At 46.4% G+C, this 72,089-nt stretch overlaps 1 long non-coding RNA gene across 2 annotated transcripts; it reads left to right on the plus strand.

Moving 5' to 3' along the window:
- Window positions 1-13,185: 13,185 nt before the first annotated feature.
- Window positions 13,186-43,319, plus strand: LOC103348245 (uncharacterized). 2 transcript variants are annotated; one of them, XR_007919396.2, is made up of 4 exons: window positions 13,202-13,277; window positions 41,379-41,462; window positions 41,941-42,228; window positions 42,747-43,319. It is a non-coding gene; the product is annotated as an uncharacterized lncRNA (long non-coding RNA). The 2 variants fall into 2 exon arrangements; XR_007919397.2 differs by lacking the exon at window positions 41,379-41,462 and having other exon boundaries at window positions 13,186-13,277; window positions 42,747-43,315.
- Window positions 43,320-72,089: the final 28,770 nt, after the last annotated feature.

The following is a 72,089-nucleotide window of genomic DNA, read 5'->3' on the forward strand; positions in this document are numbered from 1 at the left end:
GAGAGGTCAGATGCAGTCTTAAGTATTGTGTAACTTTTTTTTTTTTTTTCAAATTGCAAAGAACCGTTATTTTGTAGAAACAGTTGGTTCAAAGTAATAGGTGAAGGTGATGGGTGAAGAAATCAAGTGTGGAGGGCGTGAAACATTCAATTCAAGATGATCCCTGGGGCTGGAGCTGTGGTGCAGTAGGCTCAGCCTCCACCACCCACCGTGCCAGCATCTCATATGGGTGCCGGTTTGTGTCCCGGCTGCTCCTGTTCCAATCCAACTCCCTGCTGTTGGCCTGGGAAAGCAGTGGAGGATAACTCAAGTCCTTGTGCCCCTGCACCTGCGTGGGAGACCTGGAAAAAGATCCTGGCACCAGGCTTCTGATCCACTCAGCTCCAGCCATTGTGGCCATTTGGAGAGTGAAGCAGACCTCTCTCTCTCTCTCTCTCTCTCTCTCTCACTCTGCCTCTCAAGTAAATAAATATTTTTTTTAAAAAAATGATCCCCATAAAAAGTGAGTGACAGGTTGTGAAGGCTTCCTCCTCAAAGCTGTCCATGGCCTGTGGTTCTGAGCAGGTGCACAAATTCAGACAGCTCTGCTAATTGCTTGGTTCTCTGATGTGACATCTCAACATGTCACCTCCCGGGGCCGGCGCCGTGGCTCACTTGGTTAATCCTCCGCCTGAGGTGCTGGCATCGCATATGGGCACTGGATTCTAGTCCCAGTTGCTCCTCTTCCAGTCCAACTCTCTGCTGTTGCCTGGGAAGGCAGTGGAGGATGGTCCAGGTGCTTGGGCCCCTGCACCCGCATGGGAGACCAGGAAGAAGCACTTAGCTCCTGGCTTTGGATCTGCACAGTGCCGACCATGGCAGCCATTTGGGGAGTGTACCAACAGAAGGAAGACCTTTCTCTCTGTCTCTCTCTCACTGTCTATAACTCTATCTGTCAAATAAAAAAAAATCAACATGCCACCTCCTAAAACCAGGTAAATCCAATGGTGCATCAAGTGTGACAGAATCCGAATTTACCAAGTCAGAGAAATAGAGAAAATGTCTGAAGATAGGGAGAAGACCAAGGGTAATGGATAGAGAGAGGGATGAGCTGAGTTCTATCTGAAGTTGAAATGCCCCAAAGCTAGGCTGACACCACCACCGCTCACTAGGCTAATTCTCTGCCTGCGGCGCTGGCACACCGGGTTCTAGTCTCAATCGGGGCACCGGATTCTGTCCTGGTTTCCCCTCTTCCAGGCCAGCTCTCTGCTATGGCCCGGGAGTGCAGTGGAGGATGGCCCAAGTACTTGGGCCCTGCACCCCATGGGAGACCAGGAGGAAGTACCTGGCCCCTGCCATCGGATCAGCGCGGTGCGCCAGCCGCAGAGTGCCGGCCACGGCAGCCATTGGAGGGTGAACCAACGGCAAATGGAAGACCTTTCTCTCTCTCTCTCTCTCTCTCTCTCTCTCACGCTCTCTCTCTCTCTCACTGTCCACTCTGCCTGTCAAAAAAAAAATACCCCAAAGCTGAAGCTGCCACAAGGCTGAGGGTACACGTAGCTTTTGGGGAGGGAGGATGAGGGAGAAGGGAGGTCAGAGAGAACAGAGGAGGATGCCCATGAAGAATTCCGTTGTGGACAAGCTGAGGCTCAATGCTGCTGGGTACCGCTGGGAATCAGTGGAGAGCTCATGTCAGCATTGTCCCATGCAAGGACAAGGCAGCTGGGATAGTTGCATGTGAAAGCCCTTCTCTCCCCAGCTCTGGGCTGCTCCCAGGGACATCCCTGATGATTTGGACTGGCCTGAGCCAGTAACTCATTCTCAGAGGAAGCCCCTAAGCAGACAGGAGAGGCTTGCAGTAAAGGCATGGGCATGCCTAGAACCAGTGAGCATCCAGGGATATAAATGGATGCAGACTGTATCAGCTGCGAGGGCCCTACTGCTCTCATGCACAATTCCTGCCGAAGAGACCTAAGTCAGCAGGAGAAATAACATCTCTCCCAGCTGCCCCACTGACTGTCTCTACTTTTTTTTTAAATATCTTATTTATTAATTTGAGAGGCAGAGTTACAGACACTGAGAGGGAGAGACAGAGAAAGAGGTCTTCCAACCGCTGGTTCACTCCTCAATTGGCCGCAATGGCCGGAGCTGTGCAGATCCGAAGCCAGGAGCCAGGAGCTTCCTCCGGGTCTCCCAAGTGGGTTTAGGGGCCCAAGGACTTGGGCCATCTTCTACTGCTTTCTCAGGCCATAGCAGCTGGATCAGAATTGGAGCAGCTGGAACTTGAATCAGTACCCATATGGGATGTCGGCACTGCAGGTGGAGTATTAACCTACTGTGCCATCATTCTGGCCCCCTGCCTCTACTTTTAACACACTGTTGATCTAGGGCTACGAGCTTACTCTTTTTAACCTACCCCCCACCCAACATGAACAAAGACCACGGCTGGTTCTGGATGGTTGACTTGGGTGGCGGATGGAGGAAAGGAGTCTATGACACCGTTGGAACCTTTGTGTAAATCTCCTGACCTCTCCGGCTCAGAACCAGCCTGCCCCCCGACACCTGCCCTTTCGTCTTGTAGCCACATGCTATTTATTCCTTTTGAGGGATGCCAAGAAAGAGTGTAAAATATACTCGGATGCATAAAAAGAACAATGTATTAAGTAAGATGGGTGTAGAAATAGCATCATTCACCTCACTCACGGAGAATCAAATATCAGCTTTGTTCACAGACATCTCATTTTTGTGAATCTTGTAATTACAACAATTCTTTAAAGTCTGCTTTTCCAGTGTTTCCTTAATAGCAGAAATAGCAGGTGTACAGGTGTGTCACCACAAGTTAGAGCACCATTAACATTCTAGATTCATTCTGTGCTCCCTCTCTGTTAGCCTCCTTGTCCTTAACAGGCAGCGGAGATCCAAACACATGTCAGTGCTACTCAGAATGAAAATCAAGTATATGATCCCCAACACTAAGTCTCTGCATGATAGAGTAGCTTCTAGGAGGGCTGGTGCTGTGGCGTAGTGGGCTAAGCCCAAACCTGTGGCATCCGCATCCCATATGGACACTGGTTCAAGTCCTGGATGCTCCTCTTTGGATCCAGCTCTCTGCTAATGGCCTGGAAAAGCAGTGGAAGATGGCCTAAATCCTTGGACCCCTGCACTCACGTGGGAGACCCAGAAGAAGCTCCTGGCTCCTGGCTCCTGGCTCCTGGTTTCGGATTGGCTCAGCCTCAGCCCTTGCACTCAAGAGACTCTTGGCCTCATCTGGACAATGTGTACCTCTCTTCCTGGCATGAAGCCAAGGGCTGAGCCATCATCACCTTCGATGATTAGAAAAAGGCCGGGCTCTGACATCCAATGGAGGACAAGAGTGATATATAACCAGCCCTACCCAGTGCCCTGCTGAGCTGTGGTCGGTCCCCACACCCACTCCTTCCTGCTACCATCCATTGTTACATCACACACGAATGGGCTGAGATTCAGAGAGCTTTGGCCCCAGGTAGCTCTCCTTGCAGGAATTTGAGTCCAGGTTCACCTCATTCTAAAACCCATATTTTTGTCTAGTACCTTCCCTAGGACATGGTCCTTGCATATTTTGTTTCTAACTATTGAAAAAAAAAGTGCTTTTGCAAGTGATATGCCTTTATCCCAGGAACAAACTACAGTGTTGCTCGGGTGTTGCTGTCCCATTTCACAGACAAGAAAGCTGAGGATGTGAGAGAACGGTTGTGTGGAATTCGAAGACTCAAGAGTGAGAACAGCAGTCATGTTCCCTGCCTGCCCAGTGAGCTCCTGATGCGTAGGTTATGCTATCGTAGAAATGGCTGTGGCCTTTGCTTCTCTGTCCATGAGGAGGCTTGTTGACCAAATACAGCAGAAGTGATGCCCTGCTACAGTAACAAGAGCCGGTCCCAGGAAGCTGTGCAGCCACTTCCAGACTCTGCATGGAGCAGCCCCTTCTGTGCTGAGCCAGCAACCGCAAGCAAAGCTGAACAACCCTGAGACCACCACGCTGTGAGAAGCCTGAGTGTGGCTAACGGTATCCATCCAGCCTGTGAGGGGGCAAATTATCCTGGAAGTGGGTCCTTCTGCCCCAGCCACTGTGGGAGAAGAGAGAGAGAGAGAGAGAGAGAGAGAGAGAGAGAGAGAGAGAGACCATCCAACTTACAAAACCATGAGAAAAATAAAAGGGTTATTTCAGTCCACTAACTACTAAGACTATCTGTTACACAGTAATAAATGACTGTGTGTCCACCGATAATTAAGGCAGAGCAAGACAGATACACACACACTCCCCCACATAGATACACACAGATATACTTCTATCTGCTCCTTAATTCTGCAAATGCCTGCAATAGCAACAGCTGGGCCAGGGCAAAGGCAGAAGCCAGGAACTCAGCCTGGAACTCCCATGTGGCTTCCAGAGATCCAAGTACCTGAGTATCTGCTGCTTCCCCGGGCTCCTTAGCAGGAATCTAGGATTCGATCCCAGGCACACTGACATGGAATAAAAGCATCCCAAGGGGCAACTCAACCCACTGTGCCCCAACACCCACCCCTCAGGGACAAACCAAAGACGGTTGTACAGGGTGTTGACTATGGAATAAATGTGCCTCCCACCACACCTCCCCACCCTGGCTCCACATACCACCATCTTCATTTACCATGGCTGCTTGAGACACCAGTGAGGGAAATTAATCCATCAGAAACTCAGCTCCTCCAACTTGTAAACTGGGGCTTTTGCCCACTATTGGGACAGATAGGCTCCAAATCACGAGATGCTCTGACAGCATCTCAGAAGAACATCCAACAAATGGCTTAAATAAATTATCTGTCTCTCAAGGAAAGATCCCTGCCCCCATCCCTATGCCGGAACATGTCAGAGACACCAGCACTAAAATGGCCATCTGAAACGCGTGTTCTTCTGACATTTAATCCTCTTCTCTAGATAAGGCAGAGGAGATGGGAATCTCAACCGCGTGTCCCACCCCAGATGCCAGGAACCTGCTGAAAGGCTGATGGAGACCTGATGCCGCCTTTCTATTCAACAGACTGTCCACAGTGAGCCTCGGCCCTGAGCACTAAGAAGGAGGAGTATCTCCTTCCTTAATGAGTAGTCCAGGGACTGATTTATGCCCTTCTCGAAGGCTTCCCCCATGACAAGGAAAATGTTATTTGATTTAATTCCTAACCTCATTTGTGCCTGTGCAATGTGACTGGTTCATTCTGCGAATAGACTTCAGATTTTTTTTTTAACATTCTGTGTTCAACCAGATTTATCCGGCTTGCACTCCTTTCTGGCTTTTTAAAATCAACCTCTATCCTCTGGGATGGCTTGAAGGAGCGTGTACACAAAAAATGAAACCATTTTGGAACCTGCTGGAACATGAGTTTTCATAGCTTGGCTTGACTCTTGGGATCAACTCTTTTGTGAAAAAGTTAACAGGAGAGAAGCTTGCAAGATAAGCATTCAGTGGAGGGAGAGAGTGCTTCCCAGCCCAAACCCATTCTGACTGAGAGAGAGAGAGAGGTTTTCCATTCACTGGTCCACTGCCCAGATGGCTGAAATGGTTGGAGCTGAGCCAATCCAAAGCCAGGAGGCAGAAGCTTCTTCTGGGTCTCCCACATGGGTGCAGGGTCCCAAGCACTTGGGCCATCTTCCACTGCTTTCCCAGGTCATAGCAGAGAGCTGGATCAGAAGTGGAGCAGAGTGGAACCAGCACTCATATGGGATGCCAGCACTGCAGGTGGGGGCTTTATCACTATGCCACAGCGCCGGCCCCACATTGTTGGTTTTTGAGAGAAGTTGGGGCCACACCAAATGAGCAGCTATAGGAAACCAAAGAGGATTGGTGGAACCCAAAAAGTAAAAATTTGGGGCCATTTGTGATTGGCTTCATCAGGATATGTTTTTTTTTTTTCCAAGATAGATTGATTGAGTTACTTGAAAGGCAGAGTTGAGAGAGAGAGAGAGAAAGAGGGAGGTCTTCCATCCTCTGGTTCACTCCCCTAAATGGCCACAATGGCTGGAGCTGTGTTGATCTGAAGCCAGGAGCCAGGAGCTTATTCGGGGTCTCCCAAGTGGGTGCAAGTGTTTAAGGACTTGGGCCATCTTCCACTGCTTTCCCAGGCCATATCAGAGAGCTGGATCAGAAGTGGAGCAGCCAGGACTCGAACCAGCACCCATATGGGATGCTGGCATGGCAGGCAGTGGCTTTACCCAGTACGCCACAGAACATGCCCCAGGATATATTTCTATGAGTCAAGACGAGCATAGAGAAACTAGGAGACTGGTTAACTGCCATGTTGCTATGGAAACAAGTGATGTTGACAAACTGCTATCATGAAACTCAATAACCGTGGCCATAAAATAGTCACATCTCTGTCAGTAAAGAGAATAGTCCCACCACTCAGCTGATTTTCAAGGACTCAGTCATGAGAGCTAGAATTCCAACTTGGGACTGAATTCTAGTGGGTTAAATATTGCAGTGATCTGATTAAACTCTAAATACTAGCACAATTTTATTTAAGACACTGCAGGGCAGCGCATGAGTGGGGCTTCTCTAGAGAAACAGAACTAAAGGAAGAACACATAGATACTCAAGAGCAAACTCAGTGCAGGGATTTGGCTCAGGTGATTACGGAGTTGGAGAGGCCCAGTGTCCGCCATCAGTAAGCCAGAGCCCCCAGGAAAGTCAGTGGAGTGTTCTAGTGCAAATCTGAACTGAGAACCAGGAACTGTGCCATCTGAGCACAGGAGAAGAGGGATGGCCAGGAGAGAGAGAGAGAGGGAGAGAGAGAGACAGACAGAAAGACAGAGAAAGAGGGAGGGAGGGAGAAAGAGAGGGAGAGAGAGAGAGACAGAGACAGAGAGAGAAAGATAGTGAGAGGGAGGGAGGGAGAGAGAGTGAGAGAGACAGAGAGAGAGAGAGAAAGATGAAGAGAGGGAGGGAGGGAGAGAGAGAGAGAGACATACAGAAAGAGAGAGAAAGATGGAGAAAGGGAGGGGGGAGGGAAAGAGAGAGAAAGAGAGAGGGAGAATCACTTTTCTTCCACATCTTTGTCCTATTCAGGACTCCAACACATTGAGTGATGCTTGTCCACGTTGGTCAGGGGTGTTCTTTACTCAGACAACTGATTCAAATGCTGGTCTCCAGAGGCTGCCTTAAGGACACATCCAGGAGCAATGTTTCACCTGTTATCTTGCCCCCCGTCCCAGTCCTGAAATGTTGGCACAACATTAACCATCACAGACAGACGTGGAGGTATGCCGCTGGAGTCTCCCTTCAGGAAGGAACTTGCTGAAAAGCTGGGAAGAGTAGAGACAGCAGGTGGCAGGGGCTCAAGGGCCTGACCATATCTGCCCAACACTGGTGCTTCCTTTCGTTTTCCAGGGACTACTCTGCAATTTTAGGCTCTTCTTACCCAATCCTTCTTCCTTCCCTGATTCCTTGCATGGGTGTGAGACTCACATCAAGACCTGAAGCCTTCCCCTGCCTTCTCTGGCTCTCCATCCATGAATTTCTTTTTTATCATTCACAAGCATTACCCCAATAAATCTCTTGCACTTAAAGCTCTGTCTTTGCATTGGCTTCCTAAAGGATCCAACTGACATCCAACTGACAGAATAAAGCACACAGTGTCTACCTAACCTCTGGCTTTGTATCTCCTATGACAGGGACTGCAGCCACAATTGAACCATGGAACAACCCAGAAATTTGTTTGGCACTCTTGTTACTGCATTTGAGGGTCAACACATAGTTTATTCCATTGGCTCATTCTTACTCCCAATCATTAAAGGTACTAGGTTGTTCCAAGTTTATTTTACATTTGAAGTGCTTTAGGGATTATCTGGTGGGTTGTCCATGGTTGTCTAAACACAACAAAAAACTATATAACTACTTAAGTGATCAGCTGCTGCCTCCAAGGTCTGCATTGACAGGAAGCTGGAATTAGGAGCAAAAGCTGAGAATCAATCCTAGGCACCCTGATACGGGATGCAGGTATCTCAATTGGCATCCTAACTGCTGGCTAAACGCCAGCCCCTAATTTTAACAATTTGCATAGAGTAATACAACCCAATGGCTATCATATTTTTCCAAGACTGGAAGAAAATGAAATTTGTAAGGGAAAACAAAAGCTTCCTCTTTCTGGTTGGTTGTTCTCAGACAAGTGAATTAACTTCTTCAGACCTGGTTTCTCTTCTGTAAATATGGTGCCATTGGTATTCCATACATAGAGGTGGTGATGATGAGGGTGAACAGGAAGTAAAAACACATGATGGATGTTGGAAAATTACTTGAACCCTTATTTACACTGACATTTGCTTATTGAAACCATTTTTAAAACTAAAAAGGTAAGAGAATCTATTGCATTCAACTCATGGATGTTATCATAAATTCTGAATCAATGGAATTCATTTAAGAAGATGAAGGAGGTACATTGAGAACTTTTAAGATGATCATTAAATGCATTTGAAGTATTTACTGTTGGCTTTGGCTACATAATGGTGACTAACGGTATGCTGTGGAGATATTTTAGAAATAACCATAGTTAGTGCCACCCCTCCCAAATATTAAGTGCATTAATATATTGATGCATGGTTTTTCTTTTAATTCTGAGAAGACATTTGGAAGATTTCATTGAAATAGAGCCAGATGGTCAGATATGACTTTCACATTAGGTGAAGGCTCATAATTTTCTTTATCCTAAAGCAACCACAAAAGCAGAAATCATGGTGAATGGTCTCCAAGAACAGCAAGTCCCAATAATCTCTGAGGCTTTCTGTTCTGTCAAACATTTCATCAAATGGCATGAGAAACGTGTCTTTCATGTCTTTCTCATTTTTAAAAAGCCTAGATCCTTTACATTAGAGGAAAGCAGATTTGATATGTGTTTTAAATTACTGCCTGTAATAACAGTCTCCTTCAATAATGTATCTGTGCCTTGTTTAAGCCAATGGAAGGGTTTTTTTTTTTCATGTTTATATAAGCACAATTGATCCATTTAATTTTCTTTCAAATAAAACTTTTAAAAATCTGAAATCACTCTCTTCTCCCTTCAACAATAAAAGAAACAGCTAAGAATTCATGAGTACAAGACACTTTGGGCCTTTTGTACTGGATGGGAATTTTTTTAAATGATGAATAGCTAACCTGGGGTAGTCAAGATGATAACTAATCTGAATTTTAAAAAGAAACGTGGGCTTGAGTAGCTGAAGAATTGGGAAACGTGTTATCTAAATATGTCATGGGATATATTGACTTTAATCTGTAACATATGTGAAGTTTAATCATTAAGCAATGAATTCCTTTTCTGAGGACCGTATGGTGAATATCAATAAATATAATAATTTTTGAGCTGAATGAAATGCCCAGGACCAATCTCTCAAGATTTAATTACCCACTTAAAAGTCCCTAGAGTTCTTGAAGGGAGCCTTGAGGCCCATAGATCATGATCCTTGGTAGAAGCTGTGCATTAACAGGCAAGCAGAAGGCAAGACCAGTACCTTCTGTGTCAGCCCTATTTGGAATTCGAAAATGAGCCAACATAGATCAGAGAGCTCACAACCAGCCCCCCACCCCACCCTGCCACTTAGCAACGTTAGGTCCTGACAATAATAACAGCAATAATAACCAAATAATAACAATAATTCTAATGAATGAGTATTTGCTGTATTCCAGGTACCATGTGAGATAGTGAACATGGACTAGCTCTAATATTCAAGCATTCAATTCATCAATCATTCACTTCTTTTTTTGTAGATTTATTTATTTATTTGAAAGAGTTACGCAGAGAGAGGAGAGGCAGAGAGAGAAAGAGAGAGAGAGAAAGAGATAGGTCTTCTACTCGATGGTTCACTCCCCAATTGAACACAACAGCCAGAGCTGAGCCAATCCAAAGCCAGGAGCCAGGAGCTTCCTCCAGGTCTCCCATGTAGATGGAGGGACCCAAGGACTTGGGCCATCTTCTACTGCTTTCCCAGGCCATAGCAGAGAGCTATATTGGAAGTGGAGCAGCCAGGTCTCGAACTGGCAGCAATATGGGATGCCAGCTAGCGCATTAACCCACTGTGCTACAGCACTGGCCCCAATCATTCACTTCTTAACCAATAATTTACCTATCAAACACATTTGATATGTACAAGAAAAACACAAAGAACTCCAGAAATCTAAAACTAAAGAGCCGAGCTTCAAAATGAACAAAATATTTCAACACACACATGAAAGAATATGTATATGTAGAGAGAGAGAAACTATATCAATGAAATGACACTCAAGTACCAAGTAGAATAAAACTATTCAAAATAAATTTTAAAATATTGGCGCAAGACTATTACAGGGTAGACTACAGAGTTATGGCTGGGTGTTTGACGAACTTGTGTTGTGTATCCAGTACCAGGCAGGCCCTAGCTGACATTGCTAGTGGAGGTAAAGTGGGAACCCTGAAAATTGATGCTACAGAATCAACAGCCATCACACCATGAGGTTGGTCCTAGCCACAGCTAAACACGGTCACATCACAGTGAGAAGGGAAGAAGGAGGAGTGAGTCTACAAAAAACAGACTCCGCAGGAAAGGCTGTCCTGAGGATGCTATGGGGTTGAAGTTTGGAAGGACATGGAAAAGCCTCCCTGAGGGCAGAGCCAAGGACCATTTCCAGGTGGGACAGAGCACGGCAGGTGTGAGCAAGAGAACAGAGGCCAGTGATGGAGAAAGCAGGTGAGACAAGGTGACGCTGCCCAGGTAAGTGGCAGCTGCTGATCTGGGCCCGGCAGGCCATGCCTGGGACTTTGGTTGTGACTGGAAGAGGAACAGGCAGCACTACATGATTGAGATGAGTCCTCTAATGCCGTCTAATCATTCCTCCCTCTGCCACCCGGATGCATTGAGAGGGGCAATGTGGAGCAGTAGTGAGTGAGCTCGCAATCGGCAAACTCTTGTAGCATGGCCGGAATGCGGGAGGAATCAACCACCGGGTGGTATTGGTGAGGGAGGGCAGAAGTCAAACTAAGGGGACTGGCTGGTGAGACGGATGAAGGCTTCAGCAGCCTGGCCATTGACGAGATCCATGAGCAAGCTGGGAAGGGGTTTTAGCAGTGAAGTCTAGGAGAGCCATTGCAGATATCTCAACTTTGAGATATCATTAGAGCTATGGATGTGTTTGATTAAAAAGCCATGCTGCAGGACCCCCTACGTGTACCAGACTATTCTTCTAAAGTCCCCCAAAATGGGGCCAGCACTGTGGCATAGTGGGTAAAGCAGCTGCCTGCAATGCCCGCATCCCATATGGGCACCAGTTCAAGTACTGGCTGCTCCACTTCTGATCCAGCTCTCTGATATGGCCTAGGAAAGCAGTGGAGGATGACCCAAGTCTTTGGGCCCCTGCACCTGCATGGGAGACCTAGAAGAAGCTCCTGGCTCCTGGCTTCAGATCAGCACAGCTCCAGCCATTGCAGCCAATTGGGGAGTGAACCAGAGGATGAAAGACCTCTCTCTCTGCCTCTGTCTTTGTCTGTTTGTCTGTCTGTCTGTCTCTCTCTCTCTCTGCCTCTCTTCTCTCTGTATAACTCTGACTTTCAAATAAATAAGTAAATCTTAAAAAAAAAATAAAATCCCCCCAAATTGCAATACATTTCCCTCTCTTCCCCCTGCTGCTGACAGCTTGTGCACATGGGCTTGGGGATTTCTGAAGCGGATGAAGGTCAGTGGAAATTACAGGATTGGAGATGTTACACTCGGGGTCTGGACCCTCAAGGGACAGTACGTGGGGGCAGGTTTGGGAAAGCTAGGATCACTGTCTGAGCTTGCAAAGGAATTTCCAGCAAGAAAACCCTGAGCCTTAGGAAATCTGCAGTGCGCAAGGGAGCAGGGGTGGGAGGAGGTGGGCTTTGCCTGGGGTCTCTGTCAACACAGCCCACTCAGGCCCCAAGTCCTGGTTTGACAGGAGAGAGCCATGATCCTAGTTTTAATGGTTCAGCCCAGCCTTTTGATCAGGATTTTCCGAGATTGACTGTTTTTGAAATGAGGTTATTAACTATGTCTTAGAAATAGTTTTATTAAGTGTTTCTTTTTTTATTTATTAAGACAGGCATAAATTTCTCCATGACACCCCAGGGTAAAAAAAAAAAAGCCACAATTCTCTATTTTAAAAAAAATGTCAAATTGAATACAGTTTGAGCTGTCACTCATCAGCTTTGGTAAGAAATCTTAGCCCTGTCCATTCTGTCCATTGTGGGGGTCACCCTTCCCCTACCCCAAGCCCCAATCCCAGAGTTCTGAGCTCAGGCCTCTATGATCCTTTTGAGTCTGGCAGCCCCTCTGCTGGGACCTTTGTTGAGGGTGCTACACTGGCATAGTGTATGCATCCTCCCAGTCCCAGGGGATCCTGCACTCCGGGGATAGGGGTGGAGTTGCATACAGCCGTCTCCATGCACAGAGCTTCCCATCTGTACAGGGTCATCTTCTTAGGCTCTGCATCCTGCCAGCCTTCATCCTGGGGAAGCCCATAGGTCTCCCTCAACACTTCTTCCCAGGAGAGTGCCCCAGTTACTTACAGGTAAGAGAAGCATGCCTCACTTTCAGGGGAAGCCATAACAACACCATAAATACAAGTCTCCAGCAAGTGAAGTCAACCCCCTACCGGCTAAATACACCAGACAAGCACACAGCCATCAGAAAAACCATACAGATACCTACTCATCGATGTGTTCTCAAGATACACACTGAAGACACAGTCTAGAAGTAGGATGCTGAGGGAAGGAGAGGGAAAGGTTTGAGGAATGAAAATTCTATTCTTTTCTGTAACATTCTAGAACTTTCCACCATTGCTTAAAGGGACAGCATACAATCCTCAAAACATCATTGAATTTATGTCTCTAAACTCTCACCCAGTGAGACATTTTGGGAAAAGAGTGACATGGCATCACCAAGTCAGACAAAACCTATGTGGTGTTTTGTTTTGAAAACATGCCCTTTCCAATCTTCCAAATAACACGTGCTAATCATACAATGATTGAAATGTAGAGGAAAGGTAATGAACAAAATTAATACCACCAATGTGTCCATCACAGAGATACCCATGTGATATTTGATTGCTTTCCTTCCGGGTTTTGTCTCCAAACATGGTTCTATATCTATGAGGATTGTACGCTGTCCCTTTAAGCAACTATGGAAAGTTCTAGAATGGTACAGAAAGGAGTAGAATTTTCTATCCTCAAACCTTTCCCTTTCCTTCCCTCAGCATCCTACTTCTAGCCTGTGTCTTCAGTTGTGTACCTTGAGAACACATCGATGAGTAGGTATCTGTATTCCTGATGGCTGTGTGCATGTCTGGTGTATTTAGCTGGTAGAGGGTTGACTTCGCTTGCTAGAGTGAAGTATTTACTTAGCTGTGGGGCTTGCATATGTTCCAGTTTGTGCTCTGTTTTTCTTTAGTGTTTTCAGATGGCCACGTTTCATTCTAGAGAAATCTGTCTAAAGCTAACACCAGTGTGCCAATCTCATAAGTGTACATAGAAAACTGGACCAGGAGGGCCTCCCTTGTCCCAAGGCCCCAGAGCACACACTCCTAAGAAGCCCTGCAGGTATAAAATAAGACTAAGACTAAGACCAAGGAATAAACAGTGCTTAGGGACTGCCTCGGTGAGGACCGCAGTCTCCTGAGAGTTCCCCTCTCCACATCACTGCTTATTTTTCAGTTTTATGTCCTTTCTAGTCGTTACCCATCAAAATTTCAGATTTCTTCCTGAGGATAAAGAGTTTGAAGTCAAAGATCTCGGTCAAAGAAGGCAAACATTTCTACTTGAATTTTTTTCACTATGACTTTTTTTTTCCCTCATAAAATACAGGTTGTCCTTTTAAACTGTAGAAAATATGAAAGATGCCAAACGAAGAAAATATAAAACACACATATTACTGTCAGTACTGCTATGTATATAATAACGCGTCATTTTGTATGCATCTATTTCTGCTTCATTAACGCTACCGAGTGTTATATTGTGAATATTTTCCCATAGCGCTAAATATGATTTTAATGGTTTTCTTCCTCCTACACATTATAATATATTTAATCATTTCCCTTTGGTTGGCTCCATTTGGGCTGTTTTCCAGCCTTCACTGTCTGAAATCCCACTGCCATTAACATTCCTCAGGTTGAATATTTAAACTTCTGGTTCAGCTGCCACCTTACAGAAGAGGTCGTGGAAACCAGGAAATGGAGAGGGACTTCAGACACTTTGTACCCATTGTGCAAAGCAGTGTCTTCCATGGGAGTGGATCAGAAAGACCCCCCGGACACGCCCTGCTGCTCTCAAAGACTGATCAGAAAACAGTGTCCCCTTTTCTGAGGCTGGCATGATACTGCCAAGTGCATAAACAGCCAAGGGAGCCTAGTGCTGGCCAGCCTGGGGGTCTGCCCTCGTGGCCAAGTGCTCCAGCTGCAGTAGACAAGCTGTCTGGCTGCAGCATTGTCACGCCACAGCTCACAGAGGTCACAGCGTGAGTTCCAAGTCCCACCTGGTTGGGATATCCAAACTCAGTCAACTCCAAATCCAGAGTCCCATGAGCTTCTTCCACCTGTCCTCCAGTGGGTAAGACATCTGTAGTCCTGCATATGTGATATTCAAGGTCATCACTGTAATAGTATCTAAATAGTCTATTCAGCAATGGCGTTTATAGTCTGGCTTCCTAATTTACCTAAACTTTGTGATTGTAGGAAGTCCAAAGTTATAGACCTGGACTTTGAAAGGAAACAAACCCAAACTATGGTCTTTAGGATGCTCAGACAATGTTCCCTAGACAAAGCAGAGGGGGAAGATGCTGCACACAGCAAGCATCTGAACAAGACTTTAACATCCTTAATATTTTAAATCGAATCAACTGCTCTAGAGATCAGTGCTGTTTGTGACCAGAAGTTCTGGGCTCTAACCTCATTGTTGATTTCTCTTTCGAAATCTGCAAAGGAGAGGGTAGGAAAGTGACGTTGAAGGGAGAATTGAAGAACTCATGGTGTCCGTTTCATGTTCTCAAAGCCATCCTCTTCTGTTGCATGGTCTGGCACATGGTGTTGAGACACATTTTAGTCCATCTTTGCAAAATGGAAAGTGGATTCAAAGCCAGATGTTCCAAAATAGACTGAGACAGCAATTATAATTTTTCATCCCCAATGTTTGTCTAGAAACTCCATTGTGGAAATTGTTCTAGACTGACTGACAGATGCCCCCATGGAAAACTGGGCCCAAAAAATGACTCTTACTGAAAATCCCTCAGATTATAAAACACTGCCTAAACAGTACCAAACAGACGTGCAAGTAGCCACTCAGATCCGAGGAAATAGCAGACACACCTAAAGGGAGAGGATGATCTATACCATAACTGGACATTACTCTTTAAGAAAAAAAAGCTTTGTTTACTTATTTGAAAAGCAGAATAAGAAAGAGAGAGATGTAGTGAGAGAGAGATCTTCCATCTGCTGATTCACTCTCCAAATGCCTTTATCAGTGGGGGTTTGACCAGGCTAATGCCAGGAACCAGGAACCAGGAATTCCACCCTGGTCTCCCATGTAGGTGCAGGGAGACCACCGCCTGCTGCTTTCTTGCTTACATTAGCAGGGAGCTGGATTTGAAGTGGAGCAGCCAGGACTTGACCCAAGGGTTCAGCTATCAGCAGCTTCACCTGCTGTGCCACAACCCCAGCAGGGCCAGCATCCTTTCTAAGAGTCAAAGTCACAATACAAAGCAAGCAAGCAACAACCTCAAGGAAAACAAAACAGAGAAACTCTTCCTACCCTAAGGGGGCAGAGGAAGATTGATTTAATGATTTCACACCACCAGGATGTTAACATCTCCATGTTAATGGTTAACATCATGCACCACTGTGATTTAACACCATAAAGGTTAACCTAATGGTTCAGCAACTGGATGGAGTCCCAGGAAAGCAAACTCTGGCTAATGCTGAAGAAACGCAGTTGGCAGTTACACAAACACATCGATCCGCCCCTTTGCAGCTCCACCCCGCAGTGACTGCGCAGACAGCTTTGACAAGCTTGTCAACCAACCAAACGTAAACTGTTAGGCCGGCTGCTGGATACCCAGGGCCAAGTCGGTCCTGCCCAGGCGCCTGAACACGGGCCAGGCGGGGGAGAGGGGCTGCTCTGCACAGGCGCTGAGCTGGGGCTGCAGGACCCTGTGTATACGGGACCACCGGGCTGTTGGTGCAGAGATGGGAAGCCCAGCACGGCAGGCCTGGCACAGAGCAGGGAACATAGCATTTGGTGAGATGTCCACGGCATGCTCTTTATGTTATCGAATAGGAAAAGAAAATCTAAATCCTTTAGAAAAATATTTTTAAAAAGGATTTGTGTGAATCTGTGGCAAGAAATATTTTTCAGCCCCTTCCGCTCATCATGTCTTTCTAACGAGGAACTTGAACTCGCCCTTGTATATCTAACTCTGTCCGGTTTTCTGTTTGTAGAATAGAAAATGAATAATACTAAGCCAGGTACAAGTGCTAATATTTAGTTGAATGAGAGCAAAAGGTCATAATAGCTGGCCTTGGAGATACAGGTCCCGCTCTTATATTGTATCTTTAGGTCATTATCAAATTGCTCGTGTAGAAAACAGCCCTGCTTAAAACCTGGCTTCCTCCTCCTGACCTAAATATTCTATAACTCCCAGCAACTCTGCCAGCACTCACGGACCTGGTTAAAAAGTGAGCCTTGTTGGACCTTAAACTTGGCTCATCCCCAATAATTCCACTTTTCTGGAGTCCTTGTGAAACAGTGTATTTACTCAAGTAGGCACCCCCCCCCCCCAATGAAACTGTTATATAGTTTCAATGTGAAAGCATCGGTAAGGCTCAGTTTTCTTGAACAGTTGCAACATCTCATGAAAATGAGCGGAGATTTCCAGTCTGCTCTGAGATTTTTCATGTGCCTAGAAAGGACTTTGAAAGACCAGTGCAGCTGTATTTAACAGCATGCACACACTCAGTTGCAACTGGCTTCCTGAAGCTAGTTTGGTTGAAAGAGTTGCTTTAACCAGTAAGGCATCAGTTTGTGACATGCGAGAGGACAGTGGAGTGGGGCTGTGCTCCCACTCCCAGCTCCCAGGACAGCATTTGGCCCCCCAGGAGCACTAGGACATGACCTTGTCCTCTAGGGAATAGGGGAGGTAGACACACACTTGGCCCCAGCCAGGAGGCACTCATCCTGGGGAGTCCTCTGGGAAAGACAGTCCCCTGCTCCTCCTGGACAACTGTTCCCAGAGATAGAAACAGGTTGCCTTTGGGTCACCTTAGGCAGACAGATAGGATAAGTTGGATTAGATTTGTGAGCTGGAAGACTACGCCCTCCACCAGACCCCCTGTGTGATCTCATGCCCCTACCTGACTCCACCTGTATGCCCACCTGCCAATCAGGTTACATGACCTTGCCCCTTTAAAAGTATATATAAGGCCTCGAGCACGGTGGGCCTGGCCCTTGCTGCCTGTGTATTCAGGGCGTGTGGCTTTCGGGCCACAGTCTCCTTGCTTTCCTGCCTGCATGCTTGCTACATGAGGCTCACTCCTGGCCTGCCCTCTGCTTGGTATGGTCCCAACTTCCCAACTTAATTTCTAGACTTCTCTTTCTTCCCCAAATAAAGCCCTCACTCTTCTCTCCATTTCTCTCACTGAATAAAATCCTCAAAACATGGGCCGGCGCTGCGGCTCACTAGGCTAATCCTCCGCCTTGCGGCGCCGGCACACCGGGTTCTAGTCCCAGTCGGGGCACCGGATTATGTCCTGGTTGCCCCTCTTCCAGGCCAGCTCTCTGCTGTGGCCAGGGAGTGCAGTGGAGGATGGCCCAGGTGCTTGGGCCCTGCACCCCATGGGAGACCAGGAGAAGCACCTGGCTCCTGGCTTCAGATCAGCGCGGTGCGCCAGCCGCAGCGGCCATTGGAGGGTGAACCAGCGGCAAAGGAAGACCTTTCTCTCTGTCTCTCTCTCACTGTCCACTCTGCCTGTCAAAAAAAAAAAAAAAATCCTCAAAATGTATCATGTTGTCTGGTCTATTTGAGCCAGGATTCAGACTTCTTCTCTGAATACTTGTCAAGAACCCACACAGGCTGATTAATTTTGGAAAATATTAGTAAGCAAAACGGTACCACAACCACACCCCAAGCTGAGAGGACAGGATCGCCACCTGTTCCCATCACACACAAGTTCGGAAGCTCTGCTGTAATCACAGATGGCTGGGTCACAAGCCATAGGCTTGGAAGAAGCACACTTTGTGTAGAGGATGGAGCAGAGAGTGGCCACAGGGTAAAAGAAATGAGTTAGCTTTGCAACACCGTGCCAATTTCTAGGGTGACACAGAAACTGTTTTCTGGCTGTTTTACTTCCCATTTGGCAGTACGGTGCCAAGGGCAGTGTGAGATTTGGGGTAAGGCACCTGGACAAATCACTTCAGTAATCCTGCCCCCATCCTTTATAAAACCTGCATCCCCGCAAATCCCCACCTCTCAGTAGTTATGGAGATCAATATGAGAAGTTCATTGCAAATGGTGGGGAAGTTCCTGTTGACTTTTCTTTGATGTGACTGGGGAAATGCCCTGGGTTTCAAGTTCACCCATAATAGGCCATCGATAACAGCCACACACTTTTATTATTACAACTCAGATAGCACCAGAAGTAAACACAGAACTGGCTTAGTCTCCTGGTGAGCTAGTATCAGGAGAGAAAGCCGATGTCTCTGCTTCTCCACTCTTGGAGCCATGTTCATCCAGGTTTATCCAGGAATTTTGAACTGCCTGAAAGAGAAAATATATCACTCCCCCCACCCCAACAAAAATAAGGCACATAGTCATAGCCTTGAACACTAAGAGCAAGATCACACTTGTTAGAGAACAGCTACATTCTTCTAAGGTTAATGGCACATATAGGGGAATAGTCCAACAAGCTTGCAGGAAAATGGAACTATAAGATATTTTTATTTTGGTGCCAAAAAGTTTTGAAATCTGTCTCGTTCTTTTATAAGATACTTTTTCTGTGAACCCCTTCAAATGCACAGATTTCAAAAAACAGTTTTGCACTATACTTAACTTATCTTTTCATTCCGTTTTCTATGAAGACCGCAGGGATTCCTTGGGCTCATTTGCTTTTGCTGTGTGTGTGTCTGTCTGTCCTGGTGCTCGCTGAAGGGGTCACTTTACCCTTTTGCCAGCCTTCCTGGGTCTCTGTCTGGCTCTGCCCCTCAGAGCCTGCCAAGTCACACTCCCATGACGGCACAACTGCCCTTCCCAAGGGGGCAACCCTGAGCTGGGGTCTCATTTCTCCCACGTCAGCCTGGATTTACACAGCCTTCCTGCAGGTTTTCCTGCTCCGGGCTGCTGCACAGTGTTTTCTCTAACTTTGCCACAATTTAATGGTCAGACCTCATGTTTGAAATATTATGGATATGAAAAGAAGAAAATAAATAATTTCCAGTAATGGCTCGCTAAGACTTTGTGGCCCTGTCAGGCTGTTAAACGCAGATGGGTGAAGTCGTCTCAGATGTTTGTGGCTTACAGAACACTGCCCTCACGTCTCTGGAAGGGCTGCCTGGGGCTCTCCTGCATGGGGGTCCCCTCCCCCAGTTTCAGGGTGAAGAAAGCTGTCTGGGAGAATTCCTCTCCGGAATCTGCAGCCAGACCAGGGTCGTTCGCTTTGCCCAAGGTGAAGTGGTAGCATTTTGTATTCCTCCACGGGCGCCCGGTTTACTCGAACGTGACAACGCCAAATCTGGCCCCTGCAGCCGTGATGAGGAAGGAGAACTGTAGTTAGCTCACCCTCTGTGGCCATCGATGCGTGAATCCACCAATAGTTCAGCCAGATTTTCAGTTGTCACATGAGGGTAAATCAAACATGAACAGAGAACTGAACACACAAAGTGGAAATTTTTAATAATTTCTTAAGAAAAAAATGTTTTCATCAACACACACACACACACACTCACAGGTAGAGATGAACAAGGAAAACAGACTTCTTAGGAATCAATACAAATTTTATTTAGGTGAACTAATTTCCCCCAAATTCTTAAAGCCATGGATTCATGTCTGGTGACCATAATATAAATTTTTGGGCAAGGGCATGTGTGTGTACTGTGAGAACTGGCAAAAAAAAAAATGTTGTATCAAAACAAAAGAGAGCGAGATGTTTTTCCTCCACTCTGGCGTTTTTTAGTGAGTCTCCGAAACAATTTCTATCGGCAGCCATCCGCAGCGTTACCTATGGGAGCTGTCGTTATTTCTAACTTCGCCACTTGGCTTTGATGAGTGTTAAGGGCGATCGATGCAGATGGCCAGGGGACAGGTTTAATCAACTGCAAGGACCTTCTCTGAGCCCTTACGTTGGGAAGTCAACAGGAGGCAAACAGAAATGCAGTGGGACATTCTCTTCTCTTTCAAACATATGTTCTTATTTAATAAATTCTCTCTCAAATAAAATAAGCCTGCAGTTATTCGGTGGTCAGTTTCATGTAATAGGAGCTACTAGAGTTTTCCCATTAGGAAGAATAATACAAGGCTGTAATAAAGCCTACAGCAAGGCACTTTATTGGGTATGAAGTAATAAACCCGTGGTTATAATGATAAGTTCTACAGCGTGTCTTGGAGGAAAACGACCTTGGGTGATTGGTTTGGTTTGGGGTGGGGCTTTTGGGCTTAATGGCATAGAAAACCTATATGTGGCCAGATCCCATCCAACTGCCCCAGGACTTCTCGTAGCATCTGGAAGAATTTACTTTGGCAATGATCACTGCCATAATTAATTAATGATTTGGTGTGTAATGTATTGTTTAATAGTCCAACCATCCACAGCTCTATATAATCTACATCTATACCCTACAACGTGAGCAAAGATTATTCAATTTATGCAGTAGAAGTTCTGCAGACATGAATGAATCGTTGGCAAAAGGAAAGAAATTTATCAGAGAGAAAGGAAAAACAAAATGAGAAAAAATGGGAAAAGAAAGAAAAAAGAGAAAGAAAAAAATTAAAGAACTGAAAGCAAGCAAGCTTTTTTTTTTAACATAGAAACCTTTTATTTAAGGTATACAAACTTCATGCATTTCATATAGAAAGCAAGCTTTTATCTATTAGGAACCTGCTGTCTCACAATCCCACCAAGAACTTCAAGTTTACTCTTATCAATATCTGTATCAAATAGGCATATCAAATAGGCATTTTTATCTTTGCCTGTCATTTTACAACAATTACCACACTAGGAAAGTGTTTCCCAATCTCAAGCCACCTCTGCCCCACCTTGCTACCTGCGCCCCCCAAAATGCAGAAGCAGTTAAAGGAAGGCAAAGGCATTTCATCCGAGTGCTGGGCCACACCCATCCCTGCCCTGTGCACATGGCTGGGAAGCCACAGGGAGATACAGCAAGATGGAACATCTCTGCTAACGTGGCAGGCACAATTCTTTGCTGACTACCTGGAAGCCATTGTTGGAGGCAGGTTCTAGTCCCCTGACATGGGGTATTGAGCACGCAGGGAATTCCTCTTAGGGGCCGCATTAATTCTCGGCTGGATATGAACCAGATCTGTGTGTGTGGTGTCTGGTGAGGCCACATCATCATCTCATCTCACACGCTCCAGCCCTGCCCAGTGTTTCTAACACAGCAGGGGTGTTTGGTGAAATATGTCTTTCTGATGCAAAAATGCCCAGGGACCTCAGTGACAAACTCCAGCTCAAGCTTTCTGCGGGAACAAAAGCCAAAAACTTCAGAGGAGCTTGAGGGGACCCTCTCTCCTTTCCTCCCACCCCGTACCAAGTGAGCTTTGACCAGTTCTCATCACTTGTGGCCCAGGAGTTTTGTATGTGGAACATCAGTCTCTCTCTTTCTCTCTCTCTCTCTCTTTCTCTCTTTTTAATCCTCTGTCTCTGCTCTCCAGTGCCAAGCGGGATTCATTTGACTTCAGGCAGTTTTATGGAAAGGAAGTTTTAAAGAAACATTTACTGCGTGGTGGGACTGATAGAAACCCATCGGTGTGGAATAAAGTCTATACCCCTTATCGTGTTGGCGGGTTCCTCCCTTTTTATGACCTTTTCTGATTCCTATTGCTAACATATTTCATTTTCTTCCCGTGTATTTTTCCAGCCCTAAAGCTCTGCTTTTTTTTTTTTAACGTCTACCTAGAAGCTTTGCAGTGACATCATTTGCACAAAGATGTTGATGTTAACATTGAAAACCCTCTTTGCTCTCAGTTGTATATTTTATTTGGCTAAAAATGGCTCATGTCTAGTACCTGACATGTCCTTTGGTGATACTATTTGAGCGAGAAATTCCAAAACTCACAAATACCAAATAGCCAAAAGCTCTCCAAAGCCGTTCATACACACTAAACACGCAATATATCTCCCACTTCTCCAAACAGAACTAGATCTCACTCTGATTTGTTTGATAAATTTGACCCAAGATTTCCATTTGGAGTTATTGGAGTTCCTACTGTTTTTCTGTGTGTTGGTGGGCCAAGGCCTGTTCACCCCGAAGCCCCACGGAGGTCATAAATTACCACGATGAGACGAAGCTTTGTATTGCCTCGGCCGCCGAAGGCTGCCTCCTTGCTGCATGCTATTTTGACAGGCATGAATTTAATTCATTGTTTTATGACAGATGGGAAAAGTGTACATACTCATAGTCCTGATTTATGGTCATTCGGGGCTGGAGGATTCTATAATTTGCGACTAATGTGAAAACAGTTGGATAGGCGGACACCAAAGGTTGGGCTGACCCGTGTGCTGTCTCCACTGGTTGCGAATGGTGTCCATATGCGCCCCGCGTCTCTGGGTGAGGTCCTGGCTGGGACGGCCAGACGCTGTGACAACGGCCAAGCTGCTTTTTTCTTGCCTGAGTAAGTCAGTGAACGTGAACTTGGGGGGAACGAGTCTCAGCCTTACTGTTTGCAGAGTCCTTCCGTGCCTTGTGAATGCGAAGGTTCTACTTTGCTTGACTTTGCTAAATTTTTTTTTTTTTTTAATTAGAAAGTGCTCTTCCAAGGTGTATGGAATTTGTTCGTTGTTCTCCCATTCACCAACCATTCATGGCACTGCTGGCTGTTTTCATTTCAATGGACAAATTTATTTAAATAGCATGATTGATTGAAAATCAGCAGTTGGGGAGTTTCAAAGGAAATACCTTGACTTAGGGACCTCAAGAATTTTTGGTGAGAAATGTGTTCAAGCTCAAGTAAATGAGTTTCTACTTTACAAATCACTTTGCCTCTTTAGAAAATGAATGGATTAGCAAGTGAAATTATTTAGCTGATGCTAAAATTATTTCATGCATTTTTGACTATTAAATGACTTCACTATAGAGGAATTAGCAATAATTTCATCTCTTCTCAAAGAAAGAAATTTTAGATCTATAATAACAGAGTAAATGCACAGTTAATTTTAGTAGAATTGCTACTTGTAATCCATTTAAAAATATGTTAAAAACTGTGTATTCTGTTATTATCCTGTCCACATATCATGTTATTTTTAACTTGATTTGTAATACTTGGACATAAAAATTAAATGTCATACTTTTACTTCTGAAGAGGGAAAACTGTACTTCATTCACCAAACTCACACAACTCTCAAGTTGTATTTTATTTCATGTCATTTTGCAAATTGAAAATGTAGATTGCTATCCCCTAAATTAGAAGTACAAAATTCAGATATAAGTAAGGGATGATCAAATCAGCATTTTAGAGGTAAAAATCAAAAGACAATATTTCACAAAGCCAAATTTTTGTTGTTTCACTCTGGTTTGAAATTATATTTTAGCCAATTTAATGGCCACCCTTGAGGCTTAACCTTCACGGAACTGTATGATCCAATCAGCAGGGCATTTTCAGCTTCTGCTGAGAAAATAGCAATATTGAGCCCATTTAACTTCAACCTTCCTACATTTCTGCTTGGAACGAGAATGTTTAGACACTGGATGCCTAATTTTAAAATAGACCTCTAGAAAAAAAAAAAAAGGCAAATCAAATAAGCGTTTTCTTCCGTGAAGCCCTCTTTAACTACTGAGGAGAAATTCGTACTTTTTCCCACAGCTCTTTCTGAAGAAGTACTAGGGTAGGGATGGCGTTTCTGTTTGAGACCATAGCTGTCACCATGGCTCTGCTGTGTCAGGGAAGAGTGGGCCTCATCAGAAGATGCCAGCGAGGCTCCTGTGCAAGGCAGGAAGATGAGAAAATCTGACATCTGGCCTCAGGAACTTTCTCCTGGGTCAAATGCTTAATATTTTGTTAAGACTCCAGACTGCCGACCACAGCACAACCCAATATCTGGGATGTTGCTATAGCAGGCAGGCACTCTTTGGAATGGCTGTGGGGACCGTCTGTTCATGTCAATTGTATAGAGAAGGTCAGATCTCAACCTGAGGGGCTTTGGAAACATCAGGGGGCAGCTGCTGGCTCTCCTGGTTAAGTTGTCATTCACTCCTGCTCCCCGCCATCCTAATACTCACGCCTGACCCTGCCTGGACCACATTATTCTTTCTCTTCCAAAGTCTGTTCTCTGCCACGTGTCTTCAGTTACTGTACAGCGTCTGACGGTGGGAGTTGAATGATCATTAAGAGCTTCAGGACCCTTGCTTTCTTGGGGTCTACAGTCTCCCTGGATTGAACTGGCCCCAGCATTTTCCAGGTTCCTGTTGTTGGTGTAGTGGTTATTTATATCTTGCCCCTTTATGAGGGAGCTGGTTTGATGACCTTAACTTGAAATTCCATTGCCTGCTTGAGTGCCTGGAACGTAGCAGCGGTTCAATAAAAATTCGTTGAAAGTTGAATGAGTACAAAATGAATCCTAAATTCAACAATATAGCGATAGAAATCAATGAGGCTGCAGTAGTCCATGAAATAAAAAAACCTAGACACAGTTAAAAAGTATTACGGGGAAGTCGTAACTGCATATGAAGAGACCTATTCTGAATTGGACATTTTGTTTATTTTAAAATAGCCATTACACTTTCGGTTGTGGAAATATTATATAGAAAGTCTCCTGTGTCAGTATTTCTAACAATTCACACAAAATAAATAATCAGCGTCCTGGCTTTCTTCTTCCCACTGCTCACCGTTTATGAAAAATCTCCCAGCCTGAGCCCACACTCCTAGCCTCTGTGGTCTGCTACATTGAAAATGAGACCAGACCAAATGGATCCCTTTGTAGCTGTGCCTTTTTTTTTTTTCACTTAGTGAGATATCTTTGATACTTCTCCATATCTTTACATATAGACGTAACTCGCCATTTTTAATTACTGGCTAATATCCCATAGTGTGAATGTAGCCAGTTTAGTTTGACGTTGACATGTCTATGGTTATGCTCACTGATTCTAGTTATTTCTTGTATTATTAAGAATACACAACAAATGTTCTGGCATACACTTTGTGCATATATGGCAGTATCTCTGAGAGACACCCTTAGAAGAAACACATTGGGCTAAGAGGTAGATAAAATATCAAATTTTAATAGATGCTAGTTACACTATGATCTAAAAAGGATTCATTAGCTATCACTTCTACTAACCAACAAACAATACTTATTACCTTTTCTTGAGTTGCTATGTGTATGAAGGATATAAAAGATGCAGTTGATTGAATTTGCATTCCTCTACCTGCATCGGGATTCACTCTGACCACTGTCCTGTTGATTTGTGGAGATTCTTTACAGAATCTGCACATTAGTTGTGCATATGCAACAGAGGCCGTTAATGTACTTCCTCATTCTGTTACTTTGCTTTCAGTTGTTCAGTTGGTTTTTAAAATTTTGTTTCTTTGCTCTATTTATATGAGAGGTAGAAGAACAGAGAGAGAACTCTTTCATCTGTTGGCTCATTCCCCAAATACCAGCAATAGCCATGGCTGGGCCAGGTCAAAGCTGAAAACCAAGAACTCAATCAAGGGTCTCCCATGTGGGTAGCAGGGACCAAATGACTTGAGCCATTGCCTCCCAGAATCTGCTTTAACAGACAGCAGGAGCCAGAAGCTGAAACCAGGAGTCGAACGCAGGTATTCTGTGCTGTCTTAGCTGCTAGGCCAAATGCCTGCCCCTGTCCAGGTGTTCTAAAGATATGTGGGACAAATCTTTCCTGTGTTGTCACATTGCTTGAGAAATTCTTTCCTACCAAACAATTTTAATTCTACATTTTAGCATAACATGATCACATTGAGATTTATTTTCTTTATTTGATCATTTGCAAGTCGATTTTATTCTAGAATTTACTAATGTATATGGTTTAGGAAAGGACTTTTCCCTACCCAATACTATTTATTGAATATAATTTTTGATCTTCACTGAACTGAAATGCCACTTTTCCATAAAATTAATAAACAATATTTTATCACTCAAATCCCACTTTTTCATAAAGCTAGGAAACAATACTTTGTTCTGAGAATTGGATTAAAGTTGGCAAACACAAAAACATACTGGCAAGACACAATTATCATTAATCCCAGTACTTGAAACTGTTGTATGGCATTCACTGGGGCACTCCCCACAGTGCTGGCTTCTATCTTGCCACTCTTGGAGCTCTTCTGGATCTGGCCTGAGCTAGCCATGTAGGGGAGAACAAAGCCGATAACATGGGCTGATAGACATCATTCATCTTTGCTTAGCACAGAGCAAGTGGGCCAAAGTCACAGGTCACTGCTTCTCCCTGGAGGAGGGAATGAGTTGTAGAGAACTCTGGAGTTTCTCTAGCTGGGTTGATTGGTGGGGGTCCATGAAGACATGGGAGAGGCACCTGCATTGCCTCATGCCCAGGCACCAACATAGACAGCCGGGAAATGAATAATTGGGCAGTAATGTTTCAAAGAAACAAGACAAATTCCGGAAATGATTCCTAGTGAAACAGAGGTGTATGGGCTGCCTGAGAATAAAAATGAGCCTCACGAAGATGCTGATGGAGGTCAAGAAAACAATGTATGAACAAAGTTGGAATCACAATAAAGAGATAGAAAATGTTTTACAAGTACTAAACAGGGGTCAGCTTCTGATATAGCAGGTTAAGCCACTGCCTGTGACGCCGGTATCTCATACGGGCACTGGTTCGAGTCCCAGCTGTTCCACTTCTGATCCAGCTCCCTGCTAATGCACCAGGGAAAGTAGTGAAAGGTATGACCCAACTTGGGCTCCTGACCCACCTAGGAGACCAGAACGAAGCTCCTGGCTCCTGGCTTCAGTTTGACCCAGCCCTAGCTATTGTGGCCATTTGGGGATTGAGTCAATGGATGCAAAATCTCAATCTCAATCTCTCTCTCTCTCTCTCTCTCTCACTCAGCCTTACAAACAGATTATTCCCTGCTTCATTTCATCTTCCTGTCTGCTTTGTTTAGAAATGATTCCAAGATGATTTAGCTCCTTCCACTTTTTAATCCTGTTGTTGCTTCTTGCTTTTCCTTATAGCTCATTTCACCTAACTGCCTCTCCTCCAGCTTCCTGAGTGGCCCTCAGATTCCACAAAATGGTTTAACCAAGGGAAGGCATCAGTGATGCTGGGATTTTTCCAGGGCTACCTTGAAGTACAAGTTCAGTTTAGAAGAGATGATCAATGCCAGGCAAGCTAGGCTGGAGCACACCCCCACCAGTGAATCCGTGCAGCACACACTCATCACACGCGCCTTCAGGATGGCTGTATTGGGATGTGCTTTATTGTTCCCATTTATTCTTTATAACCAGTTACTATCATCCCAGCTCCTCTTTGCTACAAAGCTTTGGTAATGATGGGATGTATAGGGTCGATATGTGGAATTCCTGGCCAGTGGGTCGACTTTGCTGTAGGTGGAAGAGACATTTTAAGAACCAACAAACAGCCGGCACCGCGGCTCACTAAGCAAATCCTCCGCCTTGCGGCGCCGGCACACCGGGTTCTAGTCCTGGTCGGGGCGCCGGATTCTGTCCTGGTTGCCCCTCTTCCAGGCCAGCTCTCTGCTGTGGCCAGGGAGTGCAGTGGAGGATGGCCCAAGTACTTGGGCCCTGCACCCCAGGAGAAGTACCTGGCTCCTGCCATCGGATCAGTGTGGTGCACCAGCCGCAGCCCGCCGGCCGCGGCGGCCATTGGAGGGTGAACCAATGGCAAAGAAAGACCTTTCTCTCTGTCTCTCTCTCTCACTATCCACTCTACCTGTCAAAAAAAAAAAAATTAAAAAAAAAAAAAGAACCAACACACTTTCTTAGGTGACTATCCAGCAAGAAAAAGGGAAGAAAAAAACCTCCCATCAAGAGTTCGAACAATAATCTTAGCTTTGAACCAATTCCAATGGGATAACGAAAAGCTCTTATGCTCCAAATAAATGCATCCCAATCCAATAATACCTTAATCCCTAGGGATTATAATCTCAAATATCTTAACCCCTAGAGATTAAGCACATCTGGTCAAATAGTCCAAAATGCCCCCAAAAATCTGCAACGTTTTTGGGCATTGACACAAGAGCACAAATGAAAATTCTCTGCTTGGCTGCATGTAATAATATCACAATCAACAGCAAAGGAAGACCTTTCTCTCTGTCTCTCTCTCTCACTGTCCACTCTGCCTGTCAAAAAAAAATGCAAGTGTATATGCAAATATTCTAATACTCAAAAATTTTAAATTGCTAAATTTCTTATTCCAAATATTTTAGATAAGGGATTCTCAACCTGGATAGTTAATAAATAGGCTTTAGGACCTGCTCTTTGGTGTTGGGGGTGGGGGTTAAACTGCGTTGGCAGCACCAGCATCACATGTGGGCTCCTCTTCAAGTCCTGGCTGCTTCACTTCCCAACCAGCTCCCTGCTAATGTGCCTGGGAAAGCAGAGGAAGATGGCCCAAGTGCTTGGGCCCCTGCACCCATGTGGGAGAACCAGATGAAATTCCTGGCTTCTGGCTTCAACTTTGCCCAGCCTTGGCCATTGCAGCCATTTGGGGGATGAATCAGTGATGAAAAATCTCTCTCCCTTCTCCTGCTCTCGCTGGGACTCTGACTTTTGAATAAATAGATAAACTTTTAAAAATATTTTAAAGGATTTATTTTATTTATTTGAAAGACAGAGTTACAAAGAGAGGTAGAGACAGAGAGAGAGGTCTTCCATCCACTGGTTCACTCCCCAGATGGCCACAACGGCCACAGCTGAGCTGATCCAAAGCCGGGAGCCAAGTGCTTCTTCCAATCTCCAATGGGGGTGCAGGGGCCCAAGGACTTGGGCCATCTTCCACTGCCTTCCCTGGCCATAGCAGAGAGCTGAATCAGAAGAAGAACAGCCGGACTAGAACCAGAGCCCATACGGGATGCTGGCGCTAAGGCCAGGGCTTTAACCCTCTGAGCCACAGCACCAGCCTGATAAACTTTTAAAAAAATAATAATAACAAATAGGTTTTCAGGATAATGATCTTCATGTTCATGTTACCAAATATTTAGATATTTTGGTGGTTATTCCCTGATGAGTTCTATTCCTGGTTAGTGTAGATTTGAGATACATTTTAAATGAAATTCACATAAAAAACTACCTTGGTGGCTTTTAAATAGACTAAGGCAGCTTTTATCATTATGATGCAATTGCATGCACGTGACCAAGAGGAGTGCTTCCCTGGAGATGGAAACCGAAGATCCAAATACGCACAGGACTGAGATTTTCTCATTGTGATACATGGGCTGCACCAGCAGCTTCACAAGCTGGTTTTTTTTTTTTTTTTTTAAGATTTATTTATTTTATTTGAGAAGTAGGGTTACAGAGAGAGAGGGAGAGACAGAAAGAGAGGTCTTCCGTCCTCTGGTTCACTTCCAAAATGGCTACACCAGCTGGAGCTAGGCTGATCTGAAGCCAGAAGCCAGGAGCTTCTTCTGGGTCTCCCACGCGGGTGCAGGGCCCCAAGGACTTGGGCCATCTTCTACTGCTTTCCCAGGCCATAGCAGAGAGCTGGATCAGAAAAGGAGCTTCCAGGACTCGAACCAGCACCTATAGGGGCACACAGGCAGAGGCTTAGCCCACTACTCCACAGCACCAGTCCTGCAAGCTCTTTTGAGAATATGCCAACAGTATAAATGCACCCATCAATGAAATTATTCAGTTAAGAGGCTTTATCAACTCAAATTGTTAATGTTTTTATTTTATTAAGCTCACAGCAGAGGCCATTTTGTGTTTCTATTAATTAAAACATAGTATTTTGCAAATAAAAGATTTTTGCCTCATCAATTGTGCAAAATCATCTAAAATGATGTTTAGAGGATAATAATTTCTTGAGCAGTAAGAAATTTGGGAGTGAAAAATAGCTTTTCCCTTTTTTAAAAAGAGAGAGTTAGGTTGAAACTAGATGGGCATATATTGGTGATTGGATGAAGAAAAAGTGGTATATATACGTGATGGAAAATTACTCAGTCATGAAATGAATGAAACCCTGGCATTTGCAACAAAGTGGGTGGAGCCAGAGATCATTATCCTAAGTGAAATAAGCCAGACCCAAAAAGGCAAATAACGGGTTTTCTCTTATTTGTGGAAGTTGGCATATTTAGAGAGTACACAAATTACCTGGATGTCACATCATTTGAAACACAGCTGTAAACATTGCTCCACTGATCATTCCACAGACCTGACAAGGCACCCGTCTTTCCTCACATTATGATCATGGCCATGAATCCTTCACTTTGCAATGGTAACACGCGTTGTCAAGAAAAAAATTGTGAGGCCAGCACTGTGGCGAAGCTGGCAAAGCCGCCACCTGCAGTGCCGGCATCTTGTACGGGCACCGGTTTGAGTCTTGGCTGCTCCACTTCCAATCCAACTCTCTGCTGTAGCCTGGAAAAGCAGTGGAAGATGGCCTAAGTCCTTGGGTCCCTGCACCCACGTGGGAGACCCAGAAGAAGCTTCTGGCTCCTGGCTTCAGATTGGTGTAGCTGCAACCTTTGTGGCCATCTGGGGAGTGAACCAGCGAAGGAAGATCTCTCTTTCTCTGCTTCTGCCTCTGCCTCTCTGTAACTCTGACTTTCAAATAAATAAATAGATCTTTAAAAAATTGTATACATGTGTATAAATAATATCTACATATGAAGTGAATGTGGCAATGTTACCAATGGTTAGATTTTAAAACAAACAGTAAACATACCAAAGAAAGAGAGAGAGAGAAAGACAGAGAGAGAGGTGCTGTGTGGACAGACTGTGAATTACCTGATGTGCGCCATTGCCTGCTGTAGCCTGCATTAGTCCTCCTCTCTCCCTGCTGTGTGGGAGGAGATACTTCTCTGCCCTGTTCTTTTTGGGCTTGGTCATGTGATCTCCTGAATCCCAAGGGATCTGAGCGGATGACTGGTTTGGCCACCTCCGAGGTTGATGCTTTCTCCATCAGATCCCTGTCTCCTTCTCCTGGGGCCCCAGAGGGACACACACACACACACCCAAGTCTAAATATCACCCACAGGGGCCAGTGCCCTGGCGCACTTGGTTAATCCTCCGCCTGCAGCTCCGGCATCCCATATGGTACTGGTTCTAGTCCCGGTTGCTCCACTTCCAGTCCAGCTCTCAGCTATGACCTTGGAAAGCAGTAGAAGATGGCTCCTGCACCCACTTGGGAGACCAGGAAGAAGCACCTGGCTCCTGGCTTCAGATTGGCACAGCGCCGGCTGTGGCGGCCATTTGGGGAGTGAACGTTCTGTCCCATTTTGGGAACAGAAGACCTTTCTCTCTCTCTCTCTCTCTCTCTAACTCTACCTGTCAAAACAAATAAATAAATAAATAAATATCACCCGTAGTACCCAGCTGGGACCAGCACAGATGCCTTGGGAAAATGTGTGATGGTTTCTGTTAGGCAGAAAAGCTGGTTTGAACAAGCCACTTGAACAAGTATGTGGACAGTGAAACTGAAAGCTAAGTTTATTTTGGTGCCAAACAGTCTGGAATGCACACTTCATGAATTTCCGAAGTCACTTCATGTACATGGCTCTCTAAATTGTTTTGCACCAAAATAAACTTGCTTTCTTTTTTTTATACCAATTTCTGCAAACCTGTTGCAGCAAGCTCATGCATTAACTCCTTCTTAATGACAAGACTGCACGGGGCACGTCACAGATTAAGGACCACTGTCTATCTCAATTAATTGAACCTGAACTGGGGTCAGCAGTGTGGCACAGCGGGTAAATCCACTGCCTGCAGTGCCAGCAGCTGGTTCGAGTCCTGGCTGTTCCCTTTCTTAGTCAGCTCCCTGCTAATGGCCTGGGAAAAGTAGCAGAGGATGGCCCAAGTGCTTGGGTCCATGCCACCTACATAAGAAACCCAGAAGAAGTTCCTGGCTTTAGCCTGCCCTAGCCGTGGCCTTTGCTGCCATCTGGGGGAATGAACCAGCACCTGGAAGATCTCTCTCTCTCTCCTCTCTCTAACTCTGATTTCCAAATAAGTAAGTAAATCTTCAAAGAAAAATTGAGCCTAGATTTGTACACCCTGAGGAAACATTGCCTTAAAAATAAACAATCTAGAGTAACTTAAAGGAAAAAAAAGCTCCATTTTTTTTTTCAAAGCAGAAAGGGTTAAGGCTACCAACTTCCCATCTTCACGCTATTCAGTGATGGCCATGGAACTATAATTTAGTGGTGAAAGCATCGGGTTGGGAATCAGACACACCTGAGTAAAATCCTAGCCCCACCAACTTCAGAGTCCTTGAGAGCTCTGAGATGGAATCCCTCATTGATTAAATCATAGTCCTGACAGCAGCCGCGCTGGAGAGCTGCCGTTAGGGGTACGTGAAATGCTTCGCAGGCAAGCACAGGACTTGGCTGGGAGCACACCTCAAATAGTCATTCTTCCGTCAAACGCCCATTTCCATAAAATCCTTCTTAGAGGAAAATCGCAGGGCTAAGCTGAATACAGGGCAAGTCAATTTTAATCAAAGAACAGATTATATGGGAGAAAATGCCCATCTGTATCATTGTTTTTTTCTGTTTGGGCTGAATGCATTGGTCTAATTTCCAAATCGCTCCTTTAAATGACTGAATTCAAAATGCCCTGTCTTTGCCCTTCTCCTGTAACCTCCTCTACTTCTGCCAGGAGTAGAAGCATGGAAAAGACAGTGACAGCCAATGATGGGTCAGCATTGATTTACCTGGGTGTGGTGCCGCCCTCTCCTTGGGTCCCAGGGGTCTCCTAAGGCTTCACATCCCCACAGAGCACCTGCTCAGACCAAATCAGCAGGTTCTGTTCCCATTAAAACCCCAAAGCCAGAATTTTGAATCCACTGGTAACTTTCCACGTTTCAAAGCATGGTTTCCCTATTCCCCAGCTATGATTACTCTTGATGTAAGGGCTGGAAAGAAAATCTTTCAAAAGGTGGAATCCCAAAAAGGGGCGGGGGGGGGGCGCCAGTCTCCTCCAGCCTTTCCTCCAACTCTTGTATTGAAGGGATTTCCCCCAGGATCCCCAGCAAGGGCAGCCCCTTGACCTTCCCAGGGATTTGTTCCTATAACTTCTCACTGGGGTGATATGTATGCCCATGCTGGATTTCAAGCTTAATTGAAACACCACATTTTTTTTTTAACAAGCAAAATTTTCCTGTGAAAATGCTGCTTTGTCTTATGCAAAAATCCAGAAGCCTCCTTGGACAACTTTTGCAGAGGATTAAAAGAGGGCTTCTATTTCTAAATGGAGATGCTTTGAGTCTGGGGGAGTTGGTTAAGCAAATTTGCCTACCTTCTATGGAGAGAAGCAAAGGGACATTTATTTCCCAGGTAATCCACTCTAGGAATCACAGGCGCCCACAGTTAGCCGAGAAACAGGGAGAATGTGCTGCCCGGGGTTTCTCCTCCCATCTCTTTCCCTCCTTCTGTTTGTTCAGTGATTCTTGCCGGGAAATGGTGGAGTTCCTGGCAACAGACTCCTTGTTGTTGGTTTTGGAGATGCTGCTGGCCTGGCGTGGGCATAACGGAGGACCCTAGGGGCTCCTCTGGGCCCCTAGAGTGTCGATCCCGTGCCCTGCAGGGTCCAGCATCCCTGGATGCGTTGAAAAGCATTGACATGGTAATTTGTACACATTACCTCATTGAATTCTTGTAACAACCCTGCGTGTCCCATCAACCCCACCCCACCCCACCCCCGCCACTGCATCCTGCAAACATGAGATAGGAGCCACACACAAGTAGATAGCTTGCCTGGCCTCACACAGCCAGGAGGCTCACACAGCCTGCTGGCTTTCTCCTTGCCTACTGCCCAGACTGCAACTACAATACTTGGCTTGACCCTCCGGATCTCCCCTTCCAGGTCCTCTCCATCCCCAGCCTCCTCACTGGCACCCAACCCACACATTAAGTCAAGGTGAAATCGGACATGACCCCCTAAAATCTACACAAAAATGTGGCCCTTTAAAGTTCCCCAGAAGTGCTATCTGGGGTGCTACATATGCTACCGGAATTTGGGGTGCCATACGATTTCACTGTGGGCTTATTACTAAATCCCCAATATTAATAAGCCCAAGAGGTTCTTGCCTAATATTTAGAGAAGAATTCTAAATACCAGCACAGATAAAAGAGGCAGCATGGTACGTTTTAAGCTTTTATTTAGTGAGAAAGGTGCATAGGAAAGTGAGGGTTTTAGTAAGAGAGAGAGGTGAATAGGGGTTCATACCAAGCACCAGGAACCAGCCATGTGGATGGAGGAGCATCTAGCCAGGAAGCCTGAGCACATGGCCCAAAGGCCATGCACCCTGGAGGCGCAGGGCTACAGCAAGACCCCTCCTGGCAAGAGGCCAGAGAAGAGAAGGGGGCCGGACACACCGTGTCCTGGCTTTTAACCCACTTCCAAAGGGGCGTGGTTAATTAACCTGATGGGCTGGTGGGCACCCAGGTGTGGCCAGGAAGGGGGATGAGGTCACACAGGGGCGTGGCGAAGGCATGGTCTTCCAGCTCACAAACCTAATCAATTTTAACCTATATACCTGCCTACTTCAAAGGGACCCCAAGGATTCCTGCAATTTCTGAGTCTTCCCATTTAAGAAGGCACCTTTAGGCTCAGCATAGAACCTGTGACCACCTCCGTCTCTCAGCTTCATCCAATCTCCTGTCATCTCTTTCTGAAATCCTTTTTACAATGATGTTTGTTTTTTTTAAAAAAATTAACTTAATTTCAGAAGCAGACAGACAGAGCTTCCAAATACTGGTTCACTCCCGAATTGTCTGCAATGCCTGGGGCTAGGCCAGGCCACAGCTGGGAGCTGGAAATTCTAAGCTGAGTGTCCCACTTGGGGGCCCAGGACCCAGATAGTTGGGCCAAGACTGCTGCTTCCCAGGGTCTCCAGCAGTAGAAAGTTGGAGTCTGGAGCCAAAGCCAGGAATTGAACCCAGGTACTCCACCATGGGACATGGGCATCCTAACTATTAAGCGAAATGCCTGCTCCTTCTTATGTTTTTATCTGAGGCACTGTTGAATTAAAGAGTCCAGAGACCACAGACGCATTCATCCCTCAGATCACCATTTTCAAAGACAGAACATATTTTTCTAGAATTTCTTTTATTGACCATCTTTGCAAAAATGTCATAGTTCTGATTTTTTCAAGCTACATAGGGATTTTAATTCTCTCCTTGAACCCCGAACTTTTGAACTGAGTCTTCAGGAAGGGGCTCCTGGCTCCATCATGTGGACAGGCAAGCGCCAGCTCAGCAAGAACAGAGAAAAAGCGAGCAATTTCCGAGAGACGGTGCAAATCGGCCCTGGGAATAGGGGCCAGATGAGGCAGCGGCCCTGGAAAAGACAGGGAAGGAGTGAGGTGGAAGAAAACCGTCAGCTGGGTAGCAGTGGGGAGGAAGGAGAGACGGTGCAGACCGACGCCAACATAAATCGCGGGAAAGAGCAGTCAGCGACCTAGCCGTGAGTGCTGTGATTATTTGCCTTAAACAGATGAAGAAACTGAGGCAGAAAGGGGAACAGATGCAAGATCACTCACCGCGGGGACAGGGGCAGAGTTGGAATGTGGAGGGAGGGCTGCTTGTATACCCACTACCCAGCACGGCTTCTAACCCTCTGCTGCCAGGGCCTTCGCGGACATCACAGCTCATTCCCGAAGGGGAGCTATGGTTCTTATCATTTGCAGATGGCATAATTGAATTTTCAGAAAACCTGAGAAATCACTTAAAATTGGAGAACAATCCAAGTTGGTTATTGTCGCTTTTAAATACAAAACAAATATATCAAGATGAACTGGCTATCTGAGTAAGTGAAAAGATAATGAGAAATATACGAATCCCATGAGCAAACAGAAAAACAAAATAAAAATCCAGATTTAAAAAGTAACAACTTTAAAAAGACATGCACAGAAACAAAATTGACCTGAACAGCATAAAATCTTAATAATTAGAAAAACATATCATATGGTACAGAGGGCAACAAAATATGGAACAATGTCTGTGTTTCCCAAACAAATTCGATGATTTAATATCTTCAATTAAGAGCTTGATGAATTTTTTTTAAAGTGCCAAAGAAAACTTTCTGGAAAGGTGCCAGGCAAATAAAATCAGGGCTTAAAGACAAAAACAAAAACAAAAAAATAATAAAATACAAAACAGTGGGTGAATTCTTCCTAACAGATGGGAGGTACAGCAGACTTGTCAGCAGCAGTAGCACTGGTTTGTAAGTGATCTGTGCCCCTGGGCACTCTCCTCTGTCTCAGAGCCTTTTGCCTTTTTTCCTTCTTCGGGCACTCGTGTGCAGAGGGGACTGTATCTGCTCCCTTTGAACAGAAGCCAGAGAGTTTTCCTACTGTAGTATTGTGGCACACAGCATGAGGGTGGGCTTCAGCATTGCGCTCTCAAATTCTGGTGCCCACCTGCTTACCCCTGTGCTACGAATCACAAAAGGTACAGCAGGGATTCCCAGACCAGAAGTGAGTGTGTCAAGGGGGCTGCTGCCCCTGGAGCAGCATGTTCCTCAAGGATGAATAAGATAAAACCTGCTCACACGGTGTGATGTACTAACACAAATTCCACCTGGACCGTGGAGCCACATGGAAAAAAGTTAAAGCCCGAGTTAAAATTAAAACCCAGAGACCTAAAGACAGACTGCTCTCACGTTGGTGAATAGCTTTCTAAATATCTAAGAAATCACCGGAGCAAAGTGGCAGGGAGATTTATCGAACCAAAATGTCAACAACATCTAAGCCAGATTCAAAGCTCAGACATTTGTTAGAATTTACATGAAATATATATATATATATATATATATATATATATATATATATAAACATGCTCCGTGGAAGGGGTTTTGCAGTTTGTGAGAGAGCTCGTGATATCCACCAAACTGATCCAAAGTTCTTATCCCGATTCCCTCGTTCTTTTTTCAAAGACTTTATTCCAAAGAAAATCGTCAATGGTGAGGCCAAAGATAAACAGAAAACCCCCAAATAGGCTTTATACAATAGGGGAAAAGGTAACATTATCAACTTTCAGGAGCCAACTCGGGGAAGGAAGGGCTGAATTAATTCTTAGGCATCCGATTCATCGTGTTGCCTCTGACACAGCATTTCCAAGTAACGTGAAGCTCTCAAGACAAAATCTTAACACTATTTGTAGGTCTAGAAGAGTGAAAAATAGTTGTCAGAATACGTACTAACCCTTCATGGATAAGGTTAGGAGGGGGGTGGATTCTAAACCGTACTGATTTTATGCTTTCGATTTTTGCAATGCCTTACTCGTGTGCAATGAGAATCAAATCCATTTGTGAGCAGGAAAAATGAAATATTCAAAACTGAAAAAAACTCAATTCAAAATCGCATATCCAGTGGATATCTATACATAGAAGTGAATCTATCAAACGGGATCAGCGTATCTGACAGGAAGTAATAGCGAGAGCTTCTGTTGTTTTTTGTTTTTGTACTAATTTTTATACTTTTTGAAGTTCTCACATGTCTTCTCTCATTTTTCTAATTGGGAAGAAAATAAACATTGTGCTAATGTACATAGAAATCTCATAATCATTCCACTTCCTGCCTGCCTGCAAGCAGATCTTTGCTTTGTCTTAGCACGTGTGGACAAGCCATTTCACGGACTTTTGTATCTCTGGTTTAAATTACACAGAAGCCACTCCGCTTCCCTTTGTGAGGGTCTCATTTAAATTTCCAGGTGTAGGGAGGTGTAGCATGAATTAGGAGAAAGGGGAGCCCAGGCTGTAGTTTGCAGCGCAGGGTTAACGACGAGGGGGCCGGGTGACGACAGCAGAGACAGGTCCCTGCTGGCCGGCACGACCCTCCCTTTATGTTCTCTGGTTCAGCAGCCAAGTCTCCAAAGAGTGTTTGTTTGGGGCTGCAGCTTGTAAACTCTGAGCTGAAGAAAAGCTTCCAGATGGAGAATGTCATGCATTTTCGTCTCCTTCTCTGTGCAGGGCTTAGGCGAGTGGTGCTGGCAGCATCGCGATTTGACGGTAACAAGGGCTTTGACCCTGCATGTGATTGGAAGCCCTGGGTTGAACCCTTTTTCTGTTGATGTTTGCGTCGAAGGCAGTGTGTGTTAGCTGTAGCTGCTGCTCTGGGCTGTAGACTGTCAGGGGGAAATGAGTGGGACTTGGGGAAATTTGCAAACAGCCAAGGGCAGTGAACATTGTGGGAGCTGCTGGGTAAAAGGCATGCATGCATTTCGGCCTCCTAGCACTTGCCTCGCAACGTATCACAAATCTGTTTGCTTTCTGAACACATTTTTGGTACCGTCTCATACCCCGTGCTGTTTTTTACCAACTTTGCTTTTCACGCTACGCTAATTCATGTCTTACGTGCCCTTTTTTTATCCTGCTGTGTGGCTGACAAACCTCAGAGCCAGTAGGTGGTCATGGCCTTGTGCCCCAAAGCTGGAAGGAAAGTAGGTGTGGAGTTGACATGGTTTAGGACAGGATCTTTCAGCACCACATGCGGGAGCTTCCAACTTGCAGGAGGCATGCGGGTCACAGCCTGCGTGCTGAGCCCTCTGCACACCCCACTCTGGCCCCGGGTAGGTTTTGAGGGCAGACAGCACCTGTGTGTTCCATAAGGTAAGCTACCTCCTGTCCCCAGACCCTGGTGAGCTGTGCCCACACACTAAGCAGCACACACAGGATATTCCCAAACCTAAGCTACCATTGAACAAATCAGTTCCCTTCTGTGTTATTGGCAGCTAGTCTCTCCCGAGCTCACCAGATAGGGTTCACCGGCACCATGAGATTCTGGCTGAGCTTTCCAACATCGGTTCACTGCTTGGTGACCACCATCAGGAAGGGGCTGTTCATTTGGGGATTTCCCAATCGTAGACAAAACAAATGTTTTCTCTTCTAGTGGGCTTTGCAAGCCTGGTCCAAGCTAGCAATTTGTAGTGTTGAGACCCACTGAGGTGCACCTGTGTCTTCTTTTATAAGTAACTGGAAGAGTTGAGAGAAGAGCCATTTAGCACCCCAGCCATTAAGGAAGAGAGGCCCAGAATTCTGATCCAGGGAGATTAAGGATTGGACAGCAGATTAACTAGGCAGACTGCTTCCCCCAATGCAGGAAAGAGTTTCCCTTTCATAACCCTTTGCAATATACCCACAAAAAAGGATAGGAAGGATAAGCCTTCTTGTTTCTCATGGAAAATGCAGGAAAAATAAAGGGGACAGGGGAACAAACAGCTGTTCACTTGACATAGATGAAAATAGCCATCTCTCCCACACCCCAGAGCTTAACATACCCCCAGTGCAGGCCCCACGGGTGGCCAACCAGATCCTGCTCACACAACCATTTGGAAGCTCTGCAGGGGGTGCCCAGCGGATGGTGGCCTGGGGCTAAGAGGCAGCATTCAGGGACTCCATCTCCTAAATACATGCACTGGTTTCCTGCTTGGTCACCCCTGTGCTGAGCTCCGGTAAGTCCGAGTCCCCCAACCGTCTCTAGGAGACCCCGTGGCTCTGGTCTCCTCACTCCTGCAGGAAGTCTACTTGGGGTGCCATTGGACAGCTGCCCACACACACACCCTAGGGATTTCCTTTGGGGACAAGGACTATGCTTTCATTTCCATGCTCTTTTAGATTCCCCTATGCTAGATACACAGGAGGACCTACTTTTTATTTGTACACGGAAGCTAGATGAATTAATAAATCAACATATACATTTGCCTGTCTTTGATTAATTCATTTCAATTCCCTACATATTTATCAAAGGTCTCCTCTCTACCTGGCCCCTGTTGGGGGCTCCAGGGACACCCAAGGGACACTCTACCGCTGGCTCCTTCTCACTCCTGTAACATATGTATCCATTTCTCCTCTTTTCCTCTGTTGATCTAACTCAACACTGGCTTCGCCACCCCCCTCTTCCCGACTTCCTGCACGGAAGGTTCTGGATGCAGACTGAACCGGCTCCAGCAAACAAAATAAGCTGAAAAGACAGCTTATTTTTAGCACATGTTGTTTGCACCAGCGCTGCCTTGGGGAGTCTCTCTATAGCCAGGCTGGCCCTGAGAGAGGAGCAAGTGCTTACTCAGGGAGGAATAGAACTTCATCTAAACATTGGTTGATTGGGGGGCCGGAGTGGAGGGGGTGGTGGTGATTGACTCACCCTGAGCGGGAAAGGCTGATATCACACTGTCTATAAAACAGTCCCATTTTCTGAACTCACAGAACTGTCTCCCCTGACCCCACGGTTAATTTGGAAACTGAATAGAAGACATGAGGGAAGCTTTGCCCTCCATCAATCGGCCAGGAGAGATTTCTGTGCCTGTCCCCCGTCCTGCTGACCCAATATTGTGCACTTCTGTTTTATGTCTCAGGATTCAGGGGTTGCAACAAAGTGCTCAAGGGAGTGCCTGCTTCCTTGCTACAGCATCTGGTTCCTCCAGGGTCCTCTTTACTACACAGAGCTGCCCCACTGCTCAGCAGGTGCATTCTTTAGCAAGAGGGCTGCTCCTTTGAGGGGGTGCCTTGAGGTGGGATGCTGATTTAGCCTACATTGCCCCTAGAAGGTCTTGATACAGTTGTTCAGGTGAAGCCCAGGTGGAAATTAAAGATTTGCCTAGACCATGGCTTTGAAGGAAATCTTGGGATATCGTGTATGAGCTGACCTAACTGTGGTAGAGATTTATAAGGGAAAAGCCACCAGTTCCAAGAGGCGGGGAGGAGACGCCTGCTAGCAAAGGCTTGTGTTTAAGTCTGTCCTGTCTGTCACAAAGAGAATGTTGCCTGATGCCTTGCAAAAATTCCTCCGTTACTACGGCTCTGAAACTAGCACCTTCCAGGACATTCCACGTTGGGGAACGGTTCTCTCACTGAATTAGCTCTCTGGTCTTGAGGTGTGAACAGAGATCTGTGAACTGCGGGGAACTGCTCACTCTTCTCCACGAGTGTCTGATTTTTAAAAGGCACAGGCTGCCATCCTGCATGAGCCTCGTTCAGCACTCTGAATGCAGCCCGATGGTGTGAGGCTTCGAGATATTATTATTTCTCTTTTAAATCTGGCAGAACAAAAGGGAAGGAGGGCGATCTGAAATGTGATGTCGTCTATTAAAGGAGTTTAATTTAGAGGCAATTCTACCCATCGAAACGGTAACTAGATCATTCTAAATGTAATGATATGATTTAAGGATTAAGTAGCCAGTGTGGACCTTCTGAGAGTGAATATATAAGAATACAGTATGTATACAGTTTATCATATGCATCATTATAGTGCATAATAGTTGCAGTCTCCAATTTTGCCCGGAAAAGCTCCAGAACGCATAGTGCTTAATCGGTGCTCTGCTGAGGGCCCTTTAAATCAATAAGATGAGCCATATCACATATGACCATCAGGGCAGCCGGTTCAAAGACCATGAGGATGCCTTTAGCGATTCTACCCTAGAATATTTTTCATCTTATGATACTTTTTATCTGCCTGGTCAGAGCATAAGACCGCCTGGAAGCCTTGGCATCCAGCTTGTCAAATGTGTGGCTCGTATCCCTGTTTGTGAGCTAACGTTAGGGGTAGAACACGGCACCAGTGTTGCATTTCGCTTTCACTCATGCTCTCTCTTGTTTCCTGAAATAGAAGCTGTTCTCAGAAAAAGAAAAAAATAAAATAACCAAGGGGTCGGATTTCCCGGTGATACATGGCAACAAGGCCGCCCCAGTGGTCGCAAAGAGACTAACCGGAAAGTATTGGGATAATTGGCTTGATTTAAATCCGAATGATGCTGCTAGGGCACAGCCCTCTTCCACAGGTTTCTTCTGTCTTAGCAGTGAGCCCCTTGCTCTGTGAAAGCAGTAAGAAGTGTCCCAGCACACGCTCAGCCCTGGCAAACGGACTTCTCCCCGAAATCACTACACATACTTCATAGTACGTATTTGTTAGCTTTTAAATCTTCGGGGAAAAAATAGTTTAAAAATACTGTAATACCCTCCCCCCCTCCAAATGACAAAGAAAATAATTTTTTCACTTGCTGAGAGAGACCAAAAAAGCAATGGTTTTCTTGTTCCTTTAGAATGTCCCCAGGAATTTGTAGTTTGGAAAAATCATTGACTTCTAATTTTTATAATGTAAATATTTGTGCTGCTCCCTGATTATGTTAAGCCTGAATATATATTTATGTTTCTTTCTTATGATTTTTGAGTGATTATTCACTCTACAGGAAATGTAACTTTGGGAGATTCATGGAGACTAAAGAAAAGTCCATTTTTAAATGTGTCTTATTTTATCTTGTTAATAAATGAATTTTAATGTAAAGAGGAAAGAAAAAAGAAGATATGGGATATTTTCCATAGGGGTTTGGTCTAAGGTGAATGTAACATTTGCAACCAAGAAGTGCCGTGGTTTAGGCTGTCAAAGTCATATTTTAAATTCTGCCTTTTCCCAAGCTGCAGGTTCTGCTGTTGATGGAGCTGTCAATATGCCCTAGCAAAACAAAGCCCGGGAGTGAATGCTAAGAAGTTAAAGGGAAATTCTTCAGAACCATTTAATAATCTTATAAAAGCGAACATGCAAGAGATGTCCCCACACGGATCGTCCATCAGAAAAAAAACTAATAGAAAGTGAAAGTTCCCTCGGAGTTTTGAATAACAAATAAGTGTATAAAAATTTAAATCTCTTGGGATTTGAGTTTCCTTTGTTTTCTTCTCCTCGGTCTCGGTCTCAGTAAGATTCTTGACAAAATCTGTTTTTGTGCAGGTGACGCTTTTAGCTTGGTGCTTTGAAGTGCTGCGGAAGGGGACAGCAGCTAAGTTTCACAGAGCAGATAATCGTCCCAGTCTTCACGAAGAAGTGACAAGGAACTCTACAATTGGAGCCTTAACAGTTCATTCCTGGCAACACTTGAGCATTGAAATGGGTCTTTGGGATTGCGTGGAACTCTAGGGCTCAATTGTCCACTTTCCCCACTGTGGATAGACACAACACGCAGGTGCACGGGGGCACAGGGCAAAAGGGGTGGAAGAGGTGACTCCCCAGGGGGATATCTGAATGGGGTCCCTGAGTGTCCCAGGCACCAGGCTCCACTGCCCAGGAACGCAGATCTCAGAGAAACAGACGGGTAGCCTGGGCTGGGTGTCATGGCTCAGGTGTCCAAAGAGATGTGGTGGGAATCATCCAATCTTTGTTTTATCTTTATTAGGTTTCCTACACACTCAAGTAAATGAAGACCCCAAACTTCAACTTCTCTTTTGCTTTAAGACAGGGGCACCCAAACTACCACAATTAAGAAAGGAACTCTCCACCCCCGTCTGGCATGAAGGCATAACTCCCGGGGAATTTCCTGGGTTTCCTTTCGGTTTTCGTCTGAAGAATGGCAGCTCCGACATGAATGAACTCGGCGGCTAATTGTTGCATGGTTTTTCTTGTAGTGATCTGGGTGTTTTATTCGCTCCTTCACTTTCCATCAGTGCTGAATGAGCCTTACCATGTGAAACGTTGCAGTTCGATAAAATAAGCAAATTAATCAAGTCAAGTGTGCTTCCAAGCTGGGCAGACACTTTTCAGGGTGCTGGGCATTTATAGCTCTTCCCAGTTGATATTTATAACCCAGCCATATGTGGTTATAAAGATTTATTACGAGCCTGTGGAATAAGTTCTGTTAATGTATACACTCAGCGTCCCAGCTTTGGCTCTGTAAGCCTGGGAGATTTCTAATAAGACGAGGCCATTCTAATCGCAAGCCAAGCACCATGCACTTGGCGCGGAGCCTCGGATTGAAAGAGGGCCAAAGCTGCAGCCCTCAGACTATACTCACCCTGTGTGTGCCTTTGCTAAAAATGTTTGCAAAGCTCAGGCAGGTATTTTTCTTCTTTATCCTCACCATCCCCATCTCAGAAGAGCTGAGCTGGGAGAATCTGTGGACTGAAAATCTAAATGGAAAAATTTGAGGCCACAGATGAGACCAGACTAGAAAGACAGGGCAGGCAAAGCAGGCTGGGAGCGTGGTGAATGAGGCATCTGTATGCCTACCCCCGGCCTTGTCCAGCCTTGGAGTAGCTACTCAGCTCATCAGGACAGAGAATGGCAGGCACCAGCTGGGGTCAACCACTCTCCTTGCCCAGCTAACAAAAAGGCGGAGGACTCAGCTCCTTCCCTTGACGCACTCCCTTCATTTCATGAGACTTCTCTGGTCCTTAGAGTATGTGTGTGTTCTTCAAGCAAATACTTGCCACCTGGGGGAAAAATAAGGGCTCTGTCTTCATCTGTTGTGGACTGCAAAAATAACATCTCACAGTCTTTCAAAGATATAAATAAAAACTTAAAAAAATTGCTCTAAGCCCCTCTTCTAGTTGGGAACCAAGAGTTACAGCATGGTCAGAAAATGGCCTTTCTCCAAGAGCCTTTTGCAGGGAAAGCCTGGGTCCAGAGCTTGCAGAGAGAGGCCAGCAGGCTCCCACTCTGCACACTTCCCCATGGGAATGTGCCCTCCGCAGGTGCCCACAACCCCCTGGCAGCTCTCCAGCCCCCACCCCCGCCTTGCAAAGGGCCACACTGAGGAATAATTTACAGATGGACTGTTCCGGGTCCCAGCTGCTTTTCTAGCAGGTTAGATGCCCTCCGCTGAAGTAGTCCCGAGATATCTCTGGGAGCCGGTTTCATGCCTGATTTTATTGCCGTCAGCATCATAAGGGTACTTTGATATTTATCCCAAAGGAACAACTGCTACAGAATTGCAGATATTCAGTAATGCCAGACCTCCTAGCTCTAGAGAAATTGTTAAGAATCTCTCTGGCTATTGGCCGGCGCCGTGGCTCACTAGGCTAATCCTCCGCCTAGCGGCGCCGGCACACCGGGTTCTAGTCCCGGTCGGGGCGCCGGATTCTGTCCCGGTTGCCCCTCTTCCAGGCCAGCTCTCTGCTGTGGCCAGGGAGTGCAGTGGAGGATGGCCCAGGTGCTTGGGCCCTGCACCCCATGGGAGACCAGGAAAAGCACCTGGCTCCTGGCTCCTGCCATCGGATCAGCGCGGTGCGCCGGCCGCAGCGCGCCGGCCGCGGCGGGCATTGGAGGGTGAACCAACGGCAAAGGAAGACCTTTCTCTCTGTCTCTCTCTCTCCCTTTCTCTCTGTCTCTCTCTCTCTCACTCTGCCTGTCAAAAAATAAAAAAATAAAAAAAAAAGAATCTCTCTGGCTATAGAACTTGGTGCTGAGCAAATGCTAGGCAGGTGCTTCTGTAAATGGACAGGCAGGGAGCTCTGATGTCGGAGCACCGTTTTCGTGGTTCCTGGCAACCTGTGTCTCCACTCCCACTGCCGCTGCCATTGCCACCTCTGCAGCCACTCCCTCTCCGGAGTAAATGACGCCACCTGTCTGTGGTGTCCTCCTCCAGATGCAGCCCTTACCGGGATTGTGTCACCCAGTTCACGCTAGCTTCCCTTTAAAGCCCTTCCACGTCTTTCCATTGCACTAAAAACAAAATCCAAGCTCTTCGCCATGCCCTAGGCACTGTCAAATGTCTCGACTCCGCCCTTGATGTCAATCCCGATGCATTTGCTTCCCTCCAAGACAGCCCAGGCTCTTTCACATCCACTGGCGACTGCTGCAGGGACACTTGCTGCTGCCCTCTTAGCTGTTGCTTTCCTGGTTAAATACAGCCCTCCAGGCCTGCCCCGCCTCATGCAAATTCCTCCGTCTTCCATTGCAGTATTTCCTTTACAGTGATGCACATTTGCAATTCGTCCGTTCATTTCCTCTATTTAGCTGCGCCTGTTTCCTTCTTCCGAGTGGAAATCCCTTGAGCACAGGCACCAAGACTTGGACCATTTCATCCAAGACATCCACAGCATGGCTGGTGAGCAGTGGGCACTCAAAACGCACTTGCTAAATGATAGAAAAAATAAGAGAAAATGTGATTTCTTCTGACCTTTGACTTAGCAGCCTTTATCTCCTCCTTAGAGTCACCAAAACAAGACAGAGGCCTTGAAGTCCTTCTAGAAGAGACTCACAAGCCGTAGATGTGAAACTCCAAACCAGCAAATGCTTGCTTCCAGCTATGAGTTGTGCTAGGTGCTGAACCCTTCAGTCCTTCCAACAACACTGAATTAATTAGACTTCTGTGTAGATCACTAAACTGATTTTTGCAAAGGAAACTACTTGTACAAGATCACCTAAGGAAATGAGGATACTTCCCAAGGTTTACTGAAAAATTATTAAAAAATCATTCGTTTTGGTGCCAAAAATGTTTGGAACTAGTGCATCGGTTTTTGTTGTTGTTGTTGTTTAAATTTTATGTATTTATTTGAGAGGTAGAGTTACAGAGTGGGAGGGGGAGAGAGAAAGGCCTTCCATCCCCTGGTTCACTCCCCAAATGGCTGCAACAGCCAGAACTGGGCCAACCAGAAGCCAGGAGCCAGGAGCTTCTTCCGGTCTCCCACACAGGTGCAAGGGCCCAAGGACTTGAGCCATCTTCCACTGCTTTCCCAGGCCGTAGCAGAGAGCTGGATTGGAAGTGGAGAAGCCAGGATAAAACTGGTGCCCATATGGGATGCCAGGAAGGCAGGCGGAGGCTTAGCCTACTGTGCCACAGTGCTGGCCCCCTAGCTTTTTAATAGTGTACATTTTCCTTGAATGTATTGAAGACTCCTTGTTGGTGTTGGAAGCAAGTGTCTGACAGTAGATTTTCCATACTAAAGCATTCTTTATATTCCTCAGGAGGGAGCATGATGTTATGAATACACTTCTCAAAATTGGTGGGGATAATACAAATTTTTTTTAAGATTTACTTTATTTCTTTGAAAGATAGACTTACAGAGAGAGATAGAGACAGAGAGAAAGAGGTCTTCCATCTGCTCATTCACTCGCCAAATGGCCAGAACTGTGCTGATCTGAAGCCAAGAACCAGGAGCTTCTTCCAGGTCTCCCACATGGGTGCAGGGGTCCAAGGAGGTAGGCCATCTTCCACTACTTTTTTTTTTTTTTGACAGGTAGAGTGGACAGTGAGAGAGAGAGAGACAGAGAGAAAGGTCTTCCTTTTGCTGTTGGTTCACCCTCCAATGGCCACCGCGGCTGGCATGCTGTGGCCAGCGCACCGCGCTGATCCGATGGCAGGAGCCAGGTACTTATCCTGGTCTCCCATGGGGTGCAGGGCCCAAGTACTTGGGCCATCCTCCACTGCACTCCCTGGCCACAGCAGAGAGCTGGCCTGGAAGAGGGGCAACCGGGACAGAATCCGGCACCCCAACCAGGACTAGAACCCGGTGTACCGGCGCCGCAAGGCAGAGGATTAGCCTAGTGAGCCACAGTGCCGGCCCACTACTTGTCTAGGCCATAGCAGATTACTGGATTGGAAGTGGAGCAGCCAGGACTCGAACCGGCTCCCATATGGGATGTGGCTTTACCCACTACGCCACAGCACTGACCCTGGGAAATGGATTTAAAAGCTAAATTCATTTTAATGCAAAAAGTATTGAAATCCATGTATACAAGGGATCTTTCAAAAGTTCTCAGAAAATGCATGATTACGAAAATACCATGCATGGATTTCAACATTTTTTCAGTACCTTCTTATTTTTAGATTAAAACCAAAGATTTGATAATTTTTTTTCTAATAGCATCCATTCGTAGGGGTTGCTGCTCAAACACCAGAGATTGCTTCAAGTGAGGAGACGGGGCTGCACAGGGCAGGGGGTGGGGTGGGGGCTCTTGGGTGAGTTCCTTACCCTTTCTTTGTTTCCTCCTGTGGGAATTAAGAGTCCCACACATGGCTGTGTGTGGGCTGCACAAGGGATCTGTCAGAGCACGTCCCCGTGTCTTCTACACAAAGCCTGCCCCGTGTCAGCTCCTCAATCCATGCTTTATTGGGCTCTTGCTGCAATGTGTTCTGATCTTGCTGCAATGTGTTCTGAGCTCAGTGCACAGATTTTTGCTCTACAGGTTTGTTTTTTTTTTTTTTTTTTTTTTTGGTCATCCATCAGGGAAACTACTCCTGGAGGCCATAGGCTGTTAGGGAAACTGTCTCTTTCCTTGCACACTCTCACCGCAAGGCTTAACTCAAACACACACACACACACACACACTCACACACACGTGTGATGGGACCTGTTGGGTTTGCAAGGCACATGAGCAACATTTGCCTGCTGCGGCTTGGCCCGCTTCTTTCGGTGATGTTAACAACATGACACTCTCTCTTGAGTCTCTTGGGCATCTGACTAAATGTTGGCAAGGAACATGGGAAAGTGAAACATGAAAAGGAGTGTGTCGGTCAAGGTAAAGAGGACGTTCACATCTGGAAGGAGTGACAATCACTGCGCTCTCCTGCCAGGGCCAGCAGTGACCTCACTCACAGACCAAAGGGTCGCCTACGGGTCACGACTTTGAGAAGCATAAAAAATGTCTTGGCAGGGCCAGTGCTGTGACATAGCGGGCTAACCCACTGCCTGCAGTGCCGGCATCCCATATGGACGCTGGTTCAAGTCCTGGCTGCTCCACTTCTGATCCAGCTCTCTGCTATTGCCTGGGAAAGCAGTAGAAGATGGCCCAAGTGCTTAAGCCCTTGCACCCATGTGTGAGACCCGGAAGAAGCTCCTGGTTCCTGGCTTCAGATCGGCACAGCCCCAGCCATCATGGCTAATTGGGGAGTGAACCAGTGGGTGGAAGACCTCTCTCTCTCTCTTTCTCTCCTCTCTCTGTGTAACTCTGACTTTCATATTAATAAATAAATCTTTAAAAAAAAATGTCTTGGGTGTGGCAAAACTCCCATCAGACTAACCAGCATTTCTAAATAGAAAAGGATGTCCAATGTTACCGAAGGGCGACACCATAAACGTCTTAGAACCCTGTTCCATTTGCAATGGGTCATTTCTCTGATTAATTCCTAATTATTCTCTGTCACCTAGCTGAAGTCAGAATAGGTAAATCTTCCTCTTTTTTTTTCTTTAACTTATACCTGCTGGCTTGTTAGCAAGAATATTCTAAAGAATACAAATACATAGTCTGATGAAGAGGCAGTAGAGTGAGGCCTGGAACTCTTCTGAGCACAAATGCTTCTGTCCCTATGGAATTAGGGGTATACCACTCTCCCAGCCCAACCTGGAGCAGGACAAGGAAGCTTTTTTTTAAATAGCTGTTTATTTTATTTGAAAGACAGAGTTACAGAGAGAGAGAAGGAGGGAATGAGGGAGGGAGGGTGGAAGGGAAGGAGGGAGGGAGAGAGAGAGAGAGAGAGAGAGAGAGAGAGAGAGAGAGAGGTCTTCCATCCACTGGTTCACTCCCCAAATGACTGTAATGGCCAGAGCTGGGCCAGACCAAAGCAAGGAGCCAGAAGCTTCTTTTGCATCTCCCATGCAGGTGCAGGGGCTAAACACTGGGGCTATTTTCTACTGCTTTCTCAGGTGCATTAGCAGGGAGCTGGATTGGAAGTGGAGCAGCCAGGACTTGAATGAGTGCCCATATGGGATGCCAGCACTGAAGGCAGTGGTTTAACCTGCTACACTACAGCACCAGCCCCGACAGGTGAGCTTTAAAGAAAGGGAAACAGTCATGCCAGGAGTAAGGCAATCAGTGAATCCAAGAAGCATGGTGGTTGGGGTGGGGGGAGCAGAGCAGGGGGAAGTTTGGATGTAGAAAACCAGGATGTATCTGACTATGAGCTACAGAGAAGCAGCCTACAGGAACACTCAGCAGGGAGAAACAGAGGAAGGAGAGAGTCATTCAGAGAGCACACAGGGACAAGCATCCAGGCAGCAGGTGGAAAGAGATTCAAGCTAGGGACCACACAGCCACTTGGAAGACTATTGGATGGTGTCTACCAATGGCAACCATATAGGTATTCCCTGTGAGAGCAGCCATTTGGGGAGTGAACCAGTGGATGGAAGATTCTCTCTCTCTCTCTCTCTCTCTCTCTCTCTCTCCCTTTCAAATAAATAAATGTCTCTTTTTTAAAGCTATCTAATCCAATATCTCATTCTACAAACAGGAAACGTGCAATTCTGACCTAAGGAAAAACTGTCAAAGCTGGGTTGAACACAGTCCCACCGTCTTTTGGTCTAAAGCTCTCTTGATTTATTTCAGAGACCTCCCTCAAGCACCAGAGCATCCTCAGATGGAGTTGGACCAGCTGGATTTTATACATTCATATTGCACGTGTATGTAGCACAGGCTGGGGCAACGTGACTCTAGCCTTTAATGTTTCTGATATGGATCATTTTGGTCCAAGAGTGTTCAACTAGAAAGCTTCATCTTTCTTCTCATTTTCAATTAGAATTTTAAATACGAAGCCTGGGTGAAGTGGAGTGAAGATGGGAATTTGAATTTAAAAGGCCAAAAGGAAGACGACCAAAAGAATTAGAAGATAAACATTTCGTCTTTCAAAGGGAAAGAAGTCTTCATTCTGTTTTACAGCTGACCATGACTGGAAAGACAGATGACGCTCTCTGTTAGCGTCACGCCTTTCAAGTTACAGAAAACACCCGGCTGTGCATGAGAGGAGCTGCTGAAGCAGCCATTGTCAGCCTGGCCCCGCAGCACACTCTGTCCCGAAATGTTCCCTGGCTTTCCCTGGAAGCAGACGGGGTGCACACAACACCCTGCCTTTGCAAGCAGCCGGACTCCAAGCTGCTAGATCCCACGGCTCTGGAGGTGACACTGCTCATCCCCCTTAACCCTGTCTAAGACCACTCCCAGCACAGGCTGAGCCCCTCTGACCTTGGTTAGGGTTAGGGTTAGGGTTACAGTTAGGGTTAAGGGTTAAGGGATAGGGTTTAGAGTTAGGGTTAGGGTTAGAGTTAAGATTTAGTGTTAGGGTTAAGGTTTAGGGTTTAGGGTTATGGATAAGGTTAGGGGTTAGGGTTCAAAGTTAGGGTTAAGGATAGGGGTTAGAGTTAGGGAGTTAGGGTTAGAGTTACAGTTAGGGTTAATGTTGATGGTTAGGGTTAGAGCTAACTTAAGGGGCTAGGTGTTAAGGTTAGGGTTTAGACTTAGGGTTTATAGTTTAAGTTTAGGGGTTAGGGTTAGGGTTATTGTTTAGGATGTAGGGTTAAGATTAGGGTTAGGGTTTAGGGTTAATATTAGCATTTAGGTTTAGAAATTAGGGTTGTTTTTAGGGTATAGGGTTAAAGTTATAGTTATGGTTTAGGGTTAAGGTTATAGTTATGGTTTAGGGTTAGGGTTAGGCTTTAGGGTTAGGGTTAGGGTTAAGGCTTATGGTTTACTGTGAGGGTTAAGGTTAGGGCTCAGGATTTAGATGTAGGATTTAGGGCTTAGGGTATGGGCTAGAATGTTATTTTGTTCCCACCTCCATCACTTTTGCCATCTCTGAAAACTGCTTATATTTTATTTATTATTTTCAAATCAACTTGTTTTTGTTAACTAAATACCAACTTCCTCAGCCCTGGTTGTGCTGGGCTACAGGGGTCTATGAGTGTGTTAACACCCACAGAATGTACACATCTGTCACCCGAAGACATTTGTACTCAAGGGAAAGATATTAAATCTACCTCACATTCTTGAAAAGTAGAAGAAGAAAGCATGGTTTTTCACCAAAAAATTGTGTCTGGGAGTTAAGGAAGGCCAGCTGGTTTCATTTCACACAAGAATCGGGAAGGTTATCAAGGCAGAACTGTGACTCAAAATATGGCAAGTCGCAGGTGCAGGTTCCAGGGTGTTTGTGATTTCCTGGGGAGTGCAGGAGTGAGTGTCATTTCATGGGGGTTACATGAATATGCATGCATGAACAGGCAAACACACACACACACACACACAGAGTCTCCTACACACAATCTTCATCATCTCCCCTCTCCACGGGTCCTGCTCCCCGCAGTTGCCATAGAAAGCCATCCCAGGTGCTAAAATGATTCATCCCTCAAAATATTTGCACCTTGGACTTGGCCCCCATCTCTCCCTGCTTCAATGGTGCGGTGCCCATGACAACTACTAAAAGCACTCTTTGTGGTTAGAGAGAGTCGAAATGCTGGTGTCTGCAAGCAGAAAATGTAAATGGCTCTGGCGTTCTTTCCAGCATTGCTGACCTTTGGCTCTCACGGTAACGTCAACCAGCTTTGAATCCAGAGTATTTGCATCTTGCAGCCTGCGTCCCACAGCCTCGGAAACTACTGACAAGGAACATCACTTCCTGTAGGCCTGCTGAAAGGTAGGAGCTGAGATAAAAGACAGGAGCCGGGCTGGAACAAAGGGGAGTGAACAGATTGAATGGGAGACTGCAGGAGATATTCCTTTTGATCTACGGGACTGCTCCACGGCGGGATCCAGCGAAGGAAGAATGACAGGTTGGAGACCACACCCCCCAGATTGGCTCCCCTTTGAACTGCGATAGCAGAACTGCTATTCCTAATCAGAAACATGACGCGGAAACGGCCGCTCAGCCACCCGCTTGCATCCTGTCTGCAGCGTGATCAGCCGCATCGGGGTCCAGCAGAGCTGTTACCCACGGCGTTGCCTTTCCCCATTCTTAATATCTCAGCAGCTATTGAAGGGTCACCGAGTGCCAGCAGTGCCAGGCAGGCTCCTCTTTGGAGGGCTGATTTGGAGAATCCCTCTAGGAGTTCTCAGGGAATCTGCTCAGAGGAGCCAATCCGATGGGATCAGAAAACGGAGGCTGGTAGGGGGAGGTGGGAGGCAGCAGGTTAAGCTGCCACTTGCAGCACTGGCATCCCATCTGGGTGCGGATCGAGTGCTCCACTTTCAATTCAGCTTTCTGCTAATGCACCTGGGGAAGCAGCAGAAGATGGCCCAAGTCTCTGGGCCCCTGCCAACCACATGGGAGACCCAGATGGAGTTCCAGGCTTCTGGGTTTGCGGACTGTTGCAGCAATTTGAGGAGTGAATGGGTGGCTGGTAGGGTGGGGATGGGGAACTCAAAGATTCCCTCTCTCTCTCTCTCTATCTCTGTCTGTCTCTGTCTCTCTGTCTCTCTCTGTCTCTCTCTCTTTCTGTCTCTCTCTCCCCCACTCTCTGGAACTCTGCTTTATCAAATGAATAAATCAATCTTTAAACAACGGTTTTCACCAAAATAAATCTATCTTTGAATTTCAATTTCCATGGACTTTTTCAAGGACCCCTGTATACTCTCCAAGGAGCATGCCTGTTGTCAAAAACAGGTACAGGCGCCCTGGTTGTACTGTGAGGTACTGGTAGCGCAGTTATGTCCTAGGAGTGTTTTCTGGGGAACCCACCATCCCCTGTAGTTGAAATGCCATTTTCCAAATAAGACCAAGGCGTGGCGCATGGTGGCTGCTGTTCTTGTCACTCAGGTGTTTTGACTCCAGCTGCAGTCTCTTCTCTGTGCACCGCCTCCCTAGCAGGTGCTCGGCTTCCACTTCCTGCTTGCCCTAGGTTCTCTCTCCCTCCCCACCCCAGCTTCATAAAGCACCTGCCCGTGGCCACACAGCCAGAAGCCCACAGGGCTCTCTGTGGTACTCAGAAAGATGCACTATGGAAAGCACAGGTGATCCTGTACCTCTGGTGCTCAGCTTACGGCCACATGTGGCTGCTGCGTGTGCCGAGACTTCTGCTAGCCAGGGTGTCCATCGGCAGTTCACATACAGAGATGATCTTTGACGAATGGATTCCATGACAGAGATCAGTGTTCAACCAACAAAACAATGCTGTTTGTGAATATCCAATCGCAACGTTGTAAGAAGGGGTATGAAGGGAAGGACCTGGAAATGCATTTTTTTAAGATTTATTTATGGCCGGCGCCGCAGCTCACTAGGCTAATCCTCCGCCTTGCGGTACCTGCACACCGGGTTCTAGTCCCGGTCGGGGTGCTGGATTCTGTCCCGGTTGCCCCTCTTCCAGGCCAGCTCTCTGCTGTGGCCAGGGAGTGCAGTGGAGGATGGCCCAAGTGCTTGGGCCCTGCACCCCATGGGAGACCAGGAGAAGTACCTGGCTCCTGCCATCGGATCAGCGCGGTGCGCTGGCCGCAGCGCGCCGGCCATGGCGGCCATTGGAGGGTGAACCAACGGCAAAGGAAGACCTTTCTCTCTGTCTCTCTCTCTCACTGTCCACTCTGCCTGTCAAAAAAAAAAAAAAGATTTATTTATTTATTTGAAAGTCCGAGTTACTCAGAGAAAGGAGAGGCAGAGAGAGAGAGAGAGGTCCTCCATCCTCTGGTTCACTCCCCAATTGGCCACAACAGCTGGAGCTGCCCCGATCCGAATCCAGGAGCCAGGAGCTTTTTCCAGGTCTCCCAAGGACTTGGGCCATGTTCTACTGCTTTCCCAGGTCATAGCAGAGAGCTGGATCGGAAGAGAAGCAGCCAGGACTAGAACTGGTACCCATATGGGATGTAGGCACTTCAGGCTAGGATGTTAACTCGCTGCACCACAGCACCAGTGCCCTGGAAATGAATTTGATTTGTAGCACCTGGAAGGTACCCTGGAGGAAGGAACATTGAACGAACCCCTGGTGGACTGGAAAGGAAAGGCCAGGATCTGGGTTCTAATCCAATGTCCCCTAGCCCTGGCTACACATCCCACTGGCCAAGGGGATTTTGAAATTGGCCCTAGACCAATTCCATCAAGAATCGCGGGGTGGACTTAGACATCCCTATCCTTATGCCTCCCTGTGGTCAGGCAATGAACAGACAAACCAGCAGGAGGCCGCTGTACCCTCCAGGTAGGGCGAGAGCAGATGCAGCGACCAAGCTGGAGAGAGCTTGACCACAGAGAGGAATGTTTAACAGGTGATGTCAACTCGGGACCTGGGACGGATGGGGTGAGGAGCGGAGAGGAGGATGGGTGCCATCCGTCGCAGGCATGATTTGTGTTCTGTTGCTTAATTGATTTAGCGTCAGCCAGGATGAAAACGGAGAGAGAGCTCTCAGCAAGAGGCTCACCTGGAAAAGCAATAAATAGCAGCGCTCACAGAAGTCTAGCGCTTTGCTGGCTGGGCAGCCCGGGCACAGGGCTGGTCTGTAATTACCTCCAATGTGGAAAGAAAAAGAACTTTCACATCCTGACTCTAAAGCTCTCTCTTCGCCCTGTGAGTCAGAACATAAACTTTAATTCAGACATTGGCAGTACTGTCAACAGCTCGTATGTCATGAGCGGGAGCCCTGGAGCTTCCATGTGCCAGGGAGCAGGCCGGTTCTGCTGCCTTCCCCGGAGGTCGGGACCACCTTTATTTGTTGAAATCGCAAAGGCAAGGTTCCTTCTCAAGGCAGGGAAAGAACCTGGAACACAGAATTAGTGGCTGAACGGTCGCGACCAAGTCCCTGGCTCCCACGCTCACACTCACACTCACGCTTACACAACACAGATTTTTCTGGACACTAGTAAAGTGTATAACCATGGTCACCTGTGGCCCTGGGCTAGATCTCACCTGTCCTCCCTGACAGCTCTGGTAGCCTGGGGAAAACTATAGGACATCGGTTTTCATTAGTGTAGACATAGTGACCAACAGCAAATGAAAATGCAGGTGGAGAATTCAGTTCCCCTTCTGCCCGGGCCACAGCCTGGATCCTCTGTTAGAAGAGGCTCCATTCTCAGAAGGAGGCAGAATTCCCAGGACTTGGTCAAAGCTGTAGGGAAGAGCACAGACCTGTTATCCATAGGAGGAGCTGGCCTCTGACCCCTGCTTTCTCCTCTCTCTCTCTCTCTCTCTCTCTCTCACCCTCCCTCTCTTTCTCCCTTCCTCTCTCTCTCTCTCTCTCTCTCATTTTTTTGCACACATTTTAAAATTTATTTTATTTATTTAGTTGAGAGGAAGAGAGACAGAGAGTCAGAGAGAATCCCCTACATGCCCACAACAGGGCTGGGAGTTCAGTGCACGTCTCCCATGTGGCTGACAGGGACCCAGCTACTGGAGCCATCACCAACTGCCTCCCAGGGTCTGCATTAGCAGGGAGCTGGAATTGGGATGAAGCGAGGACTTGAACTTGGGCACTCTGATATGAGATACGGGCATCTTAACCACGAGACTGATTGCTCCCTCTCCCCCTATTTCTTTTCCTTATGATTCTACCCATTAGGGGAAGTCCAGTGAAACACTCAACGTTCATGAAATGAAAATCACACTCAGCTCATACTGCTCACCTTTTGCACTTGCTTCATCCGATGTGAGATTTGGAAACTCTGGAAAGATCTGGAATGTTCTACTCCAACTTGTCAGTGCAAGCTGGGATGGGACTCATGAGCTCCACATGCACACATATCTAAGATACTGGCCAAAGAACTCACCCCACAGAACCACTGCAAAATGTTCTTAAATGGTTTAGCTGTTGTAAAACAACGCTGAAGAAAAAAATCATACATTTTCAGGATTTGAAAGGTCTCATTATATTTGAAACAGCCTGAGGTGGGTGCTACACAGTTTATGATCCTGAAAATGAAATTACAGGACGTAAAATATTTCTTAAAACCTGATCAATATCATATAACCAGGAAGCTTGGAAACTAAAAGAACTTCCCGTGCTACATTGGAGGCCACATATAACCAGAATGTGGCATCCAGGGAGGAAATTGGAGTTCATGTTACATCCGTGTGACCATGTCCAAGTTTAACAGTTCTTCCATCAGCTCCATTGCTAAGCCTGGTCCAAGAGGTAGATGAATTCCTACCCCTGCTCCTGGTCTTTCTCCTAGTTCTCTTTCTTATTCTGTTTCCTAGCAGGTAAGCACTCTATGAAATGAGCAACTGTTCCATTACTTGGAATTTAAGAAAGCGCCTTGCTTTTGCTCAAACATGAGCAGCAAATGATTAAGAGATGTCTCGTTCTCTGAGGACGAAGAGAAGGAAATAGTCTCCCTTTCCCTCCCTTGAAGAGACAACTTACACCTCTGCTTGTCTGTCCCTCTCTACTCTTTCGTTCTTTAAGATTTATTTGTTTATTTGAAAAAGTTACAGAGAGAGAGAAGGAGAAAGGGAGAGGGAGAGAGAGCTTCCATCCACTGATCCACATCCCCTTCCACTCCTGGGAATTTCAATAAGGTGCGAGTAAAGCAGCAGGCATAGTAAGCACTACATCCATGTAGTGTTAGTCCACGTTGTAGAGGTTGACTCCATCTACAGGACCATGGGGCTTGGTATCCAAAGTTAAAGAAAATACATAGTTTTAAAAGAAATTTTCAGGGCCGGCATTGTGGTATAGTAGGCTAAGCCTCCACCTGCTGTGCCAGCATCCCATATAGACTCCAGGTTGCATCCCAGCCACTCCACTTCCGATCCAGTTCTCTGCTAGTGTGCCTGGGAAAGCAGTAGAAGATGACCTAAGGACTTGGCCCTTGCACCTGCATAGGAGACCTGAAAGAAGCTCCTGGCCCCTAGCTTCGGATCAGCCCAGCTCCAGGTGGTGCAGCCATTTGGGGAATGAACTAGTAGATGGAAGATTTCTCCCAGTGCCTCTCCCTCTGTCTCTGACTCTGCCTTTCAAATAAATAAATAAATCTTAAGAAGAAATTTAAAGTAATGGTCAGATTAAGAGCTGCATCATTTTAACCCCTAGCATAGTAGTGTGCTTATTTTTATTGACTCTAAAACACGCACACACTCACATCCAAAATATCCTTGCACCTGCGGAGCTTCTCAGGAGAACAGGTGTCAAGTCACAGGGGGAATGAAAAGGCAGAGAAGTCCCACACACAATTTGGCCTCCTTGTCCTTATCCCTTTGCATGAGTCTTGTCTACTGTCCCCAGAGAAGGCAAGGTGGAATCATGGCTGGGTCAGCTCTGTGAGCTTCCTGCCTGGTCCCCAGGCAGGGGCACAGCAGCATGGACTGTGGGCGCTGTGGTTTAGTTTCCTGCACCTTGCCAGAACAAGGAAGAAATGAACTTTAGCAGCCCCTAGCATAGGACTCTGGACAAGCCTCTAAACTGTCGGGAACTTCATTGGCCTCATTTGTCTGTACTCATCCTGATTCAAAAGGCAGAGGGAACAGTTCAGAAGCTTCGAAGTCAGATAGGCTGGTTTGAATCCCAAAGCCACCCTTTGAATGAATGCTGTGTGGTCTTGCGTGAGTTGCAGAACCTCTCTGTATCTCAATCTCTTCTCCTTTTTAATGAAACCAAGCACATCTTGCTGATGGAGACGGCGCATGGAAAGGGCTTAGCACAGGATTTAGGAGCACAACAGATGAGTTCTGTCACTTCCTGGCATTGGTAGAGGTTGTAGTGATGGTGGTCAACAGGTCAGCTTCCTGTCAACTTTGCTGCTCCTTGAGGAGGAGAAAACCTGTTGACGTGTCACCTGGCTTCTTTCACACGGCACTCTATTGCATGTTTCTATCTGCCTTGGTGGGAGTTCACATGGATGGGTACGATCTGAATCCATAGAAAATCCAGCACCGTGCAGAATGAGAGCAAACCACAGAACATTGAACAAGCGGACAGAGCAGGGACCCCAGTGCCCTCTTCCTAGCAAAGCACAGAATGACTGATATTTTGCATCAGTGTTCAAATCACGCAGAAACATTGATCTACACCCTATGATCGATCGGTCTAAGTGATTATTTATGAGACATGTTGGTTTCAAATTGGGTGCTCGGTTTGATTTCTAGGTCAGTGGATTAGCATTTTTGGAAAGACTCCCTTGCTTTCTGTTAACTGCAAGTAATAATAATGCATCAATCTACTTTTGGAAGGGAGGTTCTGACTCTTGCGGTAATACTGGCGATTTTAAGGTCAAGCACATGCCGAGGTTTTCTCCCAGAGTGCATGGGTTCTGGCACTGCCATGGTCTCTGTCAGCTCTGCAGGTCCATTTGTATCAAGGCCAAAGTCCCCCTGGGCATCCACAGACCTGTCTCGCCTTGCCCCTTGCCATGTTCATCTCTAGTTATCCTCCGTCTTCTCTAACCCCTAGCCCACCTGACAGCTGTCCTGGTCACTCTGAGGTCTCTGTGGTTCTTTGGGTTGAGACCCCTGAAGAACATGGGTTACAGCTTCCCTCCTTGGGCATCTTATCTGGTCACCATGGGTACATCCACAGGAAAACATCCTGGGGACCAACATGGCTCTCACATATACCTTGTGCTTCCTAATATCTTGCTCATGTTCAGCCTGTCTCAGCCCCTGGTGTCTTAATCCATTGAATGGATTAAGCACTCAGCCAGACTGGAAGAGACAATTCCAGGCAGGCTGATTTTCTGGGAAACTCAGAAATGATGCTTTAGCCCTGCCTTCTTCCTTATCCCAAGCATTTAGGGGCCTCCAGAGAGACCCACAGGGAAGTACTTCCTTTCCTTTCCCTGCTCAATATGTAACACCCTAGGCCGAGGAAGGGGAGGTGTGGTGAGCAGAATCCTTACTGGTGGAAGCAGGAGAGGTGCAGTGAAAACATAGCAGATGGGGCGGGGCTGTGGCGTAGTGTCATAGTGGGTAAAGCTGCTGCCTGCAATGCGGGCATCCCATATGGGTGTTGGTTCGAGTCCTGGCTGTTCCACTTATGATCCAGCTCTCTGTTATGGCCTGGGAAAGCAGGGGAAGATTGCCCAAGTCCTTGGTCCCCTGCACTCACTTGGGAGACCTAGAAGAAGCTCCTGGCTTCAGATCGGAGCAGCTCTGGCCATTGTGGCCAATTAAGGAGTGAACCAGTGGGTGGAAGACCTGTCTCTCTCTCTCTTTGCTCTCCTTCTCTCTCTGTGTAACTCTGACTTTAAAACAAATAAATAAATCTTTAAAAAAAAAAAAAGCAGGTAAGGACAATGCCAAGACAGCCTGGCCGAGTTGGCCAAGTATGGGGCAAAGACTTTGTCATGGAGGCAGCTGAATTGCTGTCTTTGTTGCCGGGGAGGGGACAGGAGGTAGGGCTAGACCTCCAGGACAAGGAGTGGAGCCAACAGTCACTGGGCTCCCACCCAGCACCAGGGACACCAAGAGCCTCCCATCAGCCCAATGCTTTCCCATAAGCACCCTCATAGCTGCCCTTGTAGGCGGAGGTAAAACAGGCTCAGCAGAGTGAGCTCACCCCTGGCTCCCCTGGCACCCACACAGAACCAAGATCAGATTTCAGGTGTGCTTTTGTTTTCCAGCATCTGTGATCCTTCTGTTGTGCTGGTGACTCTCATTGCCCAGATGCCAGAGCGCCTGTGAGGCACACCCTTCTCTGCCATGTGTGGATCACCTGGAAATACTAGGTGGGTCAGGCTTACAACAACTCACTCTCAACACTCACAGAAAATGGAATTAAAAGATACATTCATTTTGCTGCAGTTTTATTTTAAATCCATGCAAAGGGGTCTTTGCGGTTCATGGAAAATGTGTATCCTGGAAAAAAACATGCATAGATTTCAAAATTCGTGTTTCTCAGGGATGATCAGTGAGTTGCCCAAGTTGCATTTCAGAAATGCAAGCTCCTGGGCTTTCCGTTCTGTGGAATCGGAATCTCGAGCAGCAGGGAAGCCAGCTGGGAAAATCTACCTCTGAATGATTCGTACACCCGCCTTGAGTTGACAGCTGCCATGTTTGCTCTGCCCAGGAACCCTGTATTCCAATATGCACAAGAGTCCGAGCCTGGATCATTTAATCAATGCCACACTGACAAACGTTTAGGCACTTTATGATTTTTGTCCCCAGATCTCTCTCTCTCTCTCTCTCTCTCTCCCCACACACACACACACATCCACCCATTAAGGCATATATTTTGAACAAACTCTTGAAGGTGGAATCACTGATGGACTTTCTGTGTTTCTTGCCCCTTGGTCTCTAGCAGAAGTGCTCATGTGCAACTGCCCACACCCTGAACCCCAAGTCAGGCACCACACAATACCCTGACGACTCTGAGGATGATTTGTCGGAAGCTCAAGGCTGTGTATGTTGGGGCGGGGTGTGTGTGTGCCAGTCTTTATAGCCAGGATGCCCAGAGATGAAGACCAATTGGAGCAATACCTTGCCTTCCCTTGGACCAGGTCCTGCCCACCTGTGTCCCCTGCACCTGCCATAACCAGAGAAATCCATGAATATTTTTCCTGATATGCATTTCCATGACGTTTTTAAATATATTTCAATTTTTGGACCAAAATAAACTTGTCTTATAATTCCATTTCTAATGGATTTCTTTGAAGTGCACTTACAGAGTTGCAAAAAACAGTCTAAACCACATGGAAGCACCCGGAAACTTTTGAAACCCATTATAGCCTTATTCCTTTAGCATAATCACCACTGTGTCCTGGGCCCTATTCATCCATATTTAAGAAGATCTACAGGGACAGGCACTATGGTACAGTTTGGTTAAGCCACTGCTTGTTGTTCTAGCATCCCATATTGGAAAGCCCATTTGAGTCCTGGCTGCTCTGCTTCTGATCCAGGCCCCTGCTAACACACTTGGCAAGGCAGCAGAAGATGCTGGTCCAAGTCTCTGGGCCTCTGCCATCATCATAGGAGGCCAGAATGGAGTTCTAGACTCCTGGTTTCCAGCTGGCTCAGTTCCAGCCATTATAGCAATTGGAGGCGTGACCCAGCAGATGGGAGACCTCGCTCGGTTTCTGCCTTTCACTCCAATGCTATGCCTTTAAAACAAACAAAACTTTCAAAAAAAAAAAAAAGCTAAAGAAATGTGTGGCTTCAACACATTTCTGATCAACAGGGGCTACGTGTACAACTGGGGCCTGATAAGATTCTGTCACCCGGTGAAGCTGTTGTGTCCATATCCACCAGGATGTTCACACAGTGATGAAGTTGCCTATGGATGTGTTTCTCAGAATGCATCCCCATCAGCAGATGGCACATGAAGGTGTATGTAAGTACACCCACAATGAGATCATCGACTTCCCCTTGACATGGTCTTCTAACTCAATTCTCCACTATAGCATGTGCGTCCTCCCAGGTCAATTCATGGACAGTTATTTTTTTAAGATTGATTCATTTATTTGAAAGTCAGAGTTGTGCAGAGAGAGAGAGAGAGAGAGAGAGAGGTCTTCCATCCGCTGGTTCACTCCCCCAATGGCCACTATAGAGAGAACTGCACCAATCCTAAGCCAGGAGCCAGGAGCCTCCTCCTGGTCTTCCATGTGGGTGCAGGGGCCCAAGGACTTGGGCCATCTTCTACTGCTTTCCCAGGCCATAGCAGAGAGCTGGATTGAAAGAGGAGCAGCCGGGACTAAAACTGATGCCCATATGGGATGCCAGCACTGCAGGTGGCAGCTTTACCCACTACTCCAAAGCACCAACCCTTTATGGACAACTATTTTAATGAGTGTGGAAGTGGTTCACGAGATATGTGAGTGATCACTCATGCTTGCTTTAGATTTGTATTGTTTTGGGGATCTTATGGTCAAGCCCCCTTCTTGCCCTTAGCTATTCCACCTCAAACTGCCCTTTGGGGCACAGCACCAATGTGCCTCTTAATGAAAATGTGGCATCTTAATAGATTATTGGATTCCTGAATAGAGTTGTCTTAGAAGCAAAAATGGAATATAGCTATCAAGGGAGCTCAAGTCACTGCTAATGCTATGGGAGAGGGCATTTTCCTGAAGAATGTTCTAGACTTCCAACGCTGGCTTTGTGGGAGCAACCTCTCTGCAAGTTGACAACTGCTGACCTCTAAGGGCAATCTTGGGTACTGCACCCAACGGTCCCTTGGGAAGCTGGGGACTGGTGTAGTATTTGTGGTTCAACCAACAGCAGCTGTGAATTCCCGAGGTCTTTGAGAAGGTGCTAAATTGTCTCATGATCAGAGGGGGCTTGACAGACCTGGTGAGTCGTGTTTCACACTGGATTGCTTTTATTTTTATGGGGGGTGGAGGGTTGAGAGATGGGCAGGAGCCAATGACAACCATTTCCCAAAATGCAGAATACCGTGCATGGTGTGAAGACACACATGCATGGATAAATTCCCTTTGACTCACCTGCTGCTCCTGTACCACAATGCAGAGTGACCCAATGGCTTGAAATCTGTCCCCATTTTCTAGGACATCATTAGCTCCCTCACCCACCCAGTCCAGAAGTACCTGTGATCATTCATTGTGTGTGAACCTGAACTTCCATTCTGGCAGAGGGCCTTAGGCAAATGGGAAACAGAAAGAAAACCCTGGTGCTATATATGTAGGTTCAAAAGCCCAGGAGACCTCATTCAGATGGTCAGTGTCCCTCTGCCAGGAAGAAATGGACAGCAAGGGGCTCACAGATGCCATGGAGCGCTGAGACTCTGTCGAACTGAAGCAGCTGAGCTGCTCTTTTTTTGTAGGGAAAATTATAAGTCCTTTAAAACAACCAATACCATGCTTTGGCTGGGTCTATTTTCCATTAGTATGATGTGGGGAGGGGTAGGCAGGGGACCCGGAGGACAAGGCAATGGGTGCAGAGTTGCCTATAGGTGGGAGTGTTAGCTTCCAGTGTTCTGAGCACAACAGGTGACCCCAGTAGTCACATCGTGTATATTTCAAAACAGCTAAAAGAGAAGATTTCAGATGTTCTCACAATTACATGATTAATGTTTGACATGATGCATGTCAAACTATGTAGCTTGCTTAGTTCATTTCTAATGCACACACATAGGGAACCTTAGCACTAACAAGGATATGCAATTAATTGTGCATGAAGTACCCAATCATTACTTGCCAATTAAAAATTAAATCTTAAAAAATAAACAAATAGAGTAAAAGTAGATAACGATGAAGATGATTTGCCGGGGAGCAGAGGATCTCACAAAAAGAACCAGGAGGGAGACCGAGGCTGGCAAGTGGAGCACAGCCAGGAGGACCAGCCTTGGGGCAGGGGGTGGGGAGCGGGGCACAGAAGGGGAGCTCTGGCACACTTTCTTAAAATTCAGGGGCCTTTTTGTTTTGCGAGATCTCATTGAGCTTTTCTGCTCCAAACCCTCAGGTGAGATGGCTTGAGTTAGCATCCTGGAGCTCGGGATTTTCGCTCATCATTACAGGATGGCCGTCACTATTTGAGCAGTACCTGCCACATTCAGACACCAGGCAGAGTCTGGTTGTTTCATGTCCCTTCCGGTCTTGCCCCACCCCCACGCTGCACATGGCTGAGATGGACAGCGAGAACTTTTCCTCGGATTAGGCGGAGTTTGCTTGACCTCTGGCCTTATTAGCAGACCTGGGAAGGACAAGGGCATGGCCAAACTTTAGCCAAATAATCCATGATGATGTTTGGAAAGTAATAATTCAAACCCTTACCGGCTTGTGGCTGTCATTTTTTCTCTGTATTTTTAATGGCATATATTTGTGCATATATATATATATACATACATACATATACACATACATATATATATATATAGCTGGTGTAAATATTTTCATGAATGCATAGAAATATGATGAAACAGTTAAATCACTCAGTTATACCAAATGAAAATGACTGTTCAATATTTTGGTGTGTATTCTTTGCAGCTATATCATTATTATTTCATCTATTTCTATACTTCTATTTCTTTCTTTTTTAAGATTTTTTAAAAAATTTATTTGAGAGTTGGAGTTACAGAGAGAGAAAGAGAGAGAGAGATCTTCCATTCTCTAGTTTACTCCCCAAATGGCCACAACTGCCCAGTGCTGGACAAGGCCAAAGCCAGGAGCCAGGAGCTTCTCCCAGGTCTCCCATGTGGATGCAGAGGCCCACACACTTGGACCATCCTCTGCTACTTTCCCTGGCCATTAACAGGGAACTGGATAGGAAGTGGAGCAGCCAAGACACAAACTGGCGCCTATATGGATGCCAGCGCAGCAGGTGGCGGCTTAACCTGATGCACCGTAACACCCGTCCAACTTCTACTTCTTTATACTTATCTACAGTTACTATAAAACTGGTTTATTTTGCCTTAAGAGGGTAAAGATACTTGTCACACATTCTTATAAAGTATGATTTAAGGGATATATGATGATACTCCATCACGAATCCACCACAATCTACAGTTAAATCATTTTCATTGTTACTGAAAATCTTGCTGTAGTGAGCGCCAAGCAATGTATCAGTGATGCTGAATTATTATTACGAGGAACAATCTGACATCATTGAAAAGAGAGAGAGGTGAAAGGGGTTGCCAGCTCCTTTGGCGAATTAACCAAGATATTTAGATCCAAAGTCATTGAATGGTTTATCGAAGGCCACACAGAACAAGCCAAAGTGTCTGCAAAACACCAAGAGTTTCCCACATGGGCATGTAAGATAATCAACAGGGAGAAGAGAGAGGATCCGACCCTGGGTCCACAGCCTGCACTGGGACCAAGGTCCTGTATCCCTGCAGCTTGTGCAGCTGAGGTCGACTTCCAGACAAACCATCTGGAAGCCGGGTGCAAGGAGGAGCCCAGAGGACAGCCAGAAGCCCCTCCCTAACCCCCTCCCCATAGCAGGCAGAGCAGACGAGTGCCCAGTGCTCATTTGACAGACAAGCTCGCTGAGGGGCATGGAAGCCTTCCTAGGAGAGGAGGCAAAGTCTGGCTTCCGATGTGCACAGAGCACCCCTGTCATTGGCACCTTGGGGAAGGAGGGGAGGAGGGGAGCAGGTGCAGAGCTGTACTGAGAGGCAGCAGAGGCATCCAAAGGGCCCTCCCGGGGGAGGCTTCTGGGAACCCCCAGGAGACTGAGCAAGTTTGCAAAGGATAGACTTGGGGCTTAAAGCTTTAGCCCTTTCTTAACCCTTAAAGGGCTGTAAACATGGAGAAGCTTCCATCCAGAGCTCATCCTGTGGCCCCCAAGATTCTATACCCTCACCACTCTCCCCACTTCTGCACACACCCAGCATCCTGGCCACACCAAGCCTGTGTTTATCTCAGGACATCTGCTGAGACTTCCTCTCCCCCCACCAAGACCACATGTCTGCCGTAGTGAAAGGGAGAGAGTGAGAGCGAGCGAGCGAGCGAGCGAGACTGCATTTACCCAGCACCCAGTGCAAACGCCCCCCCCCCTTTTCCACTGAACATTTCCTTAAGCAATTGTGGGATTTGCATTTGTAAGTATCTTTTCCCCTTTGTAGCATAGCAACGTCTCCACTTGGATCCTCATTTAAACTTCAAGATCTGGTCTTTCCACAGAAGACCTAGCTCGACAAAAGCCAACCTCAGCTTCGCAGTTTGCTGTTTGAAGAGCCCCCAGGAGGAGGAGTGTCCCAAATACCCAGCAAAGGCACACTTAATACTGTGTCCATGGAGTTCCCTCAGCCTGGTCACAGAATTGCGCCACCTGTTGTTTGCAAGAGAAAATGCACAGTCTTCTAAACTGGACAAAAGAGAGCGCTCCCTTGCCAAGCTGAAGCCAGGAGCCAGGAACTCCCTCCAGAGATCCCATGAGGGTGCAGGGGCCCAAGGACTTAGACTGTCATCCACGGCTTTCCCAGGCATGTGAGCAGGAAGACGGACCGGAAATGGAGCAGCCTGGACTCTAATTGTTGCTCTGAGATGAGATGCTGGCATAACAAGTGGCAGTGGAACCTGCTGCACCACAACTCCAGCTCCTGTGTTTTTCATTATTATCAGTATTGATTCTTAGTTTTTTTTTCAGAAAAAAATAAATTGTCATGAAATGAAAACTGATTTTTTTAAAATCTAAATCCCCCTTATTTCCTGATTCATGTGCATTAATCGGCAAGTCTCTGCATTGGAGGGCATTTATTCGGGAATTCTTAAGATTCTTTCTATTATTGGGGACCCCAAAAAAGTTGAAATCAGAAGAAGTACAAGTAGTTTATGGCATTTCTGCAGACTTCCAGTTTAAGAATACAGTGCGGTGGCAGAATCAGAAAAGGGACTGGAATGGGGAAACAAATGAATGTAATGAGTACTGTGTTATAATGTATGGATTGGGGGCCAGCACCTGTGTTGCTAGCATCCCATGTGAGAGCCAGTTCATGTCCAGGCTGCTACTCTTCCGATCCAGCTCTTTGCTAGTCATCACTCAGTAGCCAACATAGCTGTAATATGATGGATATCACTATGCTGTGGCGTAGTAGGCTAAGCTTCCACTTGCGGCGCTAGCACCACATATGGGCGCCAGTTCAAGTCCCAGCTGCTCCTCTTCTGGTCCATCTCCCTGCTTATGGCCTGGGAAAACAATAGAAGATGGCCCAAGTGCTTTGGCCCCTGCACCCACATGGGAGGCTCAGAAGAAGCTTCTGGCTCCTGGCTCCTGGCTTCAGATCAGCTCAGTCTCAGCCTTTGTGGGCAGGTGGGGAGTGAATCAGCAGATGGAAGATCTTTCTCTCTCTCTCCCTCTCTCTGTCTGTGAATCTGCCTCTCAAATAAATGAATAAATCTTTAAAAAAGAGAAACATATGGATTGCACCTGCAGATTCCACAGAGATCACAAAGAAGCTGTGGTGGTTATATAACTGTATATATATTTATATACAAATTTTACAGAGGCAGAGAGAAATAGAGACAGACTGAGCTCTAGCTGCTGATTCACTCTCCAAATGCCTGCAACAGCTATAGCTGGGCAGTGCTTGAAGCCAGGGTCCAGGAACTCAAGTCAGGTCTCCCATGTGGGTGGCAGGGACCCAACTTACTTGGGCCATCACTGCTGCCTCCCAGGGTTCGCATTGTGAAAAGCTGGAATCAGGAGCAGAGCTGGGACTCAAAACCAGGCATTTTGATATGGATGGTAAGATAGCTCAGCTGCAGTCTTAACCTCTAGGCTAGTGGCTGCCCCAGAGCTGAGAGTTTAAAAGAGTGATATGATGTGTGCCTTAGGCAGGCTCAAACTTCCTAGTTTTCCTTCTGTTTCTGTTCCTGGCCACTTTCTCACCATCCACTTAGAAAGTGACTCTTCCCTTCCTCACTTTTTTTTAGAGATATTTATATGAAAAGTAGAGTGACATAGAAGGAGGGAGAGACAGAGAGACAAAGAATCAGAGAGAAAGAGAAAGAGAAAGAGAGAGAGAGAGAGAGAGAGAGAGAGAGATTTCACCTGCTGGTTCATTCCCCAAAATGGCCACAAAAGTAAGGATTGGGCCAAGCCAAAGCCAGGAGCCCAGAATTCCATGTGAGTCTCCTATGTGGGCAGCAGGGGCCCAAGCACTTGGGTCATCTTACGCTGCCTTCCCAGCTGGTTTGGAAATGGAGCATCCAGGACTCGAACAGGGAACGAGAAAAAGAGTAGATGTGCACATGCCTGCCATTCAAGACACTGGAGAGAGCCGGGAGCCTTTGCTTCCTTTTTCTTGTGACCTGTGAAGTCCAGCCAGATGCAAATTGTTGGTGGGCACCCCGTAAATATTTTCTAAATTAAACCCAGGCTTTAACCTCTGAAACACAAGATTTGTTTCATTAAAATAATAAAATGCAGCACAGTGAGAAAAATGCACACACTTGGAATCTTAGATGGGTTTGGGTTCAGTCCTGGCTCTACCACTTACCAGCTAGACCCACTGGCAAAATACTTCTCCAGTTTCGCATTCCGCAATGTGGAAATAATAACATCTACGTTAAGGCTGTTGTGAAACTAATTGGTAAAGAGGGTGGTTAGAATGACACAATGCCTACCTGTGGCTGGCATGGTGGCACAGTGGGTTAGGCCACCACCCGCAGCACCAGCATCCCGTATAGGCACTGGTTTGAGTCCCAGATGCTCTACTTCTGATCTAGCGCCTTGCTAATGCACCTGCACCCACGTGGAGGACCAAGATGGAGTTCCAGGCTCCTGGCTTTGTCCTGGCCCAGCTCTGACTGTTATGGTCATTCAGGGAGTGAACTAGCAGATGGAATCTCTCTCTCTCTCTCTCTCTCTCTCTCTCTCTTTCTCTCCCTCTCTCAGTGTGAGTGTGTGTGTGTGTGTGTCTTCCTTTCTCCATGACTCTACCTTTCAAATACATAACTCTATCTTTTTTAAAAAAGAGTGACATTGCCTGATATATAATTAATAGCATTATTTATACTGATAATTCAATAGTTAAGACAGTGGAATGCGATAACTGAATTTGCCCTCATTTGCACGGCGGGGTCTGGAAGCCTAGCCCTCTCTGGCAGTCTCTGGTAAGGTGGAGGGCACCCATGTGGGTAATCCAAACCAGAAGGGATGAGAATGAAAAATGCGAGGCAACTCAACACACTGTAGAGCAGCCACACAATCACCTACAGTGTTTCTGCCCTGGCTTCCGGGGCGGGGCGGGGGGTGGAATTAACTACTTTATCTTCCTGTCATTTTAAGAAAGAGCTCCAGTGCAATGCTTTGGCACAGAAGCTAAACTCTAGGACCAAAATTTAGCTATGGCCAGCATTGTGGGTGGCACAGCAGGTGAAGCCAGCATCTTCCAAGCCAGCATCTCATACTGGAGCACCTGTTAAGAGTTCCACCTTTTCTGATCCAGCTCCCTGCTAATGCACCTGCTAAAGCAGCAGATACTGTCTCATGCTTGGGCCCCTGCCACCCATGTGGGAGACCTGGATGGAGCTCTGGGTTTCTGGCTTCAGTCTGGGTCAGCTCTGGTCATTTGGAGAGTAACCAGAGAATGAAAGTGCTCTCTCTCTCTCTCTCTTTCAAATAAATAAAGAAATCTTTAAAAGAGAAAAACAAAATCTAACCACAATAATGTGGTGAACCACAAAACTTAAACCTTCCAATCTCAGAGCCGAATCTGGGGTGCTGATTTGGAATAACCAATCCCAAAAATCACAGATCTCATTTGTCCTTTCACAAGAGAGCATGTAAGCAATGTCTGCACTCAGGACTGGTACCTCCAAGTTTTGGAATCAGACTTCAAAGCCCAGATCTTCAACCACAGGGTTACAGTAGGAGCAGCAGCATCGATAAAACAGGACCCGACCCCCCTCCCACTCTGGCCCCACTGATTGGCCCAGGCAGAAGCACCTGACCTAAGGTGATCCAATGAGCCTCTTCCATTTGAGCCCCTTGAGAAATGGAACTAAAAGAGCCCTCATCTTGAAAGGGCTGCATCAAAGTACAGAGTGTGGCATCCAAGAAGCTCCCAGGAGGTCTCCCACTGGGCAATGGGCAGTCACAGGCTCCCCTGCAGCACCACAGAGATAAGCAGAGCTGAGAACCAACAAGAGAAAATGTTCTCAGCTCCTGTCCCAGCTCAGGACTGTGGGTTTTTTAAATTTTTAAAATTTTTTTTTTGACAGGCAGAGTGGACAGTGAGAGAGAAAGACAGAGAGAAAGGTCCTCCTTTGCCGTTGGTTCACCCTCCAATGGCCACTGTGGCTGGCGCACTGCGCTGATCCGAAGCCAGGAGCCAGGTGCTTCTCCTGGTCTCCCATGCTGGTGCAGGGCCCAAGCACTTGGGCCATCCTCCACTGCACTCCCGGGCCACAGCAGAGAGCTGGCCTGGAAGAGGGGCAACCGGGACAGAATCCGGCGCCCCGACCGGGACTAGAACCCAATGTGCTGGCGCGGCAGGCAGAAGATTAGCCTATTGAGCCACGGCGCCAGCCAGGACTGTGGGTTTTTACGGGAGCACAAGGTGCACCCTGGCCCACTGCTCCCAAGGGCCTCGCTCTCCTAAAAGCCACTCCCTCTCCTCTTTATTCCCAAAGCTCCCCCAGTGAGTTCTCTGTTTGTCATCAAGAGAGTCCCAGCCCAAATTCACAATATTAAAAATTTTATGTGAAATCCAGTGAGATCGAATTGGGTGTGAGGTTCAATAATTAGTAACAGCTGCCCTGGGATTTAGAGAAGTAGTGATTGCGAAAGTAACCAAATCGTGGGGGGATTTTCTTTGAAGCATTTCAGTCCTAGTCCATCACCCTGTCATCCATTCTTTGTCCTCAATCTGTGAGGATGTAGTTCACTCAAAGGATGAGGCCATCACCAAAGTATTTTAGGGGGTTGGACCGTGTGAAATTGCCTTCAGTTTCAACAAAGTTTTCTCTCCATATCATGGAAAGGTGCTTGCATTATTCTGTCCTGGTCTCCCAGCAATCCTAGGCGAGTGTGTGTTTTCTCTCCTTTTTGCAGATAAAAACAGCTGGGACCTGCAGAATTCCTTTGTTTCAAATTGCACAGCTGGTCAGGAGTTGCTTTCATTTATTCTGCTTTGCAAAGAAAGCATTGTCCTCCATGCTCCATTGCCTTTGTTTCTGGTCGCTTGACACATTTGTGCCATTCTACTTAAATGATATCAAAGTGTCCAGTGAGTATTCTTTATTTTTTTGGAGAGGAAACATTAAGGAAAACTAGATTTCTCTGACTTTTAGTCATATGTTCATATTGGACAAACATTGGCAGAAGACATAAAGGCCAAATATTTTGTCTTAACGTTGTCTCCAGAATCCTTCATTGGCAGCCATGAAGAGAAGTGTGTGTTGAGATGTGGTTTTCCTGCACGTTCGGAAATATGCACATCCAAGTGCAGGAATGAGAACTTCGTTTTATAACTGCAGCAATAATCAGGCAGCATTTTCTAATCTTCGCTGTCACTTGCTAATACTCTTGCTCTCATACTGGGCTAAGTGTTAATACAGATTATCTCATTCAATCCTTAGAGCTTGCAGTTGAGGTAGGAAGGAAGGCTCTTCAAAGCTGTACCAGTTCTGAGAACCAAAGCCAGGACTCAAATCCAGGCTGCTTTGACAGCCTCCTTTCCGGCAATGTTTTCATTCTTGCTTTGTTTCTTCCTTCACTCCATGGAGTATGATCTTTACAAAAGAGCTGTGATTTATGTTAGGAGCCACACACATACACACAAAGATGATTTGCTAAGGGGCTGATATAGTGGCACAGCAAGTTAAGCTACTGCCTGCCAAGCTGGCATTCCATACAGGTACCAGTTTGAGTCCTGGCTGCTCTGCTTCTGATCCAGCTTGCTGCTAATTGGGCCCCTGCCACCTATGTGGGAGACCTGGATGGAGTTCATCTGGGCTCCTGCCTTTGGCCTGGCCCAGCTCCAGCTGTTGTGATCATTGGGGGAGCAAACCAACAGATGGAGAAACATCCCTTTCT

This window comes from Oryctolagus cuniculus, chromosome 11, assembly GCF_964237555.1.
Source record: "Oryctolagus cuniculus chromosome 11, mOryCun1.1, whole genome shotgun sequence".
NCBI classification, from domain to species: domain Eukaryota; kingdom Metazoa; phylum Chordata; class Mammalia; order Lagomorpha; family Leporidae; genus Oryctolagus; species Oryctolagus cuniculus.